The sequence below is a fragment of the Oncorhynchus tshawytscha genome, linkage group LG13 (assembly GCF_018296145.1).
Source record: "Oncorhynchus tshawytscha isolate Ot180627B linkage group LG13, Otsh_v2.0, whole genome shotgun sequence".
In the NCBI taxonomy this organism is placed as follows: domain Eukaryota; kingdom Metazoa; phylum Chordata; class Actinopteri; order Salmoniformes; family Salmonidae; genus Oncorhynchus; species Oncorhynchus tshawytscha.
In genome coordinates, this window is record NC_056441.1 from 14642439 (window position 1) to 14703386 (window position 60948).

General features: G+C 43.5%; 2 protein-coding genes, 2 long non-coding RNA genes and 2 pseudogenes across 5 annotated transcripts; 2 read left to right on the forward strand and 4 right to left on the reverse strand.

Annotated features, from left to right (window-relative positions):
* Positions 1–33562: 33562 nt before the first annotated feature.
* Positions 33563–35185, reverse strand: LOC121839039. The gene is made up of 2 exons (XR_006078560.1): positions 34761–35185; positions 33563–34664 (listed from the first exon to the last, which is right to left on the reverse strand). It is a non-coding gene; the product is annotated as an uncharacterized LOC121839039 (long non-coding RNA).
* Positions 35186–40602: 5417 nt separating this feature from the next.
* LOC112246995 lies at positions 40603–42490 on the forward strand (annotated as a pseudogene).
* Positions 42491–42557: 67 nt separating this feature from the next.
* Positions 42558–43646, forward strand: LOC121839040. Its single transcript, XR_006078561.1, has 2 exons — positions 42558–43062; positions 43178–43646. It is a non-coding gene; the product is annotated as an uncharacterized LOC121839040 (long non-coding RNA).
* Positions 43583–45554, reverse strand: efcab1 (EF-hand calcium binding domain 1). Its single transcript, XM_024415622.2, has 6 exons — positions 45346–45554; positions 44589–44744; positions 44349–44453; positions 44084–44235; positions 43802–43906; positions 43583–43693 (listed from the first exon to the last, which is right to left on the reverse strand). The coding sequence occupies exons 1-6, from the start codon at positions 45419–45421 to the stop codon at positions 43643–43645; spliced, it is 645 nt and encodes a 214-aa protein (XP_024271390.1). The 5' UTR covers positions 45422–45554; the 3' UTR covers positions 43583–43642.
* A 63-nt stretch (positions 45555–45617) lies between these two features.
* LOC112246997 (progranulin) lies at positions 45618–47995 on the reverse strand. 2 transcript variants are annotated; one of them, XM_024415624.1, is made up of 4 exons: positions 47569–47995; positions 47060–47200; positions 46392–46535; positions 45618–46144 (listed from the first exon to the last, which is right to left on the reverse strand). In XM_024415624.1, exons 2-4 carry the CDS (start codon positions 47198–47200, stop codon positions 46016–46018), a joined length of 414 nt encoding a protein of 137 aa, XP_024271392.1. In that variant the 5' UTR covers positions 47569–47995; the 3' UTR covers positions 45618–46015. The 2 variants fall into 2 exon arrangements, with proteins under 2 accessions (XP_024271392.1, XP_024271391.1); XM_024415623.2 differs by having other exon boundaries at positions 46392–46538; positions 47569–47981.
* A 4610-nt stretch (positions 47996–52605) lies between these two features.
* LOC112246993 lies at positions 52606–60093 on the reverse strand (annotated as a pseudogene).
* Between the last annotated feature and the right edge of the window lie 855 nt (positions 60094–60948).

Sequence of the window (60948 nt, forward strand, 5' to 3'; positions counted from 1 at the left end):
GTTCCACAATATTTTTCTTCATCCATTGCCATTGTTTCTCATTGAGTGTATGTGTGCTTTAAAATTATTTACTTCTTAACACATCTGATCAATGCTGTGCTCTCATTGGAGAGACAGGAGTGATTCGTTATTTATGTTGTTGATACCATGGCCAGTTCCATCCTTAGATCTTCCTCATATCACTATTTTGCTTGAGGGCACCAATCTTGGAGTTAATGTGGAACACATTCTCAGTCTGGTTTGGAACAGAAAATGGGGTGTATTCACTAGGAACCAAATGGAAGTAAACAGCTTGAAACCGGGAGGGACTAATCTGAATTTGTCCAATAAGAAATGCTTGTTTTTGTTGAAAAACGTTTTCCTACGGTGTGCACGGATGAATACAGTCCTGTATAGCCCACGTTTTAAACAGTAACTGAACCATCTAGACACAGAAAGCTATACAGTGTTGGACTTTAAAGCTATACAGTTATTTTGACATTTTATTATTTTAAAAAAAATCAATGGCTATACAGTATATATGAACCAATCGGCAGATTGCCATTTTAAAACCAAACATTCCAGCCAAGAAAGCTGTTAAAAGATCAAGCCAGAGAGAACATTTTATTCTGAGCAGCAGTCAAACACCCCCAGCCAATCCTATAACTTGAGTGCTCACGGCCATAGGGGCAGCAGAATTAACAGGGTGAAATAATTGAATTATCTGAGAGGAAGCTTATCTTGACTGAGCAGGCTGTTATTTTTCAAGAGAATCAAGATGAATTGATATTATTTTGAGCTTAATTTGCTCTGCATTCACATTGTTCTTTATTTCCTAATTATCCACCTCAAATGATGTATCTGGAGGTATACCAAACATGCCTGATGGTAGGAAAATAAAAACCATCAACTGTAAAATACAGTACATGGCCAAAGGTATGTGGACACCCATTCAAATCTGTGGATTCTGACATTTCAGCTACACCCGTTGCTGATAGGTGTATCAAATCGAACAATCTCCATAGACAAACATTGGCAGTAGAATAGCTCCTACTGAAGAGCTCAGTGACTTTCAACAAGTCATATTTCTGCCCTGCTAGAGCTGCCCGGGTCAACTGTAAGGGCTGTTATTGTGAAGTGAAAACATCTAGGAGCTCAGTCTCGAAGTGGTAGGTCACACATGCTCACAGAATGGGACCGCCAAGTGCTGAAGCGTGTAGCGTAATTCTTTCCTCGGTTGCAAACACTCACCACCGCGTTCCAAACTGCATCTGGAAGCAAAATCAGCACAAGAACTGTTCATCGGGAGCTTCATGAAATGGGTTTCCATGGCTGAGCAGCCACACACAAGCCTAAGATCACAATGTGCAATGCCAAGCGTTGGCATGAGATTCTGGAGCAGTGGAAATGCGTTCTCTTGAGTGATGAATCACGCTTCACCATCTGGCAGTCCAACGGACGAATCTGGGATTGGCGTGTGCCAGGAGAACACTATCTGCCCCAATGCATAGTGCCAACTGTAAAGTTTGGTGGAGGAGAAATAATGGTCTGGTGCTGTTTTTCATGGTCCGTGCAAGGCCCCTTAGTTCCAGTGAAGGGAAATCTTAACGCTACAGCCTACAATTACATTATGCACAAAGCGAGGCCCATACAGAAATTGTTTGTCACGATCGGTGTGGAAGAACCTGGCTTGCACAGAGCCCTGACCTCAATCCCATCGAACGCCTTTGGGATGAATTGGAACGCAGACTGTGTGCCTGACCTCACTAATGCTCGTGTGGTTGAATGGAAGCTAGTCACCGCAGAAATGTTCGAACATCTAGTGGAAAGCCTTCTCAGAAGAGTGGAGGCTGTTATAGCAGCAAAGGGGGGGACAACCTCCATATTAATGCCCTTGATTTTGGAATGACAATGACGATCAGGATGTTTGACGAGCTTTTGATACTTTTGACCATCTAGTGTACATTGTACATGACGCCTCTTGTCACGGATGCATTGGACATGTCTCTTTGTGGCTAAACTTTGCACATAGGCTGGGTGTTAGGGTGCCAAGAACTCTAGTGAAGACATTGGTTTAGTTCTTAACTTTGTTAAGTTTGGGAATAGTATTAACAGTGTACTTATGAAGCTCATTCCAACAACCAACTCAAGGTATAAAGAAATGTCTCCTCACTGGTCCACTGTGTGAATCTCGGGCAAAGACGTGAAGCTTCTCTTTATTTATAGCCGGTTTGATTGTCTGCCTGGGTGACCGTATAACTTCAGTGTGTCAGGGAATCTGCCTGTCATGAAGGCAACCGCTCTAAAATAGTCCTTTGTCTCAGGCAATGCTTGCTCTCTTTCTCCATCTCTCTCTCTCTCTGTGCTATTCTGGAATCATTGCTCTGCCTTTCCCCCAGCAGTCATGTCACAGGGGTTTGTTGTTTTGTACGCAGTTTGTTGTAGGCCTATTCCTCAGGAACTAATTCAGTGAGTGTTGCTTATTGATGCTGGGAAATCGACCGGGCACTTGAAAAACAAAGCATGCTTTTGGGATTACTTTGAAGGAGCTTGGCACTGTCAGGGAGGAGGATTCTTCTGACAGCTAACGGACAACATGGGCCCGGGCGCAGTTTTTTGGATTTGGCAAAATTTGCCCATTTTTAAAGCTGTCATTCGCCCTTCTGTGTTGTGTTCTCTTCCATCTGACAGAATTGTGTCCTATGTCAGAGGAATGAAGGCTGGGAGATTAATCCTGATGACAAACAGATTGAAGTGAACACCATCTAACACCATGAAGATCCTAAAGATACTGCCGCTGCTGTCAGAGGAGAGAGAGAGGGAGACTGCTAACCCACCACAGAAAGAGAGAAGAGACTGCTAACCCACCACAGAAAGAGAGAGGAGACTGCTAACCCATCACAGAGAGGGATAGAGAGGAGACTGCTTACCCACCACAGAAAGAGAGAGAAGACTGCTAACCCATCACAGAAAGAGAGAGGAGACTGCTAACCCACCACAGAAAGAGAGAGGAGACTGCTAACCCATCACAGAGAGGGATAGAGAGGAGACTGCTAACCCACCACAGAGAGGGATAGAGAGGAGACTGCTAACCCATCACAGAAAGAGAGAGGAGACTGCTAACCCATCACAGAAAGAGAGAGGAGAATGCTAACCCATCACAGAGAGGGATAGAGAGGAGGCTGCTAACCCACTACAGAGAGGGAGAGAGAGGTGACTGTTAACCCATCACAGAGAGGGAGAGAGAGGGGACTGCTAACCCATCACAGAGAGGGAGAGAAAGGAGACTGCTAACCCATCACAGACAGAGATAGGAGACTGTTAACCCATCACAGAAAGGGAGAGGAGACTGCTAACCCATCACAGAGAGGGAGAGAGAGAGACTGCTAACCCATCACAGAGAGGGAGAGAGAGGAGACTGTTAACCCATCACAGAGAGGGAGAGAGGGGACTGCTAACCCATCACAGAGAGGGAGAGAAAGGAGACTGCTACCCATCACAGACAGAGATAGGAGACTGTTAACCCATCACAGAAAGGGAGAGGAGACTGCTAACCCATCACAGAGAGGGAGAGAGAGGAGACTGCAAACCCATCACAGAGAGGGAGAGAGAGGAGACTGCTAACCCATCACAGAGAGGGAGAGAGGAGACTGCTAACCCATCACAGAGAGGGAGAGAGAGGAGACTGATAACCCATCACAGAAAGAGATAGGAGACTGCTAACCCATCACAGAGAGGGAGAGAGAGGAGACTGTTAACCCATCACAGAGAGGGAGAGAGAGGGGACTGCTAACCCATCACAGAAAGAGATAGGAGATTGCTAACCCATCACAGACAGAGATAGGAGACTGCTAACCCATCACAGAAAGTGAGAGGAGACTGCTAACCCATCACAGAAAGAGAGAGAAGACTGCTAACCCATCACAGAAAGAGAGAGAAGACTGCTAACCCATCACAGAAAGAGAGAGAAGACTGCTAACCCATCACAGAAAGAGAGAGAGACTGCTAACCCATCACAGAAAGAGACTGCTAACCCATCACAGAAAGAGAGAGGAGACTGCTAACCCATCACAGAAAGAGAGAGAAGACTGCTAACCCATCACAGAAAGGGAGAGGAGACTGATAACCCATCACAGAAAGGGAGAGGAAACTGCTAACCCATCACAGAAAGGGAGAGGAGACTGCTAACCCATCACAGAGAAGGGAGAGGAGACTGCTAACCCATCACAGAAAGGGAGAGGAGACTGCTAACCCATCACAGAAAGAGAGAGACTGCTAACCCATCACAGAAAGGAAGAGAAGACTGCTAACCCATCACAGAAAGAGAGAGAAGACTGCTAACCCATCACAGAAAGAGAGAGAAGACTGCTAACCCATCACAGAAAGAGAGAGAGACTGCTAACCCATCACAGAAAGAGAGAGAAGACTGCTAACCCATCACAGAAAGGAAGAGAGACTGCTAACCCATCACAGAAAGAGAGAGAGACTGCTAACCCATCACAGAAAGAGAGAGAGACTGCTAACCCATCACAGAAAGGAAGAGAAGACTGCTAACCCATCACAGAAAGAGAGAGAAGACTGCCAACCCATCACAGAAAGAGAGAAGACTGCTAACCCATCACAGAAAGAGAGAGAAGACTGCTAACCCATCACAGAAAGGAAGAGAAGACTGCTAACCCATCACAGAAAGAGAGAGAAGACTGCTAACCCATCACAGAAAGAGAGAGAAGACTGCTAACCCATCACAGAAAGAGAGAGAAGACTGCTAACCCATCACAGAAAGAGAGAGAAGACTGCTAACCCATCACAGAAAGAGAGAGGAGACTGCTAACCCATCACAGAAAGAGAGAGAAGACTGCTAACCCATCACAGAAAGGAAGAGAAGACTGCTAACCCATCGCAGAAAGGGAGAGAAGACTGCTAACCCATCACAGAAAGAGAGAGAAGACTGCTAACCCATCACAGAAAGAGAGAGAAGACTGCTACCCCTCACAGAAAGAGAGAGAAGACTGCTAACCCATCACAGAAAGAGAGAGGAGACTGCTAACCCATCACAGAAAGGGAGAGGAGACTGATAACCCATCACAGAAAGGGAGAGGAGACTGCTAACCCATCACAGAAAGGGAGAGGAGACTGCTAACCCATCACAGAAAGGGAGAGGAGACTGCTAACCCATCACAGAAAGAGAGAGAAGACTGCTAACCCATCACAGAAAGGAAGAGAAGACTGCTAACCCATCGCAGAAAGGGAGAGAAGACTGCTAACCCATCACAGAAAGAGAGAGAGACTGCTAAACCATCACAGAAAGAGAGAGAAGACTGCTAAACCATCAAAGAAAGAGAGAGAAGACTGCTAACCCATCACAGAAAGGGAGAGGAGACTGCTAACCCATCACAGAAAGGGAGAGGAGACTGCTAACCCATCACAGAAAGGGAGAGGAGACTGCTAACCCATCACAGAAAGGAGAGGAGACTGCTAAACCATCACAGAAAGGGAGAGGAGACTGCTAACCCATCACAGAAAGGGAGAGGAGACTGCTAACCCATCGCAGAAAGGGAGAGAAGACTGCTAACCCATCACAGAAAGAGAGGAGACTGCTAACCCATCACAGAAAGGGAGAGGAGACTGCTAACCCATCACAGAAAGAGAGAGGGAGACTGCTAACCCATCACAGAAAGGGAGAGGAGACTGCTAACCCATCACAGAAAGAGAGAGAAGACTGCTAACCCATCACAGAAAGGGAGAGAAGACTGCTAAACCATCACAGAAAGAGAGAGAAGACTGCTAACCCATCACAGAAAGTGAGAGGAGACTGCTAACCCATCACAGAAAGGGAGAGAAGACTGCTAAACCATCACAGAAAGAGAGAGAAGACTGCTAACCCATCACAGAAAGGGAGAGGAGACTGCTAATCCATCACAGAAAGGGAGAGGAGACTGCTAACCCATCACAGAAAGGGAGGGTGACTGCTAACCCATCACAGAAAGGGAGAGGAGACTGCTAACCCATCACAGAAAGGGAGAGGAGACTGCTAACCCATCACAGAAAGGGAGAGGAGACTGCTAACCCATCACAGAAAGGGAGAGGAGACTGCTAAACCATCACAGAAAGGGAGAGGAGACTGCTAACCCATCACAGAAAGGGAGAGGAGACTGCTAACCCATCACAGAAAGGGAGAGGAGACTGCTAACCCATCACAGAAAGAGAGAGGACTGCTAACCCATCACAGAAAGAGAGAAGACTGCTAACCCATCACAGAAAGGGGAGAAGACTGCTAACCCATCACAGAAAGAGAGAGAAGACTGCTAACCCATCACAGAAAGAGAGAGAAGACTGCTAACCCATCACAGAAAGGAAGAGAAGACTGCTAACCCATCACAGAAAGGAAGAGAAGACTGCTAACCCATCACAGAAAGAGAGAGAAGACTGCTAACCCATCACAGAAAGAGAGAGAAGACTGCTAACCCATCACAGAAAGAGAGAGAAGACTGCTAACCCATCACAGAAAGAGAGAGAAGACTGCTAACCCATCACAGAAAGAGAGAAGACTGCTAACCCATCACAGAAAGGAAGAGAAGACTGCTAACCCATCGCAGAAAGGGAGAGAAGACTGCTAACCCATCACAGAAAGAGAGAGAATACTGCTAACCCATCACAGAAAGAGAGAGAAGACTGCTAACCCATCACAGAAAGAGAGAGAAGACTGCTAACCCATCACAGAAAGAGAGAGGAGACTGCTAACCCATCACAGAAAGGGAGAGGAGACTGATAACCCATCACAGAAAGGGAGAGGAGACTGCTAACCCATCACAGAAAGGGAGAGGAGACTGCTAACCCATCACAGAAAGGGAGAGGAGACTGCTAACCCATCACAGAAAGAGAGAGAAGACTGCTAACCCATCACAGAAAGGAAGAGAAGACTGCTAACCCATCGCAGAAAGGGAGAGAAGACTGCTAACCCATCACAGAAAGAGAGAGAAGACTGCTAAACCATCACAGAAAGAGAGAGAGACTGCTAAACCATCAAAGAAAGAGAGAGAAGACTGCTAACCCATCACAGAAAGGGAGAGGAGACTGCTAACCCATCACAGAAAGGGAGAGGAGACTGCTAACCCATCACAGAAAGGGAGAGGAGACTGCTAACCCATCACAGAAAGGGAGAGGAGACTGCTAAACCATCACAGAAAGGGAGAGGAGACTGCTAACCCATCACAGAAAGGGAGAGGAGACTGCTAACCCATCGCAGAAAGGGAGAGAAGACTGCTAACCCATCACAGAAAGAGAGAGGAGACTGCTAACCCATCACAGAAAGGGAGAGGAGACTGCTAACCCATCACAGAAAGAGAGAGGAGACTGCTAACCCATCACAGAAAGGGAGAGGAGACTGCTAACCCATCACAGAAAGAGAGAGAAGACTGCTAACCCATCACAGAAAGGGAGAGAAGACTGCTAAACCATCACAGAAAGAGAGAGAAGACTGCTAACCCATCACAGAAAGTGAGAGGAGACTGCTAACCCATCACAGAAAGGGAGAGAAGACTGCTAAACCATCACAGAAAGAGAGAGAAGACTGCTAACCCATCACAGAAAGGGAGAGGAGACTGCTAATCCATCACAGAAAGGGAGAGGAGACTGCTAACCCATCACAGAAAGGGAGAGGAGACTGCTAACCCATCACAGAAAGGGAGAGGAGACTGCTAACCCATCACAGAAAGGGAGAGGAGACTGCTAACCCATCACAGAAAGGGAGAGGAGACTGCTAACCCATCACAGAAAGAGAGGAGACTGCTAAACCATCACAGAAAGGGAGAGGAGACTGCTAACCCATCACAGAAAGGGAGAGGAGACTGCTAACCCATCACAGAAAGGGAGAGGAGACTGCTAACCCATCACAGAAAGGGAGAGGAGACTGCTAACCCATCACAGAAAGAGAGAGAAGACTGCTAACCCATCGCAGAGCTGCAGAGAGAGAGGAAACTGCACTCTGTAGTCATACACACACACACTCTCTCCCTCTCTCTTTCTCGTGTGTATGTAGGGCTGCATTTCTGTGGCCCCAGATGTTGGAGTCAGGAGTCCATACAATTGGGAGGGCAGAACGAACAGAGATTGATTCAGGCACACATAGTTCCCCAGTGGCCTTGTGGGTACATCTATTTCTCTGTTCTCATCTGAACCAGAATGCACTGCTCTCACAGAACAGAACAGCCGGAACAAAATGTTGAAATTCATTGTTCTTTTTCCGTAGAAAAATATATTTCTTTAACAAAAACAACTAGGTGATCTATCTCGGGCAGCTCTTTGGCACGTGTGTGTAACCTATCCCATGGGCCGAGAGTGCAGTTTCCTCTCTCTCTACAACTATCTGATGTGTTCAGCAGTCTCCTCTCTCTCCGTCTCTTTCATGGGTTAGCAGTCTCCTCTCTCTCCCTCTCTGTGATGGCTTAGCAGTGTCCTCTCTCTTTTTGTGATGGGTTAGCAGTCTCCTCTCTTTCCCTCTCTGTGATGGCTTAGCAGTGTCCTCTCTCTTTTTGTGATGGGTTAGCAGTCTCCTCTCTCTCCCTCTCTGTGGAGGGACAGCAGTCTCGCTCTCTCTGTGGTGGGACAGCAGTCTCGCTCTCTCTGTGACGGGTTAGCAAACTCCTCTCTCTTTCTGTGGTGGGTTAGCAGTCTCCTCTCTCTCGCTCCCTCTCTGTGGTGGGTTAGCTGTCTCCTCTCTCTCTCTCTCCCCCTCTCTGTGGTGGGTTAGCAGTCTCCTCTCTCTCTCTCTCTCTCTCTCATTCTCTCCATCTCTCTCTCTCTCTCCTCTCTCTCTGCTCTCTCTCTCTCTCCGCTCTCTCTCTCCGCTCTCTCCCTCACCGCTCTCTCTTTTCACTCTCTCCCCCCTAGTGGGTTAGCAGTCTCTCTCTCTCTTTCCGCTCTCTCTCTCTCCGCTCTCTCTCTCTCTCTCTCTCTCTCTCTGCTCTCTCTCTCTCCGCTCTCTCTCTCTCCGCTCTCTCCCTCACCGCTCTCTCTGCTCTCTCTCGCCTCTCTCTCTCACTCTCTCCCCCCTAGTGGGTTAGCAGTCTCTCTCTCTCTTTGCAGAGCTGTGTGGTGGGTTAGCCCACGTGTGGCTGGCACTGCTGAGCTGAAGTGACAAAACTGGAAGCAAGGAGCTGCTCGTCTATATTTAACAGTCCAGTCAGAGCATACTATGCCAATGTGTAGGAGGATCATGAGAGATCTTCCAGCAGCAATACTGTACAGTCAGCTCATAGCTACATCTCAGAGAAAAGGCCAAAGTCTCTGGGAGAATCTCAATTGCATACTCCTCCCATCCGCTCTCCTCGACTCCTTCTCAAAACCCATTGGATGAGAAAGCCTAAGGTCCCGGCTCTCTGACCTTCTCCTCCAATGGGTATTGAGAAGAAGGCGAGGAGAGAGCATGAGGAAAGTGTCATTGAGATTCTCCCTCAGAGGAATAGCAAAGCTAGAGAGCATAGAAAGTACTGGAACAGCTAATCAGAAGAGCTGAGACTGCTTCAGTCATGCAGCAGCAGCAACATAACCCTGAGACCACGTTGGCAGCAGCAACATAACCCTGAGACCATGTTGGCAGCAGCAGCAACATAACCCTGAGACCACGTTGGCAGCAGCAACATAACCCTGAGACCATGTTGGCAGCAGCAGCAACATAACCCTGAGACCACGTTGGCAGCAGCAACATAACCCTGAGACCATGTTGGCAGCAGCAGCAACATAACCCTGAGACCACATTGGCAGCAGTAACATAACCCTGAGACAACATTGGCAGCAGTAACATAACCCTGAGACCACGTTGGCAGCAGCAACATAACCCTGAGACCACGTTGGCAGCAGTAACATAACCCTGAGACCACGTTGGCAGCAGCAACATAACCGTGAGACCACGTTGGCAGCAGCAACATAACCCTGAGACCACGTTGGCAGCAGCAGCAACATAACCCTGAGACCACGTTGGCAGCAGCAACAGAACCCTGAGACCACATTGGCAGCAGCAACATAACCCTGAGACCACGTTGGCATCAGCAACATCACCCTGAGACCACATTGACATCATTAACATAACCCTGAGACCACCTTGGCAGCATCATTAACATAACCCTGAGACCACGTTGGCAGCAGCAGTAACATAACCCTGAGACCACGTTGGCAGCAGCAACAGAACCCTGAGACCACGTTGGCAGCAGCAACAGAACCCTGAGACCACTTTGGCAGCAGCAGCAACATAACACTGAGACCACGTTGGCAGCAACAGCAACATAACCCTGAGACCACGTTGGCAGCAGCAGTAACATAACCCTGAGACCACGTTGGCTGAAGCAGCAACATAACCCTGAGACCACGTTGGCAGCAACAGCAACATAACCCTGAGACCACGTTGGCAGCAACAACATAACCCTGAAACCACGTTGGCAGCAGCAACATAACCCTGAGACCACGTTGGAGCAGCAACAGAACCCTGAGACCACATTGGTAGCAGCAGCAACATAACCCTGAGACCTCATTGGCAGCAACATAACACTGAGACCACGTTGGCAGCAACAGCAACATAACCCTGAGACCACGTTGGCTGAAGCAGCAACATAACCCTGAGACCACGTTGGCAGCAACAGCAACATAACCCTGAGACCACGTTGGCAGCAACAACATAACCCTGAAACCACGTTGGCAGCAGCAACATAACCCTGAGACCACGTTGGCAGCAGCAACAGAACCCTGAGACCACATTGGTAGCAGCAACATAACCCTGAGACCTCATTGGTAGCAACATAACACTGAGACCACGTTGGCAGCAACAGCAACATAACCCTGAGACCACGTTGGCTGAAGCAGCAACATAACCCTGAGACCACGTTGGCAGCAACAGCAACATAACCCTGAGACCACGTTGGCAGCAACAACATAACCCTGAAACCACGTTGGCAGCAGCAACAGAACCCTGAGACCACATTGGTAGCAGCAGCAACATAACACTGAGACCACGTTGGCAGCAACAGCAACATAACCCCGAGACCACGTTGGCAGCAACAACATAACCCTGAAACCACGTTGGCAGCAGCAACATAACCCTGAGACCACGTTGGCAGCAGCAACAGAACCCTGAGACCACATTGGTAGCAGCAGCAACATAACCCTGAGACCTCATTGGCAGCAACATAACACTGAGACCACGTTGGCAGCAACAGCAACATAACCCTGAGACCACGTTGGCAGCAGCAACATAACCCTGAGACCACATTGGTAGCAGCAGCAACATAACCCTGAGACCTCATTGGCAGCAGCAACAACATAACACTGAGACCACATTGGCAGCAACAGCAACATAACCCTGAGACCACGTTGGCAGCAGCAACATAACCCTGAGACCACTTTGGCAGCAGCAGCAACATAACCCTGAGACCTCATTGGCTGAAGCAGCAATAAATCAAATCAAATCAAATTTTATTTGTCACATACACATGGTTAGCAGATGTTAATGCGAGTGTAGCGAAATGCTTGTGCTTCTAGTTCCGACAATGCAGTAATAACGAACAAGTAATCTAACTAACAATTCCAAAAAACTACTGTCTTATACACAGTGTAAGGGGATAAAGAATATGTACATAAGGATATATGAATGAGTGATGGTACAGAGCAGCATAGGCAAGATACAGTAGATGATATCACGTTGTACAGTATATACATATGAGATGAGTATGTAAACCAAGTGGCATAGTTAAAGTGGCTAGTGATACATGTATTACATAAGGATGCAGTCGATGATATAGAGTACAGTATCTACGTATGCATATGAGATGAATAATGTAGGGTAAGTAACATTATATAAGGTAGCATTGTTTAAAGTGGCTAGTGATATATTTACATCATTTCCCATCAATTCCCATTATTAAAGTGGCTGGAGTAGAGTCAGTGTCATTGACAGTGTGTTGGCAGTAGCCACTCAATGTTAGTGGTGGCTGTTTAACAGTCTGATGGCCTTGAGATAGAACCCTGAGACCACGTTGGCAGCAGCAACATAACCCTGAGACCACGTTGGTGGCAGCAACAGAACCCCGAGACCACGTTGGCAGCAGCAGCAACATAACCCTGAGACCACGTTGGTAGCAGCAACAGAACCCTGAGACCACGTTGGTAGCAGCAACATAACCCTGAGACCACGTTGGCAGCAGCAACATAACCCTGAGACAACATTGGCTGCAGCAGCAACATAACCCTCAGGCCACGTTGGCAGCAGTAACATAACCCTGAGACCATGTTAGCAGGAGCAACATAACCCTGAGATCACGTTGGCAGGAGCAACATAACCCTGAGACCACGTTGGCAGCAGCAGCAACATAACCCTGAGACCACGTTGGCAGGAGCAACAGAACCCTGAGACCACGTTGGAAGCAGCAGCAACATAACCCTGAGACCACATTGGCAGCAGTAACAGAATCCTGAGACCACGTTAGCAGCAGTAACAGAACCCTGAGACCACGTTAGCAGCAGTAACATAACCCTGAGACCAAGTTGACAGCAGCAACATAACCCTGAGACCCATGACCCAGTGATGCAACCAGTCAGGATGCTCTCGATGGTGCACCTGTAAAACCTTTTGATGATCTGAGGATCAATGCCAAATTATCTCGGTCTCCTGAGGGAGAATAGGTTTTGTCATGCCCGCCTCACAACAGTCTTGGTGTGCTTGGACCATGTTAGTTTGTTGGTGATGTGGACACCAAGGAACTTAAAGCTCTTTACTTGCTCCACTACAGCCCCGTCGATGAGAATGGGGGCGTGCTCGGTCCTCCTTTTCCTGTAGTCCACAATCATCTCCTTTGTCTTGATCACGTTGAGGGAGAGCTTGTTGTCCTTGCACCACTGGGTCAGGTCTCTGACCTCCTCCCTATAGGCTGTCTCATCGTTGTCGGTGATCAGGCCTACCACTGTTGTCTTCAGCAAACCTAATGATTAGTTTAGTTTAGTTTATTAATTCGACCATTTAAAAAAACAAGCACACATAAAACTTAAAAGCCATACATGCACATGAATAAAATCATTGAGGATAACACACAAAGTCTGGGACTTATTTCCATTGTGGTCCTCTTGACACTAGATGGCTAGACAAGATCGAACACAGTATGGCAGTGAAATAATAAAACAAAAACATAAAAGAGGAACATCGATCTCATCATTCCAGTTACATCATAAGGGTTATTCATTTGGGCACAGAAGATATCAAACATATTTTTACAGACAGAGGCAACTCATTCCATTCTGAGGCTCCAGTATACAAGAAAGTACCTTTCCCAGCATTACTCCTGAACCTGTATAAGCACACATCAGCAACACCTGATCTGGTTCTGTGATTGTGTGCATCCCTAACACAAGGAAAGTAATCACTTAGATATCTGGGCGCAGGACCATAAATACGCCTGTAAACAAAACCTAGTCTAATCTGGGACACCCTTGTCTCAACAGGCAGCCAGTTTAGTTCCTGAAAGCAGCTCCTGCCTATGTGAGTACGTGAACCCACCTTCAATACTACCCTGATCAACTTATTCTGGGCTATCTGGAGCTTCCCCTTCATAAGTTTAGATAAGCCCACAAACAAGGAAGTACTAGCATAGTCAAAATGGCATTAAATGAGGGCAGTAGCTAGCACTTTCATGGAGTCCTTAACAAGCAGATTGGACTTTCTAGCCAAAAACTTAGTCCTGGCATTAACCTTCCCTAGCACCTTATTGGCCATGCTCACACCTCCCAAGCTTCCATCAAGGATACATCCCAAGTAGCTAACAGAGGTTTTAGTAGTCAGCACCTCACCCCCTAACTCCACTCTGATTTCAGACAACCTACACAATTTTAGGTCTGGATCCAAAAATAATTGCTTCAGTTTTCCCTAAGTGCAGAGATAGTAAGCTATCTCCAAGCCATTTGCTAATGTTAGTAAGCTCTAAGTACGCTCTCCAACATAGTTTTACTTTTGTGAGACACCAGAAGTGTAGAGTCATCCGCATAAAGAAAAAGACAGCAAGAACAAGCATCTTTCATATCATGAATATATAATAAAAACAGCAGAGACCCAAGCACGCTTCCCTGCGGAACGCCACAACTCATTGGTTTTGCCTGAAACAGTGAACCATTAACCTCTACTACTTGCTCCCATCCTGATAAATAGGACTTTACCCAGCCTAGAGGGATACTGCTTAACCACAGTGCCTCCAGTTTGGAGATTAGGAGACAGTGGTTAACTGTATCAAAGGCCTTCTGTAGGTCAAGTAGTACCATTCCACACAGATTTCCCTCATCAATCTCTTTCCTGATGAAGTCAGTCAAGTAAAGTAGACATGAATCAGTGGAGTATGTTTTTCTAAAACCCGACTGAAAATCATACATTAGACCCTGTTTGTTAACATATTCATACATTTGCTCATGTACAACTGCTCTGTGCTTAATTTCTGTGACGCTTATATAGGACAAAATCATGCTGTTCTTAAATGTCTTAAAGGCCTTAAAGGCCTTGGATAGATTCTAGAATCTAATGATTAAACCAAGGGCTAGATCTCTGCTTTACCCTGACCCTTCTAATGGGAGCCATCACATTCACCACATCAAGGAATCTACATTTAAAGGCTTCCCAGGCACTGAGCAAGTGATCTACAAAAGTGCATAAATAGATTGTAGGTTGGGCTATTCTTTTTGCAGACATCAGTATTGAAATCCGCTAACAAAATGATTTCCTTCAACAGCGAATCATTACAGTTTGACAACACAATTTCAAGACCTTCAAAGAATGCATTCTGCTTGGGCGGCCTATAACACACCCCCAACATAATCGGCTTGGTTTTGGGAGAGTCGTGCCTGGCCATGCAGTCATGAGTGAACAGGGAGTACAGGAGGGGGCTGAGCATGCACCCCTGAGGAGCCCCCTCGTTGAGGACCAGCTTGGCAGATGTGTTGTTACCTACACTTACCACCTGGGGGCGGCCCGTCAGGAAATCCAGGATCCACAGTTGCAGAGGGAGGTGTTTAGAGTCCCAGGGTCCTTAGCTTAGTGATGAGCTTTGAGGGCACTATGGTGTTGAATGCTGAACTGTAGTCAATAAATAGCATTCTCACATAGGTGTTCCTTTTGTCCAGGTGTAAAAGGGCAGTGTGGAGTGCAATAGAGATTGCATCATTTCTGGATCTGTTGGTGTGGTATGCAAATTGAGTGGGCCTAGGGTTTCTGGGATAATGGTGTTGATGTGAGCCATGACCAGCCTTTCACAGCATTTCATGGCTACAGACGTGAGTGCTATGGGTCGGTAGTCATTTAGGCAGGTTACCTTAGTGTTCTTGGGCACAAGGACAATGGTGGTCTTCTTAAAACATGTTGGTATTACAGACTTAGACAGGGAGAGGTTGAAAATGTCAGTGAAGACACTTGGTCAGCCAGTTGGTCAGCGCATGCTCAGACTACACGTCATGGCAATCCGTCTGGCCCTGTGGCCTTGTGAATGTTGACCTGTTTGAAGGTCTTGCTCACATTGGCTGAGGAGAGCGTGATCACACAGTCATCCGGATCAGCTGATGCTCTCAAGCACGTTTCAGTGTTACTTGCCTCGAAGCGAGCATAGAAGTTATTGAGCTCGTCTGGTAGCCTCGTGTCACTGGGCAGCTCTCGGCTGTGCTTCCCTTGTAGTCTGTAATAGTTTGCAAGCCCTGCCACATCCGATGAGCGTCTGAGCTGGTGTAGTACGATTTGGTCTTGTATAGATGCTTTGCCTGTTTGATGGTTCGTCGGATGGCATAGCGGGAGTCCCGCTCCTTGAAAGTGGCAGCTCTACCCTTTAGCTCAGTGCGGATGTTGCCTGTAATCCATGGCTTCTGGTTGGGGTATGTACGTACGTACGTACAGCCACTGTGGGGACGACATCCTCAATGCACTTATTGATAAAGCCATGTGTTGTACTCCTCAATACCATCGGAATAATCCCAGAACATATTCCAGTCTGTGCTAGCAAAGCAGTCCTGTAGTTTAGCATCTGCTTCATCTGACCACTTTTTTATAGACTTACACCGAACCCAAACCGGCTGCGCTCGTGCGCCATCTTGCGCTATCGTGCATAAATACATTTTGTCCCCCCACACCTTTACTGCGTCACTACACGCAGTAAAGGTGGTCTATAATTTTTTTCACTCTGGTTGCACATTTAACATGCTGAAAGAAATGAGGTAAAACTGATTTAACTTTCCCTGCATTAAAGTCACCACTAGGAGCGTTTTCCTGTTTGCTTATGGCAGTATACAGCTCATTGAGTGCGGTTTTAGTGCCAGCATCGGTCTGTGGTGGTATGTAGACAGCTACGTAAAATACAGATGAAAACTCTCTAGGTACAGTGGGGAGAACAAGTATTTGATACACTGCCGATTTTGGAGGTTTTCCTACTTACAAAGCATGTAGAGGTCTGTAATTTTTATCATAGGTACACTTCAACTGTGAGAGACGGAATCTAAAACAAAAATCCAGAAAATCACATTGTATGATTTTTAAGTAATTAATGTCATTAAGTGAGGGTTACTCTTTGGCCGGGTTTGAACGTCACTGTGACCTGAGGCTTACCTTGTCCTGAAGCTCCAAAGGACCGAAAATACAGAAAACGAAAATGTTGGAAAGAGAAATGCTTTTGAGGAACATAGTGGAAGAAAGTAAAACATTTCTCATACATAAAAAAGTTAGAAATGTGTTGATGCTTTTATTTATCTTAGCTTTGTATTTTAATAGCTCTTTGTCAACAGCAAATTAAAAAGAATAATACAAAAAAACAGCAAAGTAAGAATAACAGAATAACGTAGCTAGCATGGTGTCAAAACTATCTTGAAAAGACAGTATTCAATAGCTGTCATATTCTTGCCGGTGTCACCTCTCGACATCAACGTATCCATCAAGACAATGAGAGATGACAGAGACACCCAGCAGATGAAGGATTCATCCTGTGTCGAAAATGGAACAAAATGTTATTTGTGACATTTTGTTTTTTCCAGAAATGTAGCAGAACGAATTGGAGGAATAGGCCTGGTTGCCAGTTTCAATCCGTTTCTGTTTTAGCCAACTCCTCTGTCGCTTGTTTTCATGCCAAATATGGAGTTGTCTGAGGCAATAATAACAGATCTGGCAACCATTTGACATATATTTGGTGTGTGTTTGAATCTATTTTGATTCTTGAGGTATGATTGATCAAAATATATGACATCTACTACATTGTTATCAGAGCAAAGATGTACTGTAGTACTACTCACAGGTATAAAGGAGGAATGATTTGAACATTTGGGGTTTATTTTCATCTACTTTGACTCATGAGAAATTATTGCTGAGAAATATTGATATCTGATACATTTTTATGGAGAGCAAATGTGTTTCCCAACTCCAGCCCTCAAGTACCACCAAAAGCTCACATTTTTGTTGTAGCTCCAGACAAGCACACCTGATTAACCCATAAGAGACTAAGCCCTCTCTAAGCTGAGGGGAGGGGGGGGTTCTACTAAGCTATATGGAAATGTTTTAAGAAAGTCATACCAAGGATCATTTAGCCATTTGATATTTAAGATCCCTTGAAGTACCAATAAAAATATATATATATATTTGAGGGAAAATTGTATTTGGCCTTAGCGCTTTGAGCCAATACAAACGCATTGAATAACAGATTCACTACATGGAACAACAGATAGTCCCCCCAAAACATAAAAAATAAGTTTGTTGTGAAGTGTCTGTCCTATATCTGAGAGATATTAGAAAGATCAGGAAACATTTGTTATTTGTGTATTTAACCCCTTAATTTTGGCACTAAACAGTGTCCATATACAATATACTTCAATTCATTTTTTAAAACTGGTACAGGGGAAACTTCAGACAAGTCATAGACAACCAACATGTATGTGTTCGTGAGAGTCTCATCTTTCCATAGAGGGGTCATATTAGGCATATTAGTCATATTTTTAGGCCAAACCGTTCGGACGCTAGAGACGGTTTTGTGAGAAGACCAATTTTTGGGGTGTCTCATGGTCTGAAAAACCACGCTCTAGCTCTGTCACCTTTCACTGTAGATGCTCTAGCTCTGTCACCTTTCACTGTAGATGCTCTAGCTCTGTCACCTTTCACTGTAGATGCTCTAGCTCTGTCACCTTTCACTGCATATGCTCTAGCTCTGTCACCTTTCACTGTAGATGCTCTAGCTCTGTCACCTTTCACTGTAGATGCTCTAGCTCTGTCACCTTTCACTGTAGATGCTCTAGCTCTGTCACCTTTCACTGCATATGCTCTAGCTCTGTCACCTTTCACTGTAGATGCTCTAGCTCTGTCACCTTTCACTGTAGATGCTCTAGCTCTGTCACCTTTCACTGTAGATGCTCTAGCTCTGTCACCTTTCACTGTAGATGCTCTAGCTCTGTCACCTTTCACTGTAGATGCTCTAGCTCTGTCACCTTTCACTGTAGATGCTCTAGCTCTGTCACCTTTCACTGTAGATGCTCTAGCTCTGTCACCTTTCACTGTAGATGCTCTAGCTCTGTCACCTTTCACTGCATATGCTCTAGCTCTGTCACCTTTCACTGCATATGCTCTAGCTCTGTCACCTTTCACCGCAGATGCTCAATGTACAATGAATACTGTAGTACTACTCACAGGTCTGTGTACCTCCTCCAGTCATGCCTACTAAGGGAGGCTCTGGTGGCATCCAGGGCTGTGGTGAGGTGGGCCTGACACAAGAGCAGACCTGGCTTGATGGGGCCCTGGACTGGGACACTGTCCTCATGCATGCACAGACAGACAGACATCTTCTACAGTTGTTTATTTGGTGTTATATTATCAGTGCTTTTAGAGAAATGTATGAAAAGTACTTTATAAACACATTATTTTAGATAAGGAACTAACAGTAGCTTGTTTGTAGTTGCTTTTAATGTTGCTGATGTCCAGTCGGCAGTGTTCTAGCTGGTCATGGCTGAGCTCCTCGTATCGTCCTGTAGAAAGGACATGTTGGGGTGGGAGCAGCCAGAGTCTCTGACCGACGCACCATCATTAGAGTTGGGCCCGAGACACCCTGGGTGTTCTAGGACCCGGGAGAGAGGGGGGTGGACCAAACAGCTTTAGTTCACTTTCTTCATGATAGTGTGTGATTGTACAATCTATCAATAATATCTGTGTCCCAAATATGACAGCTCTTTGCCCAGACAAGGGCCCATTTGAGACATGGGTGACATGGAGTGGATTACATTGGCTAGACTCATCCAGTACTACTACTACCTTGATATAATTGAATGTACTGTATGTGTCATTTCATATTGGAAAACTGGGTGTGTGGGTCATCACATTGATGTGGGAAATGTCACTCCTCCACTGCCATTAGCCCCAGAGCACCCCCTGGCTGTAGGATGACACGTGCAGCAGGCTGAACACCAGGCTGCTGTGGATGGCCTCTAGCTGGGTGTTGTACAGCAAGGATTTCAGGTCAGCTCCAGTGAAGGTGTCTGTGGCCCCTGCCGATGTGCCCTTGAGCAAGGCACTTATCTATAGCGACTTAGGGTTAAGAGCATCTGCTAAATGACAAAAAATGTTATGTCAACAGCCCAGGCTAGGAGCAGCAGAGTGGATACAAATTATCACTAATTTTCATACAAAGATCAAATGCTTTCTTCCATTAAAATCCTTCAAAAGCCTACAGCTGCATGTTTCTGAAATATCACACTTCTTTTGACAAGAGCCTTATTGGCCCTGGTCAGGAGGGGGACATTAGAGACTATAGAGGACTGAATGTGGTCCAGACCTGGTCAGGAGGGGGACATTAGAGACTATAGAGGACTGAATGTGGTCCAGACCTGGTCAGGAGGGGGACAGTAGAGACTATAGAGGACTGAATGTGGTCCAGACCTGGTCAGGAGGGGGACATTAGAGACTATAGAGGACTGAATGTGGTCCAGACCTGGTCAGGAGGGGGACATTAGAGACTATAGAGGACTATAGAGGACTGAATGTGGTCCAGACCTGGTCAGGAGGGGGACATTAGAGACTATAGAGGACTGAATGTGGTCCAGACCTGGTCAGGAGGGGGACAGTAGAGACTATAGAGGACTGAATGTGGTCCAGACCTGGTCAGGAGGGGGACATTAGAGACTATAGAGGACTGAATGTGGTCCAGACCTGGTCAGGAGGGGGACATTAGAGACTATAGAGGACTGAATGTGGTCCAGACCTGGTCAGGAGGGGGACATTAGAGACTATAGAGGACTGAATGTGGTCCAGACCTGGTCAGGAGGGGGACATTAGAGACTATAGAGGACTATAGAGGACTGAATGTGGTCCAGACCTGGTCAGGAGGGGGACATTAGAGACTATAGAGGACTGAATGTGGTCCAGACCTGGTCAGGAGGGGGACATTAGAGACTATAGAGGACTGAATGTGGTCCAGACCTGGTCAGGAGGGGGACAGTAGAGACTATAGAGGACTGAATGTGGTCCAGACCTGGTCAGGAGGGGGACATTAGAGACTATAGAGGACTGAATGTGGTCCAGACCTGGTCAGGAGGGGGACATTAGAGACTATAGAGGACTGAATGTGGTCCAGACCTGGTCAGGAGGGGGACATTAGAGACTATAGAGGACTGAATGTGGTCCAGACCTGGTCAGGAGGGGGACATTAGAGACTATAGAGGACTGAATGTGGTCCAGACCTGGTCAGGAGGGGGACATTAGAGACTATAGAGGACTGAATGTGGTCCAGACCTGGTCAGGAGGGGGACATTAGAGACTATAGAGGACTGAATGTGGTCCAGACCTGGTCAGGAGGGGGACAGTAGAGACTATAGAGGACTGAATGTGGTCCAGACCTGGTCAGGAGGGGGACATTAGAGACTATAGAGGACTGAATGTGGTCCAGACCTGGTCAGAGGGGGACATTAGAGACTATAGAGGACTGAATGTGGTCCAGACCTGGTCAGGAGGGGGACATTAGAGACTATAGAGGACTGAATGTGGTCCAGACCTGGTCAGGAGGGGGACATTAGAGACTATAGAGGACTGAATGTGGTCCAGACCTGGTCAGGAGGGGGACATTAGAGACTATAGAGGACTGAATGTGGTCCAGACCTGGTCAGGAGGGGGACATTAGAGACTATAGAGGACTGAATGTGGTCCAGACCTGGTCAGGAGGGGGACATTAGAGACTATAGAGGACTGAATGTGGTCCAGACCTGGTCAGGAGGGGGACATTAGAGACTATAGAGGACTGAATGTGGTCCAGACCTGGTCAGGAGGGGGACATTAGAGACTATAGAGGACTGAATGTGGTCCAGACCTGGTCAGGAGGGGACATTAGAGACTATAGAGGACTGAATGTGGTCCAGACCTGGTCAGGAGGGGGACATTAGAGACTATAGAGGACTGAATGTGGTCCAGACCTGGTCAGGAGGGGGACATTAGAGACTATAGAGGACTGAATGTGGTCCAGACCTGGTCAGGAGGGGGACATTAGAGACTATAGAGGACTGAATGTGGTCCAGACCTGGTCAGGAGGGGGACAGTAGAGACTATAGAGGACTGAATGTGGTCCAGACCTGGTCAGGAGGGGGACATTAGAGACTATAGAGGACTGAATGTGGTCCAGACCTGGTCAGGAGGGGGACATTAGAGACTATAGAGGACTGAATGTGGTCCAGACCTGGTCAGGAGGGGGACATTAGAGACTATAGAGGACTGAATGTGGTCCAGACCTGGTCAGGAGGGGGACATTAGAGACTATAGAGGACTGAATGTGGTCCAGACCTGGTCAGGAGGGGGACATTAGAGACTATAGAGGACTGAATGTGGTCCAGACCTGGTCAGGAGGGGGACATTAGAGACTATAGAGGACTGAATGTGGTCCAGACCTGGTCAGGAGGGGGACATTAGAGACTATAGAGGACTGAATGTGGTCTAGACCTGGTCAGGAGGGGGACATTAGAGACTATAGAGGACTGAATGTGGTCCAGACCTGGTCAGGAGGGGGACAGTAGAGACTATAGAGGACTGAATGTGGTCTAGACCTGGTCAGGAGGGGGACATTAGAGACTATAGAGGACTGAATGTGGTCCAGACCTGGTCAGGAGGGGGACAGTAGAGACTATAGAGGACTGAAGCTATCTTACTCACTAAATGATTGTGCTGGTAAACTGCTAAGCAAAATGAATCTTACTCACTAAATGATAGTGCTGGTAAAATAACTGTTGATCAATGGATTGAGCATAAAAAAGCAGACTAAGCAAAGCCTAATGAAATGTATGTAAAACATATGACAGCAGTGTCCGTTCTCGGTGCCCCCTTCCTGTCTCCGTACCCTGTAGTCCCTCCACCCCGTCCAGCTGGGTGACCACCTGGTCAGTGACACCTGTGTTGTCATGACCCCTCCTGGGGGTCAATGAGTCAAACCCAGATTGTTGACTTTCTTCCTCTTGAAAAGCTCACTTATGACCTCCGCAAGAGACAGCCCAAGTTTGATAGACTCTGGTCTCCACTATGCAACTATATTTCAAATTGGACAGAGTGAATGGGGTGATTAGGGAAATGTTACATGCTGTGTAAGGTGCTGTAAAAACAAATTATTTGCTCGTCGTCTCAGCTAAGGCTGGAAATAGCTAACAAGAACCTTGATAGTGCTGCTGTGTCACGCCCTGACCTTGTTTTGACCATGACCCTGTTTTTCTATATATTTTGGTTAGGTCAGGGTGTGACTAGGGTGGGTACTCTAGTTTTTGTAGGTCTAGGGGTTTTTGTAGGTCTAGGGGTTTTTGTATATCTATGTTGGCCTGATATGGTTCCCAATCAGAGACAGCTATTTATCGTTGTCTCTGATTGGAGATCATATTTAGGTAGCCATTTGCCTCATTTGTGTTGTGGGATCTTGTCTATGTATAGTTGCCTTAGTGCACATCAGCAGTGGTTCGTTTAGTTGTTTGTTGTTTTGTTAGGTGAGTTTCAGTTTATTAAAATGATAAACTCTACTCATGCTGCGCCTTGGTCACATCATTATGACGAACGTGACATTTTTAATTTTAAAAATAATTAAAATATATATTATTATATATTTTTTTATAGTCTGTCACTGAATGTGGAATGTGTTTTGTTGGTTGATTGAAAAATAAAACTTTAAATTGAAAAAAAGAAAACATCAACAATCACCAAACAATACTTGTTCCCCTCACGAGGGGTCAACTCAACGAAGTCCATCATAAAGTGCTCAAAAGGTCCTTCAGGCCTTAGATGGGACGTGGGGGATACTGAAATGCAGCATTCAACAATATTAGTCATGCGAATCAAACATTTCTTGCAAACACAGTAGAACCTACTGTACACCAATATTTATTTACAAGATCCACTATCTCTCCTTTTGACACATGGTCTTGACCATGAGACAATTTGGCAAGGAAATGGAAAGCACAACGGGGCATGGCTGGTCTGCTCATCTGTAAATAGCCCATCCAATCTACCTACCTCATCCCCATATTGTTTTTATTTACTTTTTTGCTAATTTGCTCACCAGTATTTCTACTTGCACATTATCATCTGCACATCTATCACTCCAGTGTTAATTTGCTAAATTGTAATTAATTCGCTACTATGGCCTATTTATTGCCCTACTTTTTTCTACTGTATTATTGACTGTACGTTTATTCCATGTGTAACTCTGTGTTGTTGTTTGTGTCGCACTGCTTTGCTTTGCTTTATCTTGGCCAGGTTGCAGCTGTAAATGGGAACTTGTTCTCAACTGGCCTACCCAGTTAAATAAAATGGCTGGTCGGCTCCACTCAACCAGCCACACACCCAGAGTATCTTTACGACAGCACCCAGCCCACTTGTCTCTCTGACTCATCAACCGTTGCCTGCAAAGCAACGACGTCATCAACAGAGAAAGGCTTGGTGGGAGCTGGAACTGCTGCCATCTGTAGGATGGGGGAAATAGAACAGGAAGCAGCCAATTTAGCTACACGGTCAGCTTTAGCGTTCCCCAGAGAAATGTTGTCATTAGAGGAAGAATGTGTTAGACACTTGATTATAGAAACAGAGGAGGGTAGCTGGACCGCCTGTAAGAGAGACGAGCAAGGTTACTGTGTGCAATCTGTTTTCCAGACGAGGTCAAAAACGCTCTATTCTTCCACAATGTTCCAAAATCATGAACAACACCAAACGCATATCTTCTATCAGTGTAAATGTTAACAAAGCTGTCCTTTCACAAAATACAAGCTCTAGTCAAGCCAAAAAGTTATGCCGCCTGGGCTGATATGTGTGAATTGAGTCGAGCACTCTCCACAGTTTCCAAAACAGTCACAGCATAACCAACTAATTTATCCCCTTTTTCCATTTCTCTGGGCAGACCTATCTACAAAAAACTCAGTCTGGATTGTCTAACGGGGTGTCTCTCAAGGGCTACAGTCAATTACAATAGCTACGTCCCAGTCATTATCTTCACCGGCATTTGCTGTAGGGAGAAGAGTTGAGGGGTTAAGAATTGTATATTGTTTCGGAGTAACATGAGACATTGTCAACAGAATGTTCTGATAGTCTAGCAGTCTGGCATGTGTCTAATGAGTCGTTCTTGCCTGTGTAATAATTGCGTGCACAGCATGGGGCACATGGACATGGGCTTATTTTGGTCTGACAAACACAAGCAAGGGGTAGACATTGTTTGTTTCAATTTGACCAATTCTATCTCAGCTTCATCAGTCCATATCACAACTTCACTCGCATCCATCTTTCTACCACAAATACAATCCTGCAGCGGTTGAACTCTCTCTGCATAGTCTTTCAACCACGGTCAACAGTAACCAGCCACACCCAACAGACATCATGTTCTGCTTGGTTTAGGCAAAGCTTTAATTGCCTCTAATCTATCTTTGGAGGGTGCAACCCTCAGAAGTAATGTCATGACCTACAGTGGCAAGAAAAAGTATGTGAACCCTTTGGAAATACCTGGATTTCTGCATAAATTGGTCATAAAATTTGATCTAATCTTCATCTATGTCACAATAATGCACAAACACAGTGTGTTTAAACTAATAACATACAAATATGTTTTCATGTCTTTATTGAACAGTGTAAACATTCACAGTGCAGGGTAGGAAAAGTCTGTGAACCCTTTGATTTCATAACTGGTTGACCCTCCTTTGGCAGCAATTACCACAACCAAATGTTTTCTGTAGTTGTGGATCAGACCTACACAACGGTCAGGAGGAATTTTGGACCATTTGTTACGTACGCTACAACTCAACTCCCCGTGGAGTAAAAGAGGTATGGGATTGTAGGTGCGAGTAAGGATGACAAAAGGCAGAGAATTGACCCTTTACTGGTAATTTATTCCTTCACACGATACATTTGAGGGAAAGGAGCTGAACGGAACCAAAGCAAAGAAAGTAAATGTCAAAGCCCCATCTACCATCTTACCTGCCTACCCACTACTTACCTAACCTGCCCTCTCCTATCTTACCTGCCTACCCACTACTTACCTAACCTACCCTCTCCTATCTTACCTGCCTACCCACTACTTACCTAACCTGCCCTCTCCTATCTTACCTGCCTACCCACTACTTACCTAACCTACCCTCTCCTATCTTACCTGCCTACCCACTACTTACCTAACCTACCCTCTCCTATCTTACCTGCCTACCCACTACTTACCTAACCTACCCTCTCCTATCTTACCTGCCTACCCACTACTTACCTAACCTACCCTCTCCTATCTTACCTGCCTACCCACTACTTACCTAACCTACCCTCTCCTATCTTACCTGCCTACCCACTACTTACCTAACCTACCCTCTCCCATCTTACCTGCCTACCCACTACTTACCTAACCTACCCTCTCCTATCTTACCTGCCTACCCACTACTTACCTAACCTACCCTCTCCCATCTTACCTGCCTACCCACTACTTACCTAACCTACCCTCTCCCATCTTACCTGCCTACCCATCTTACCTGCCTACCCACTAACCTAACCCTCTCCCATCTTACCTGCCTACCCACTACTTACCTAACCTACCCTCTCCTATCTTACCTGCCTACCCACTACTTACCTAACCTACCCTCTCCTATCTTACCTGCCTACCCACTCCTATCTTACCTAACCTAACCTACCTCTCCTATCTTACCTGCCTACCCACTACTTACCTAACCTACCCTCTCCTATCTTACCTGCCTACCCACTACTTACCGAACCTACCCTCTCCCATCTTACCTGCCTACCCAACCTACCCTCTCCTATCTTACCTGCCTACCCACTACTTACCTATCTTACCTAACCCACTACCCCTACCCTCTCCTATCTTACCTGCCTACCCACTACTTACCTAACCTACCCTCTCCTATCTTACCTGCCTACCCACTACTTACCTAACCTACCCTCTCCTATCTTACCTGCCTGCCACACCACTACTTACCAACCTACCCTCTCCTATCTTAACCCACTACCCTCCCTCCTATCTTACCTGCCTACCCACTACCTAACCCTCTCTATCTTACCTGCCTACCCACTACTTACCTAACCTACCCTATCTTACCTATCTTACCTGCCTACCCACTCCTATCTTACCTAACCCCACTACCCTCCCTCCTATCTTACCTGCCTACCCACTACTTACCTAACCTCCCCTCTCTTATCTTACCTGCCTACCCACCACTTACCTACCCTACCCTCTCCTATCTTACCTGCCTACCCACCACTTACCTACCCTACCCTCTCCTATCTTACCTGCCTACCCACTACTAACCTACCCTCTCCTATCCTATCTTACCTGCCTACCCACTACTTACCTAACCTCTCCTATCCTATCTTACCTGCCTAACCACTACTTACCTAACCTAACCTCTCCTATCTTACCTGCCTAACCACTACTTACCTAACTTACCTGCCTACCCACTACTTACCTAACCTACCCTCTCCTATCCTATCTTACCTGCCTACCCACTACTTACCTAACCTGCCCTCTCCTATCTTACCTGCCTACCCACTTACCTAACCTTTTAGCACCTCCTGGTGCGCTAACCAAAATACAGGGGGTGGTCCGCCCAGGTCTTACCTAGTGTGCATAGACTGTAAATACTACTGGTTATGTATTCCCGCAGGCCTCTTGCCTAAGCACTCCCTAGTTGCCTTCCCCTTCCCCCCTGGGAACAAATGAAACAGAATACAAACATAAGTAAACAACTTCAAGAATCAAAAACACTGCGTCCTATTGACACACACAGGACATACTAATAAGCTCTCTTTCTCTGAGCAACAAACTAGCACAGAACATAACAATCAGCTCTCTCCTAACAAAGGAACACAGGCTTTTCTAGCTTCAGGAGGAGTCCAATGGGAAACAGCTGTATCCTCTGACGAGAGGGCGGGTTCAGCTCCAATTAGCAATGGGGCCGACCAATCAGCTGCTTGGGGGAATTTTAGGAAGCCATCCTGAAACACACATACAAAAAAAAACACAATACAGAAACAATAAATGTAACACCATTCCTCTTTACAAAACTGTTTCAGTTCAGCAATATTCTTGGGATGTCTGGTGTGAACTGCTCTCGAGGTCATGCCACAGCATCTCAATGGGGTTGAGGTCAGGACTCTGACTGGGCCACTCCAGAAGGCTTATTTTCTTCTGTTGATTTACTTCTGTGTTTTGCATCATTGTCCTGTTGCATCTCCCAACTTCTGTTGAGGTTCAATTGGAGAACAGTTAGCCGAACATTCTCCTTCAAAATGTCTTGATAAACATGGGAATTCATTTTTCTGTCAACGATAGCAAGCTGACCAGGCCCTGGGGCAGCAAAGCAGCCCCAAACCATGATGCTCCCTCCACCATACTTTACAGTTGGGATGATGTTTTGATGTTGGTGTGCTGTGCCTTTTCCTCCACACGGTGTTGTGTGTTCCTTCCAAACAACTCAACTGCAGTTTCATCTGTCCACAGAACATTATGCTGGTAGCGTTGTGGAACATCCAGGTGCACTTTGACAAAATTCAGACAGTGTAGCAATGTTTTATTTGGACAGCAGTGGCTTCTTCCGTGGTGTCCTCCCATGAACACCATTCTTGTTTAGTGTCTTACGTATTGTAGACTCATCAACAGAGATGTTAGCATGTTCCAGAGATTTCTGTCTTTATCTGATACTCTAAGATTCTTCTTAACCTCATTGAACATTCTGTGCTGTGCTCTTGCAGTCATCTTTGCCGGACAGCCACTCCTAGGGAGAGTAGCAACAGTGCTGAACATTCTCCATTTATAGACAATGTGTCTTACCATGGACTGATGAACATCAAGGCTTTTAGAGATACTTTTGTAACCCTTTCCAGCTTTATGCAAGTCAACAATTCTTAATCTTAATCTTCTGAGATCTATTTTGTTTGAGGCATGGTTCACATCAGGCAATGTTTGTTGTGAATAGTAAACTCAAATTTTGTGAGTGGGCAAGGCAGCTCTAACCAAAATCTCGTCTCACTGATTGGACTCCAGGTTAGCTGACTCCAATTAGCTTTTGGAGAAGTCATTAGCCAAGGGGTTCACATACTTTTTCCAACCTACACTGTGAATGATTAAATTATGTATTCAATATAGACAAGAAAAATACAATCATCTGTGTGTTATTAGTTTAAGCACACTATGTTTGTCTATTGCTGTGACTTAGATGAAGATCAGATCAAATTTGATGACCAATTTATGCATAAATCCAGGTAATTCCAAAGGGGTCACAGTTTTTCTTGCCACTGTAAATATTTAACGGAGCTCCAGCATAACTGCATTTTACTAGGGGAAAATCAACCATGCTTGAGTGTCCTCGTGACATCTTTCCTCTGATTGTGAGCAAACCAACAAATCGTCAACATACTGAACAAAAGTACTCGTAGCACGCGCTCCAGCAGGTGTATCTTACTGATCATCCCTAAAGCCAACACCTCATTTGGCCGCCTTTCTTTCCAGTTTTCTGCTGCCTGTGACTGGAACGAATTGCAAAAATCGTTGAAGTTGAAGACTTTTATCTCCCTCACCAACTTTAAACATCTGCCATCTGAGCAGCTAACCGATCGCTGCAGCTGTACATAGTCCATTGGTAAATAGCCCACCCAATTTACCTACCTCATCCCCATACTGTTTTTATTTATTTACTTTTCTGCTCTTTTGCACACCAGTATCTCTACCTGCACATGACCATCTGATAATTTATCACTCCAGTGTTAATCTGCTAAAATTGTAATTATTCGCCTACCTCCTCATGCCTTTTGCACACAATGTATATAGACTCTTTTTTTTCTACTGTGTTATTGACTTGATTATTTTTTACTCCATGTGTAACTCTGTGTTGCTGTCTGTTCACACTGCTATACTTTATCTTGGCCAGGTCGCAGTTGTAAATGAGAACTTGTTCTCAACTAGCCTACCTGGTTAAATAAAGGTGAAATAAAATAAAATAAAATAAAAACTCCCTCGCGGAGCAACAAAACACTCTAGGTTTCGAGACATTTCTTGGGCAAACGTTTCCATCCTCCCCCCCAAGAAACAAGAACCAGTACTGTGACTCTTCAGGCACAGGGGTGCTAAAGAAAGCATTAGACTAAATCATTCACTGAAAAACAACAACTACCTGGAGGCACCTGGGATAAAATGGTAACAGTGTTAGGCACCAGGGGTGCTCTAGCATTGTTTACTAGTCTAAGGTCTTGTACAAACGATAATCACCAGATGGTTTCCTAACAGGTAAGATTGGTATGTTAGAAGGCAAATTCGGACAGTGCCTCTTTCAACTAATGCACTATTAATGGGAATAATATCCTTTTCAGCTTCTTTGCTAACAGGGTACTGAGCTTGGTAAGATCTGTGGGGGCTTTTTGGAACGACCACAACTGGTGCTGCTCCTTTCATACGTCTAATGTCGGTCTTTGATTTAGCGCACAGTTCTTCAGGTATATCCTTCAGCCAATCAATGTGTGATTTATCTTGTAATACCAAAGGCGTGGTTTAAACAGGAATTGGTTATTTTCTTGGTGTTGTCATCGCAGTAGCCCATTATAGGGAATAGAAAGTTGCTGTTGAAGCTGACCACTTTCCTTCCCCTTCCCAGGCCACCCAATCAGTTGCTTCCATCACTTCCTTCATCAAAATACCCACATATTTCCCTTGTGTTCCAGGATCTTTTGATAAGCTACAATGAGGAACAGAACTAGGGACTTCATACAAACTCATCTTACTATCCATCAACAACACTCCAGCTGCTACGAAGTCTTCTCATCTGTATATCCCATTCATGGTTTTCAACTTTCTCTTTTTGTTTTGACCATCTCTGTTGGTATTCAGGGTCCTCTTCACATGAGGGAACAGCAGCAGTACAATGTAGGTAATCAGACACTTCCCATTTACCATGCAATAGGGAAGAGAGGGATTGCTCTCTCAGCTGTCTCTCAACATGTTGATCATTCAGGTGCCAAGCATAGTAACAGTTCATCAGGCACGGGAAGATTCCATTTTCTCTCGATCCCAATGACAATCCTTCAATACAGGCATGGGATAAATTCATTTTAAAACATCAAATCTCTTCCTAATAAATGTACTAAATGTACTGGGCAGGTGGAGTACAGGAATCGGTGTCTTCATTTACCCTCTCGCCACTCCATGTCCAGGGGAAAAGTCAAACATTCAGAGGGAATTCCAGACGCTCCAACTTTCTGCATTGTTTTCTTTGAGAGGTAGGCAAACAGAGCAAACATTTTTAACACTGAGACTCCGGCCCGTGTCCACCAAATATTTACTTTTATGTTTATTAACTAAAATATCAAAAAGGGCGTTTTGGGTTGACAAGGTGGTCAATTTAGCATTTGACAGGTTTCTGGTTATTCATCACTTTCTCCTTTTTTCCGCCTCATCCTATGGTTTGTAGCCCTGATGGCGGCCTCCTCTTCCAAATGGGTTGTTCACCTGCACGCCCACAATTTGGGACTGCCACTCTCCTTGGCCTTCTCCTGCTCCAGGACAGATGCCCTACCTTCCCCCAGTTGTAGTAGCTCCAGTCTCGTCCTCTGTAAGCTCCAGCAGGGGCCCCTCAGACTCTACCTCTGCCTCTTTGACTTCCACGGTTGCCACCATTTTCTCTGTCCTTTTCCTCCTCCAGAGTAATACATCAGCTGTGCCTTCGTCAGTGTCTTTCCGTCCTTAGTTTATTTTTCTTCAACGGTCTTTCCGCATTGGTGATATGGCTTTACGTCAGACAGTGGTTTTGTTTCCCATGAAATACAAGTTGTAGTTACAGCTGTTTTCAGATCTTGTCTCAGGCCTGTCACCACAGCATGGCACAATACGCTGCTGTATGAGTCTTGGTCTGGCATCAGACCTGAGTGTTGGAGGAAGACTGTCTCCATTATTTCCATGTAGTCATTACATTTTTCATCCATTGCCTGTTTCGTGGAATGGATTTTCCGCCAGTCTGTGCGTTTTGGGAAAGCAGCCTTTATAGCTGTAAAATCTGCATCCAGCTGGTCACCACGATCAGCAACTGGTACATTGTAGTCCCACGTGTTTATAGTCCTTCCATTTAAATCTCAAGCAGCGGCAGAGTATTTCTTCAATTTCTCTGGTGGTGGGGTTGTACATTGATATGATTGCTTTTACCTCTTCCTCAAACCTCACAGCATCCTTTGCTGGTTCAATGACATCGTCCACTATTGCATTTTATTTCATAAACATCCCACGGTTTCTCCATTTCCAACATCCCGCCTCCATTGGGGTTGGGGTAGCGTATTATTGGAAACATTTTCTTTCTATCCTTCTGCTGGTCTTTTCTGCTTTGTCCTTCATTGCTGTCCTTGCAGCTTCATCTTGGCTACTTCATTCTTCCTGCTTGCACTCATTACTTTGCTTCTTGTTTTTCTACTTTTTTATTTTCTTACGTTTCTCCAGTTCTTTTCTGAGCTCTTCTAGCTCCTCTTCTTCACTCTCCCTCTCCTCTGTCCCTCTCTGCTCATTCACTCTGGTCCTTGTTTTTGCTGGTGGCTTTCTGCCTTCAGCTCCAGCACCTTCTGCAGCTCCTCCAACAGCTACTCCACCTGACACAGGTCCAACCCCATCTGGGTTGTGAGGGGACGGGAGGCCACCATCTTCGTCTGCTGGTGGAGGATTTGGCAGTGGCGGATACAAAGAGTTCCGCTCGGAGAAAGACCAGCCAGGCTTATTTTTTTCTCTTCTTCCTCTTTCTTCTCCGTTTCCACTTGCTTTACCATCAGTCCTCTTACAGCTTGATCCTTCGCATTTTCTGCTTCTCTCTCCCACTTCCTGAAAATCGTCCCACTTCAATTTAACTTTATTTTGTTTTCTTTCAAGTTGGCCTCTCACAGACTCCAGTCTTTCTGTGGTCAGTTTCGCATCAACCGGGAAATGTCCATATGTCCATCTTGTCCAGTCTTCTGTTTGGTTCAGTAACCACCTACCAATTTTTTTTGCCATTACGCTACACGGCCCTTTTGGTTCCAAGCACGGATCCTCCATCCTACTCTTACTATTTCCCTTTCCCATACTTAAACCCTATGTTGAACTCTTTCGGGGGAAAAACCTCCAGCTTAACACGTCATCCCACCGGGGCTAAAACCCTGTTCAGTTAATTAGTCAAGTACACAATACTCTCATCCACATAGTACTATTCCCAAACACAGTCAGTAATATCCCTTATTACTTTATTTATTTTAATTTAACCTTTATTTAACTAGGCAAGTCAGTTAAGAACAAATTCTTATTTTCAATGACGGCCTAGGAACAGTGGGTTAACTGCCTGTTCAGAACGACAGATTTGTACCTTGTCAGCTTGGGGATTTGAACTTGCAACCTTCTGGTTACTAGTCCAACGCTCTAACCACTTACCTCCTATGCATACATATGTATCTTCTGCGGTTCCTCTATAGCAGGGGTATGCAACTCCAGTCCTCTGGGGCCTGATTGGTGTCACACTTTTTCTCCATCCCTAGCAAACACAGCTGATTAATCAAATTGCATTCTAAACTGAAGATCATGATTAGGTGATTATTGGAGTCAGGTGTGTTAGTTGGGGCTGTGACAAAACTGTGACTCCAATCAGGCCCTCAAGAACTGGAATTGCCCACCCCTGCTCTATCGTCTCCATAGTATCCATAGTCCCTGAGCATCTATAGTCCCAATAGCATCCATAGTCCCTATAGCTACAGCATCTATGATCTCTACAGCATCCAGTCCCAATAGCATTCATAGTCCCTATAGTTATAGCATCTATGATCCCTAAAGCATCTACAGTCCCTCAGCATACATAGTATCAATAGTTTGTATAGTCATAACTGCCATGGTCTCTATAGACTCTATTGTCTTGCCACTTCCCATACATATAGAATAACTCCTTGTCCACCTTCTGCTATTCCTAGTGGTTCCCTGACCACTTCTCATAAATGCCTAAAATAACATAATATGCTATTATCAGTGGTTCTCAGACCACGTAGACACTTCTCATATAAAAATGCCTACAGACAATTGTCAATGATGCAAAGATTGTGGTGGAAATTCAACACCAGGGACACCTGAAGTCAAACTTAAATGAATCACAAACTTTATTATCAGCAAGCTGGAGAGGTTACATCAGAAGCTCCGCTGGGGCAGTCCCAGCAGTTGTCTTATATACGGCTATACAGAGAAGTTATATTTGCATGATTTAGCATAATTAATTCATCATTACCGGTGGCTCGCACATGTGACTGACCAATACCTCACAAGGCCTTCTCTCTCCAAGTTGAGACCTTGAAACTGACATACCTTGGTTGTTCCCATAGCAACATTCTGGGCATACTGCCAAGTTGCTTATCAGTAATAGTGAGGATTCCTCCATACACGATCAGTCAGTCACCTGCATGAACCCATCTAATTGGTTATTTGAAAAGTATCATTGATTTGACACACAAACATAACATTTGCCTCACACAGTTATCAACATTTAATGTGTTGATTTGAATATATTAAGTCTGATGAGATAGCAAAGCTTGTCACTAGTACCTGTATGTCTGTATCACTAAGAGCTAATAGAAACAACTGATCAGGCTCTTCACTCTCTGGCTCAGGTTCTGACTTCAACACAGTCAGAGCAAACTCCACCTTCCCTGAAGGGAGAATATCATGACTGTATTACAAAGACTGTATTACATTTACACTGCACTCCATACTCTTTAGGTGAGATTGAATGTCCTGCTGCCAACCGTCACAGAGTGACTTCATGTGTGTGTCCCAAATGTCACTCTATTCTCTTTATAGTGCACTACTTTTGAACAGACCCTATAGGACAATAAAGGGAACAACGTGCCATTTGGGACACACATTATGTGTACCTTAAATTGCAGGTACTGTAGGAGGATTGTGTTGGAGCGGCCCGTCAGACAGGCTAGTGGTTCGTGGCTCTGGGTGTGCAGCCAACCCAGGAAGGCAGTCTGAATCTCCACCTCACTCTGCCGCAGGCTAGGAGGACACCAGGGCAGGGGTCAAACAGCAACATGGCATTCAATACAACCAGCTGCCAAAGAGCTATACATTTACACCACGTGTCAAGTTCATTCCACGTAGGGCCAAGTGTCTGCGGGTTTTCACTCCTCCCTTGTACTTGGACCTCCATGGAGTTTGATACCCCTGAGTTACACCATTCTATTTACCTCATGAAATGGAAAGTACAAGGTTAGGATAATCAGAACAATACATTCAATAGAATTACATATGATGTCAAATGTAAATGTTACTCACCTGTGGTTGTAAAGGCTGCAGGTAGATACTGGTGGCTACTCTAGGAGTTGATTTGATTGGCTTGATTATCACTGGTGAGTGTGGGTCGAAATGGAGCTTAGTTCCCAGGGATAGTGGGATCTGAGACATGCAATTATGCTTGAATACATATAGCTTCAATATAAATCAGTTTACAATATGAATCAATTTACACAAACCTGTAAACTATGTCCTAAGAGCTAATAGAAACTATGATTGGGTAGTATGATTTTGCTCAATAATGTTCTGTGCTGCTACCATGTTGTGCTACTGCCATGCATTGTTATGCATTGCTACCATGCTATGTTGTCATGTGTTGCTGCCATGCTGTTATCTTAGGTCACTATTTATGTAGTGTTGTCTCTTTTTTGTGATGTGTGTTTTGTCCTATATTATAATTTTTTAATTCCCAGCCCCGCTGGAGGCCTTTTGCCTTCTGCTAGGCCCTTCATTGTAAATAAGAATTTGTTCTTAACTGACTTGCCTAGTTCAATAAAGGTTAAATAACATTTAAAAAATTACAAAATTGAGAATAGTTTGTTGATTAGGCCTACATTGTGCTCAACGTTTAGACCATGGCTAATGTACATGTAATCACCCAGACCCTTCCACTGTGGAGCTCTTCCTCTCTAGAAGATCCTTTCAGTTCCTCTGTATGGTGACACACCACACACCACAGTCGTGGACAAAAGTTTTGAGAATGTGACAATTCATATTTGTGTCAGTCTGCTCAGTGTCTTTAGATATTTTTGCCAGATGTTACTATTGAATACTGAAGTATAATTACAAGCGGCAAAGGCTTTTATTGACAATTATATGAAGTTGATGCAAAGAGTCAATATTTGCAGTGTGGACCCTTCTTTTTCAAGACCTCTGCAATCCGCCCTGTCATGCTGTCAATTAACTTCTGGGCCACATCCTGACTGATGGCAGCCCATTCTTGCATAATCAATGCTTGAAGTTTGACAGAATTTGTGGGTTGTTGTTTGTCCACCTGCCTCTTGATGATTGACCACAAGTTCTCAATGGGATTAAGGTCTGGGGAGTTTCCTGGCCATGGACCCAAAATATTGATGTTTTGTTCTTCGAGACACTTTTGCATTATGGCAAGGTGCTCCATCATGCTGGAAAAGACATTGTTCATCACCAAACTGTTCCTGGATGGTTGGGAGAAGTTGCTCTGGGAGGTTGTTGGTACCATTCATTATTCATGGCTGTGTTCTTAGGCAAAATTGTGATTGAACCCACTCCCTTAGCTGGGAAGCAACCCCACACATGAATTGTCTCAGGATGCTTTACTGTTGGCATGACACAGGACTGATGTGGCAAAGAGGGACTTTGCACTTAATTGCAATTCATCTGATCACTCTTCATAACATTCTGGAGTATATGCCAATTGCCATCATACAAACTGAGGCAGCAAACTTTGAAAATGAATATGCGTCATTCTCAAAACTTTTGGCCACGACTGTACAGCGGCTTCCTCTTCCCTGTCCCCTGCATCATCACCAGGCTGGGGAGCACCACCAGCACCTCCACTCTTCTTCTTCTTCTCCATGGCCAGCTTGGCCCTCTCTCTCACCCTCTTGGGAGAGAGCACCTTGGACAGTAGGCCATACGTCACAGCTGGCTGGCCACCATTGATATTACACTCCCATCTGCTGGCTGCATGTCAGAATGAGGTCAACCCCAAGGCTGGCACTCAGAGGGCCAGAAGACACAGGCGGTGCTCTGCATACTCTGAAGACTGAGTCACTGAGGAGGGAAGAGATGTTGGAGATGGGGGAGACTCTCTCACTGGGTCATAGTTCCATGTTAGCATGTACCTGACCATGTTCTTTAGGATTTCTATCCCGCCCCACTGCTGGGGGCACTGGAGGCCAGCAGCGTTGGGACATTGTTCTACAGGAAGTCCAGTCTTCTGAATGCTCTCCAGAGAGGACCTGGAGGAGGGTGAGAGGTCAAAGTTCAGCTGCCTGTGGATTGGCTGGCTCTGATTGAGTAAGGATGTTCTAAAAGGAGCGCCGAAGCGGTCCACAGTTCCAGCACAGATTTTAGGAGAGACATGCAGCTCTGTGAACTAGAGGTCGACCGATTAATCGGAATGGACGATTAATTAGGGACGATTTCAAGTTTTCATAACAATCGGAAATCGGTATTTTTTACCTTTTTTACCTTTATTTAACTATGCAAGTCAGTTAAGAACACATTCTTATTTTCAATGACGGCCGAGGAACGGTGGGTTAACTGCCTCGTTCAGGGGCAGAAAGACAGATTTTCACCTTGTCAGCTCGGGGAATCCAATCTTGCAACCTTACAGTTAACTAGTCCAATGCAATAATGACCTGCCTCTCTCTTGTTGCACTCCATAAGGAGACTGCCTGTTACGCAAATGCAGTAAGCCAAGGTAAGTTGTTAGCTAGCATTAAACTTATCTTATAAAAAAACTATCAATCATAATCACTAGTTAACTTGGGGCGGCAGGGTAACCTAGTGGTTAGAGTGTGGTTAGAGTAACCGAAAGGTTGCAAGTTCAAATACCCGAGCTGACAAGGTACAAATCTGACAAGGTAAAAATCTGTCGTTCTGCCACTGAACATGCAGTTAACCTACTGTTCCTAGGCCGTCATTGAAAATAAGAATTTGTTCTTAACTGACTTGACTAGTTAAATAAAGGTAAAATAAATAAAAAACTACACATGGTTGATGATATTACTAGATATTATCTAGCGTGTCCTGTGTTGCATATAATCTGACTGAGCATACAAGTACAGAGGGGCAAAAAAGTATTTAGTCAGCCACCAATTGTGCAAGTTCTCCCACTTAAAAAGATGAGAGAGGCCTGTAATTTTCATCATAGGTACACTTCAACTATGACAGACAAAATGAGAGAAAAAAATCCAGAAAAATCACATTGTAGGATTTTAATGAATTTATTTGCAAATTATGGTGGGAAATAAGTATTTGGTCAATAACAAAAGTTTCTCAATACTTTGTTATATACCCTTTGTTGGCAATGACAGAGGTCAAATGTTTTCTGTAAGTCTTCACAAGGTTTTCACACACTGTTGCTGGTATTTTGGCCTATTCCTCCATGCAGATCTCCTCTAGAGCAGTGATGTTTTGGGGCTGTTGCTGGGCACAGACTTGCTCTGTGTAGGGAACATTCAACTCCCTCCAAAGATTTTCTATGGGGTTGAGATCTGGAGACTGGCTAGTAGGCCACTCCAGGACCTTGAAATGCTTCTTACGAAGCCCCTCCTTCGTTGCCCGGGCGGTGTGTTTGGGATCACTGTCATGCTGAAAGACCCAGCCACGTTTCATCTTCAATGCCCTTGCTGATGGAAGGAGGTTTTCACTCAAAATCTCACGATACAATGGCCCCATTCATTCTTTCCTTTACAAGGATCAGTCGTCCTGGTCCCTTTGCATTAAAACAGCCCCAAAGCATGATGTTTCCACCCCAAGCTTCACAGTAGGTATGGTGTTCTTTGGATGCAACTCAGCATTCTTTGTCCTCCAAACACAACGAGTTGAGTTTTTACCCAAAAGTTCTATTTTGGTTTCATCTGACCATATGACATTCTTCCAATCTTCTTCTGGATCATCCAAATGCTCTCTAGCAAACTTCAGACGGGCCTGGACATGTACTGGCTTAAGCAGGGGGACGCGTCTGTCACTGCAGGATTTCCCTGGCGTCCCTGGAGTCCCTGGCGGCGTAGTGTGTTATTGATGGTAGGCTTTGTTACTTTGGTCCCAGCTCTCTGCAGGTCATTCACTAGGTCCCCCAGTGTGGTTCTGGGATTTTTGCTCACCGTCCTTGTGATAATTTTGACCCCACGGTGTGAGATCTTGTGTAGAGCCCCAGATCGAGGGAGATTATCAGTGGTCTTGTATGTCTTCCATTTCCTAATAATTGCTCCCACAGTTGATTTCTTCAAACCAAGCTGCTTACCTATTGCAGATTCAGTCTTCCCAGCCTGGTGCAGGTCTACAATTTTGTTTCTGGTGTCTTTTGACAGCTCTTTGGTCTTGGCCATAGTGGAGTTTGGAGTGTGACTGTTTGAGGTTGTGGACAGGTGTCTTTTATACTGATAACAAGTTCAAACAGGTGCCATTAATACAGGTAACGAGTGGAGGACAGAGGAGCCTCTTAAAGAAGAAGTTATAGGTCTGTGAGAGCCAGAATTCTTGCTTGTTTGTAGGTGACCAAATACTTATTTTCCACCATAATTTGCAAATAAATTCATTAAAAAATCCTACTTTCTGGATTTTTTTTTCTCATTTTGTCTGTCATAGTTGAAGTGTACCTATGATGAAAATTATAGGCCTCATCTTTTTAAGTGGGAGAACTTGCACAATTGGTGGCTGACTAAATACTTTTTTGCCCCACTGTATCTAAGTATCGGACTGAGCGGTGGTAGGCAGAAGCAGGCGAGTAAACATTCATTCAAACAGCACTTTCATGCGTTTTGCCAGCAGCCCTTCGTTGTGTGTCAAGCATTGTGCTGTTTATGACATCAAACCTATCAACTCCCGAGATGAGGCTGGTGTAACCGAAGTGAAATGGCTGGCTAGTTAGCGCGCGCTAATAGCGTTTCAAACTTTGGTTGTTTCCCTTGCTCTGCATGGGTAACGCTGCTTCGATGTGGTGGCTGTTGTCGTTGTGTTGCTGGTTCGAGCCCAGGGAGGAGCGAGGAGGGGACGGAAGCTATACTGTTACACTGGCAATACTAAAAGTGCCTATAAGAACATCCAATAGTCAAAGGTTAATGAAATACAAATGGTATAGAGGGAAATAGTCCTATAATAACTACATCCTAAAACTTCTTACCTGGGAATATTAAAGACTCATGTTAAAAGGAACCACCAGCTTGAATATGTTCTCATGTTCTGAGCAAGGAACTGAAACGTTAGCTTTCTTACATAGCACATATTACACTTTTACATTCTTCTCCAACACTTTGTTTTTGCATTATTTAAACAGAATTGAACATGTTTCATTATCTACTTGAGGCTAAATTGATTTTATTGATGTATTATATTAAGTTAAAATAAGTGTTAATTCAGTATTGTTGTAATTGTCATTATTACAAATACATTTGAAAAAGTATTATTATTATGTATATATTTATTTCTAAATCGGCCGATTAATCGGTATCTGCTTTTTTGGGCTTCCAATAATCGGTATCGGCGTTGAAAAATCATAATCGGTCGACCTCTACTGTGAACGGCTCTGATTGACCGTACGGTACAGTTGGGGAGACTGAGGCTGCAGAAGAAGAAGAGTATGGAGGATAGTATTACATCAACTCTTTCTTTGTATGAGCAGTTGAGTTCATAGCTGGTAGATGTTGAAAAAATTACAAAGCGAAAATCAGTGCTGACCTGATTCGGATGTAGATGAGTGTTCTCTGGTCCACCCACACAGGAAACACTGCATCAGGAAACACCACTCTATTCTGCTCCAGGAGCTGCTGCACTGTGGAGCTCCTGAAGACACAACAGAGTTGATTTAGTCTCTTCAACAATGTATCAACAATGTCAATGACACAAAGACCACTCTAAACACAGGTACTCACCAGGATCTCCAAGTCGTCAGAGGTGAGTGGGTCCACAAACATCTGCTGTACAGACAGGACCTGCTGGCATGGCCGCAAGAAGCCCTGAAACCATACAACACGAGTTAGTAAGTGGAAGAGGTTATAAAGGTATGAGTTTGGGGAATGGGCAACAAGAGAATTAGTGAAGAGTGGGACATCATTACCTGCTCTCCATCTTTGAGTCCAAGCTTCTCTCCCAGTTGCCTGCTCAACTCTACTTTATGGTCCTCCTCGTTGGCAGTGCCTCTGCTTCTGGTCCAGCTGAGGAACACATGGGCATCATGACCCCAGGACAGCTCCAGAGCCAGGTTCTGTATAACACAGAAGATAATTACATGAACAAACATGGGAAACATGGCATTCCACAAAAAAACTAGAAGACATGGCATGAAATGGTCACAAGTGCAAGTTAGCTACCGGTAGTATAATTATAACTTGAAAAAAACAAAAAGAAAACAACACTAGCAAACTACATACAGTAGCCAGTTTGTAGCTTACCTGGTGAAGCGAGAGCTGTGTTACCAAGAAAGCGGTTGAAGAAAGCAGCTTTTCGTGTTGTTAAAAACCAATGTGACAGATTAGATGCCATTATTTCCCAACATAACTAAATATGTTGGCAATATGATCTAAACGCAAATGAAGTAGCTAGATAATTAGCTAGATTATTTGTACGTGATTTTACGGGTCGCATTCGGTTATGCATTCTGTGCAGGCAAAAGTAGCTGATCCGATTTTTTTTTCTCACAGAGACGCTCACATCAATTACCTCAGAACCGATTATTTTTGTCTGGGAAACTACTTCAGGTTTGGGTTTTGTTGTCATTAGCAAACATGGCGGCGCCCATCAACAGCTGAAGTTGGAGCACTCCAGAGGTTTATAAACACCATGAGCAACACAATATGTGCCCCTCGCGAACAAATTATAGAAAATGAAGGAGACCTAAAGAAGTTAAGGTAAGAATATCGTTTCCTTCAGCGAAATTCTGTATCCATGCTCAATACTTGGCTAGCAAGTTAGCTCGGTCGCCACTGTGCAATTTCTTGTTTTGTATTTCTTTATCTTACCCTCATGCTATATTGCATCTGCAGGTGTACACCATCAACTTGGAGTCTCGTTACCTGACAGTGTAAGAAGCCCCAGCCATTGGGGTGATGACAGAACTAATCCAGCTCTCTGCGCTGTACAGGTTTGTGGAGGAGGGCTGGATGAATACCCTGCAGAGGAATTCAGAGGTCTACCTCATCAAGTTCCAGAAACTCACCAGTGCAAGGTCAGGACAGGTTCCATCCAGTTGATCATGATGAGTGATACATAACTAGGGCTGGGAGTTTTGTCAGTGACCATGTAACCTGAATGTTGTGTTCAGTAACGTGGGATTCTAGCTCAGTTGAGTATTGAATGCTGTTGCTTTAAGAATGTGCATTTGTAACACTGACCAGGGAAAAAACCTCTAGGCCCTAGTTTATAGTAACTAACTATTAGGCCCTTGGTATTACTAGGCTCTATTAGTTATACAGTACTGTCAAATCTGCAAACAGAGTGTCTGAGTTATACCAGTTATACTTTGATGTCATTCTGTTTCAGGGCAGCCAAAAGGCACATGGATGAGAAGAGTTTCTTTGGAGGTTTACTACATGTGCTATGCCCCAGAGTATGAGACAGTGGAGAACACCAGATTAAAGCTGCAAGACGGGAGATATGTGAATAGGACGGCTCAAAATAAAGGTACAGATGATGTGTTAGTAGACTATTATCAGAACTATATCTGTCATTCACAACATAAGCATTACTATTATGATGCAGTTAGTTGACACATACTGTATGATTCTCAATTTGTCTTGTTTGGTTGTGGAACAAAAGAACAGGACCAGGGGGATGAAGAGAGCAAAAAGCCCATGTCTTCAGATACATTTGCTACCACAGCCAGGACTTCTTAAGGTGATGATCAGAGATCCAGTGATACCGGCAATCAGGAAGAGACTTTGACCCTTGAGCCAATTGTAAGCTAGGGATGATTAGGTGACCATGGTTGTACAAGGGCCAGATTGGGAATTTAGCCAGGACACCGGGGTTAACACCCCTACTCTTACGATAAGTGCCATGGGATCTTTTTTTAGTGACCACAGAGAGTCAGGACACCCGTTCAACATCCCCCTACACAGAGCAATGTCCCCAATCATTGCCCTGGGGCATTGGGATATTTTTTTAGACAAGCGGAATGGGTGTCTCCTACTGGCCCTCCAACACCACTTCCAGCAGCATCTGGTCACTAGGACCAACCCTGCTTAGCTTCAGATGTGCCCCATTTTATGATCGGTCTTATAGTTATCAGGCAAACCAATGCAGGACTATTCCAACAGAGGACAAAATGGGGTCATTGCATAATTTCATAATAAACTGCAGCAGGCACCCAATATAAGTGGCACTCCCTCCTCTTCTGGGGGAAACAGATGGATGGTGAAAAGACTGAGTAAGAATCCACCCCCTGCAGTACCCTCCAGATTCATACCAAGGACCACACATTTGGAGAATGGAAAATGGTAGAAATGAGAAGACTTTTTGGCATTGTGGACAAAAATGAAACCCTCATTGGACCAAACTACCAGAGTAGCCTAAGATGGATATGGTGGATGAGTCATTGAACACAACAGCCAACATGGTCAGAAATACATTGAAAAAGGTATATTCGTGGTCATTTGCTTCCCAAAATTGGTCACTCAGTCACAACTTCATACAGTATTACAATTCAAGTGTGAGTGATACTGCAGTAAATTAATTTCTTTCCTTGTTTTCAGGTAGCATCAGTTCCTGAAGTCAAGCCAACAGAGAAGAAGACAAAGCCAGGAAAGCCTCAGAAGATAATCTAACAGGGAAAAGGAAAGGGGGATACCTAGTCCAACTGAATGTATTCAACTGAAATGTGTCTTCCTCATTTAACCCAACCCCTCTGAATCAGAGGTGTGGAGGGCTGCCTTAATCGACATCCACATCTTCGCCGCCTGGGGAACAGTGGGTTAACTGCCTTGCTCAGGGGCAGAACGACAGAACAGACTCCATGTTCCGAAACGGATAGCATCACACAGAAGATAATGCATCCATTTGCATACAAGTTCCTAGACTTTACACCAATTAGACAGTACTTCATCTTTTCTCAACATGTTTTATTTTTATATTTCCCATCAGAGTATAAGAAGTGTTTTTATATATATTTTTATATATATATATGCAGTTTCATGAAAATGAATAAAGTAGTGTTGTCCTTAATGCTCAAGTGTATCCTGGAATGCATGCTGCTCAAATGCCAATATGCTCTGTAACACAACATTTTTTAAAAAACATGTCAGACAAAGGGTAAATATTGTCCAATCAAGACAGACAAGTCATTACACTGTTTTTACAATCTTAACTTCAATGGTCACCTTGGCATCGGGAAGGCAGGTTCCAAAAGCTTCAAGCAATAGATTCTCATCTCTCACTGCCTTTTCAAAGTCTGCATAGGACAGTCTGCTGTCGTGGTCATGGTCCTGATGGAAACAACTCATTGGTCTTTTATGTTCATACACTATATTTAATCTGATGCATGAATTAGTCAATTGTGAACACAGGGTACTATGAAGATAGCCTGAAAAATCAAACCATGGGTAGTGCATCATTCAGTCTGGTTTAACCAGCTACAATGAAGATACCATTTTTGTAATTACCATCTTCTTGAGTGTAATCTCCACCAGGTCTTTGATGCCCTCGTCTGGGTCCTCCTCTGTGGGCTGTCTGATCAGGCTGTTCTTCAGCATGTGGAACATCTCTTCCCGGGAAATGTACCCATCTCCATTCAAGTCATACACATCGAAGCAGTCTGAACGGATCAAAAGTTGGACTGTGTTAGTATGGATAGTTAATAAAGTAGATAATGGTCAAATAGCCTACATGGGGTGTAAGCCTTAATAATACAATTGAAATCTTTCTTACACTTAATTTTTTCATCCAATGTTCCACGGAGAAAGATTGATAGTCCCTCGATCCACTCTTTCACACTGACGTAGCTGTCGTTGTCTTTGTCGAACGCACGAAATACTAGAATATAAATGCAACACAAGAGTTGAGATTCTTAGCTATACCCCACTACAGTATGTCATCAGTATCATCATCTTTTTGGTTTATTCTGTTTTCATGTAACATGCAGAAATGTAACAAAAGAGACAAGCCTACCTCTATCCATAATCATATCATCAGTCATTCCAAAGGTGTTGTGTAGAATATTCCTGAATTTTCCTCTGTCCAGTCCATTCCCTACCCTCCTGTCACTCTGATCCCCCAGGAGACCATTGAACAGTCGGATCAGACACTCTGCTTCTGTTTTGTTAACTGCAGACAAAAATAGTGTTTGTACTCCTTCCATATGCACAATTCCATTTGCATAGATAGACTGGTGTAGGATTTGATTAACTTGCTAAACACACAGCAAAGAATAGAACACAGAACAAACTTTGACATGGCCAGTAACCGAAAGGAAACCCCAGCTGACAAGGTAAAAATCTGTTGTTCTGCCCCTGAACAAAGCAGTTAACCCACTGTTCCTAGGCCGTCATTGTAAATAAGAATTTGTTCTTAACTGACTTGCCTTATTAAATAAATATTATATAAATAAAATAAAAATGATCCCAACAAGACAAGGTTATAGCACCTCCCATTCTCCATTTAAAAAAGCAGTGTTGCCACGTTAAATGTATGGAGCAGCACAGTTTTGGTTGGAGGAGCTATAACTTGTTTTAGTTTTCAAGCTTTGTTAATCGCTAACGTTGGCTACTGTATCTAGATAACTGCAGAGTTAGGAACTAGTTAGTTAATAAGCATGTATTGTTAGAAGTTCAGCTAACGTTAGCTAGCCATGCTAACGTTAGCTAGCTAACTAGTCAGGACATAAACTTTGACTCTTTCTGCCACAACTATCCAAACAGACACTTACAGTGTTTGACTTGTTTAGAAAGAGTTTCCGCGAGATTCTGAATCAATTTTCTATTCATAGCAGACATTTCAGCCATTGTTGATAGGATGTAGGATTGCTGACGGGTTAGCTAGCAGTGGCCACATGAAAACACAACTACTTGATGTTGACACCCTGTTACCATAGTAACTCCATTCCACGTGCTCAGATAGTGAGGAACAGTAATGATACAATATATAGCCGGTAGAGATTGATACAATGAATGATACATAGATTATTGAACAAAGAAAAACTTTTTTCTTAGAATGTCATTTATTTGGAAGTGTATTGATCTGTCTTTAATGCAATAAATGAGTGGGTGGCATGATTCAACATTCTTTCAACATGTAATGTTATACCATGACATTGTTGAACACTCGTTTCTGATTGTCTTGAAGGGCATTCAAGAGCGTGCATTATTTCCCTATAAAGCATGGTATATCTGCAGGGTAGAATTCAATGGCTATAGTTCATTTTTACATGTTTTATGTTTGAGTTGCTTTTGAAAGCAAAATTAGAATTGAAAACATTGTTGAATTCGATTTTCATAATAGCAAGCTAGGACTGATGGTTTGGTTAGCTAAACTAGCAAATCTGTTTGTTCAATCCAATACCAGTACAGTGACAACATTATAATTAAAAAGACATCTCGTCAGTCCTGCTTAGCATCATTCCTCAGACCTGAAGGAATCTGAGAGTAACCTTTCCTGCACTTGAATGAGGTTGGGTCACAGGTGTATCCATATTCACAGCAATGGTGGCCATCCGCACAGCACGTGCCCTAAAAAAAAGAAATAGGTCTCAGAACATGATAGTAACATAAAATCTGCATTATATTGCACATGATCTTAATGTCATTAAAACATGTCACACTGCTCTGTATATGCATTACAGATTATATTTTCATTATGTTAATAAACATGCAACGTTGATACTACTACTTTATGAAATGATAGCTCAGTGGTATTTAAGAACAGTTTTATCAAATCCCCTCTAAACCCTGTCTCCATCAGTTTCAGTATATTTACCAGTGGGAATGGGCAGCAGTCCCATTTGCCAGTCAGTCCCTTGCAGCAGCTGGTTCCAGAAGGGCAGTAGAATTTTGTGTCACAGCGAATAACTCCAGCCTGTGGGGTGCTGTCTGAGGCCTGAACAAGTGCTGTCCACGGAACCTGCTAAAATAACAGAAAACCACACCATCAATGTCATACTCTTAGGTTAAAATGTAATAGCGTACCAGTGTTCAGGAAATATTTCTCTATTAATTATTTTTTATGGCCATAAGGTGGGCATCAAGAAGGCCTTTGACTTTTACAGAAAGGTCTCCAAACTGGAAAACAAGGTCCACGATCAGGTACCAAAATATGCATCACAGGCAACCAATGCGTGTGCCCTTTGATGCATATTGTGGTAACCTCATATGCGCCGAATACCTGTTGTGGGATCTTTGCTCGCACGCAGCTCTCTAAACACAAGGTCTTTTAACTGAAACATTGGTTGTGTCATCCAACGGTGAAGGAAACAACAGTACTATTATGCTGGTTTCTTTTTCCTGTCTTTACAACCGTTGTGCTGCTGAGAATCCCATTTACTAGGGATGTCAAATTGCCTGGTTTCAACTGCTACGGTTGTTGGCATGACAAACAGATCTGAGACCAGGCTACAAATTGCCCTCGTGTGAACCCTGGTTACTCACATGGGTAACTGGACAGCAGGCGTATCCTTCTTTAGTCAAACAGCAAGTTGATTGATCAGAGCAGACCTTCCCATCAGGGCAGGTGATGTAGCAAGAGGCAGTCCCTGCCACCACTAACACCAATGCAGCTATGTTCCACATCTAAAGGATTGAGAATAAACAAAGAATTTAGAGGCTTTTTGGAGTAGATTGAGTTCTAAATGTATTTTATGAAGATTTTTTTAATAGTACATAATCTAAGATGTTTACTTGATCATCACAAGCTAGGGGAATTTCCAACAATATATCTTACCATATATGATTGAAAGAAAACTGAGACAGTCACAGCACTAATATGAGTGTCTTAGTTCACTTTCAGTTTCACATGCATCTAAATTCAGAACATTTCAACTTTGACTAAAATTTGAAAAATGTAATGAATTTGTTGTTTACTAATTCTCCTTAGTTTGTGACGGAGTGATTTCTAATTTCATTGTTTAATATTCTCTCCTTTTTAAAAACTCACTTACCCTGTCGTTAGTCTCAGCTCAGGGATTTAAACACTTCCTGTCATGGGGTTTCACACAGCACAATGGGGTGACAGACTCCTTAACCGAAATGCTGCTCTGTACACATTAGGTTTGATACTCCCACATTTAATAATGAGGAAGTAACTTTCCTTATGAACAGAAACTTATGTCAATGACGAATCCAGAAGTAGTTTGCCAATAGCACCAGCTGGCTTTATAGACCCTTTGTTAATCATTATGTGAGTCTTATATGAGTCTGCATGTACATCAATGCAATGATCACAGTGCCTTACAGCTCAAACTTCATAAAGGACTTAAATATTCCTTCCCCTTTAGTCTTTGATACCAATCTTTCCCATGACACACTCTTCACTCCTCACTGACCCCTCCCCACAGTGATCGTACGTACATTTCCCAACCAGAAGCCATGGATTACAGGCAACATCTGCACCGAGCTAAAGGCTAGAGCTGCCGCTTTCAAGGACCGGGACACTAATCCGGATGCTTATAAGATATCCCGCTATGCCATCAGATGAACCATCAAACAGGCAAAGTGTCAATACAGGACTAAAATGTAATCCTACTACACCGGCTCTGACGCTCGTCGGATGTGGCAGGGTTTGAAAAATATTAAGTACTACAAAGGGAAACCCAGTTTACATACACCTTAGCCAAATACATTTAAACTCAGTTTTTCACAATTCCTGACATTTAATCAGAGTAAAAATTCCCTGTCTTAGGTCAATTGGGATCACCACTTTATTTTAAGAATGTGAAATGTCAGAATAATAGTAGAGAGAATGATTTATTTCAGTGTTTATTTCTTTCATCACATTCCCAGTGGGTCAGAAGTTTACATACACTAAATTAGTATTTGGTAGCACTGCCTTTAAACTTGTTATGGCTGCAATCCCGCTAACGGGATCGATATGACAACTACCAGTGAAAGTAGAGGGCGCCAAATTCAAACCACAGAAATCTGTTTTATATAATTTTAAAGGTAATCTTGTTGTTAATCCCAACAAAGTGTCCCATCTCAAATATGCTTTTCAGCAAAAGTACTACAAACGATTATGTTAGGTCTCCACCAAACCACAATAAGCACAGACATTTTCCAGCGAAATATAGCATTCACAAAAAGCAGAAATAGAGATAAAATGAATCACTAACCTTGAATTATCTTCATCAGATGACACTCATAGGACTTCATGTGACACAATACATGCATATTTATATAAACAAATCTGAGTTTACATTGGCCTATTAGATTCACTAGTTCCAAAAACATCAAGTGATTTTGCATAGCCACATCGTTTCAACAGAAATACTCATCATAAATGTAGATGATAATACAAGTTATACACATGGAATTATAGATATACCTCTCCTTAATGTAACCGCTGTGTCAGATTTCAAAAAAAGTTTACAGAAAAAGCAACCCATGCAATTATCTGAGACGGAGCTCAGAACATTAGCCAAATTAGCCGCCATGTTGGAGTCAACAGAAACCAGAAAATACATGATAAATGTTTCCTTACCTTTGATGAACTTCATCAGAATGCAGTCATAGGAATCCCAGGTCCACAATAAATGCTTGATTTGTTCGAAAATGTCAGTTATTTATGTCCAATTAGCTACTTTGGTTAGCGCGTTTGGTAAACAATTCCAAAGTCACAAAGCGCGTCCACTGTAATGTGACGAAATGTCCAAAAGTCCCGTAACAGTCAGTAGAAACATGTCAAACGATGTACTGAATCAATCTTTAGAATGTTGTTTACATATATCTTGAATAACATTCCAACCGGAGAATTAGAATGACTTCAGATGACCGGTGGAACGCAGGTCCTTCCCCTGTGAACGCGCATAGTGAAAGCATGGTCAACTCGTGGCAGTGGTGACTATTTCCTGTCTCATTCGACCCCCCTTCACATTGGAGTCATCAGACAAACTTCTATTGACCTGCAGCCATAAAAAGTTAACTTGGGTCAAATGTTTTGGCTAGCTTTGCACAAGCTTCCCACAATAAGTTGGGTGAATTTTGGCCCATTCCTCCTGACAGAGCTGGTGTAACTGAGTCAGGTTTGTAGGCCTTTTGCTGTTGTTCTGGGATTGATTTGCACTTTTCGCTCTAAAGTACATATATCTCTAGGAGACAGAGCGTGTCTCCTTCCTGAGCGATATGACAGCTGCATGGTCCCATGGTGTTTACAGTGCTGTGATAAAGTATTTGCCCCCTTCCTGATTTCTTATTGTTTTGCACATTTGTCACACTTAAATGGTTCAGATCAAACAATTTTGAATATTACACAAAGATAACCCAAGTAAACACAAAACGCAGTTAAGTGATCATTTTATTTATTAAGGGAAAAAAGCTATCCGAACCTTCATGGCCCTGTGAAAAAGTAATTGCCCCCTAAACCTAATAACTGGTTGTGCCACCCTCAGCAGCAACAACTGCTATGAAGCATTTGCGATAACTGGCTACTGGCACATCACTATGGAGGAATTTTGGCCCACTCTTCTTTGCAGAATTGTTTTAATTCAGCCACATTGGAGGGTGTAAGCTTGTTTTACTTATGTAAAAAAAAACACTGCATGGTCTCAAAGTGCTAATTTGATATCATGGATGGTCAGTCCTTGCATCCAAAGCTCTGTCTATGAATTTGAGAGTGGTGTCACGTTCGTCATAAGGAGTAGACCAAGATGCAGCGTGGTGTTTCCATCCTTTCTTTTGGAAATGAAACCATCAAAGGCCAAAACAACATCAGAACCGCGCCGCTACACTAGTGTTCACAGTCAACAATACATAGACAAGATCCCACACAGCACAATGGGAAAATGGCTACCTAAATATGATCCCCAATCAGAGACAATGATAAACAGCTGCCTCTGATTGGGAACCATATCAGGCCAACATAGATATACAATTCCCCTAGATAACACACCCTAAATCACATCCCGACAAGTGGTTACATTTCTCCAGGCCCATCCCTCAGCCTTTCACCAAAATATAGGCAGGTGGACATTATTGTTTCAAATGCAGATTAGCCCTTCAATGCCCACCCCCCTGAGATTTAATTACCTCCATTCCGCAACTGTTACAGTGCCTTCAGAATTCCGAATGGCTTAAAATGTGCTTATTTCTCACCCATGTACACACACGATACCCCATAATGACAAAGCGAAAACATGTTTATAGATTTTTTGGGAAATTTATTGAAAATGAAATACAGAAATATCTCAATTACATAAGTATTCACACCCCTGAGTCAATACACGCCAGAATCACCTTTGGCAGCTGTGAGTCTTTAAGACACGTGTCAAACTCATTCCACACAGAGGGCCAGAGTTTCTGCAGGTTTTCGCTCCACCCATGTACTTGATTGAATTAAGGTCACTAATTAGTAAGGAACTCCCCCTCACCTGGTGGTCTAGGTCTGAATTGAATGGAAAAACAAAAAACCTGCAGACGCTAATCGGCTCTCTGTGGAATGTGTTTGACACCCCTGCTCTAAGAGCTTTGCACACCTGGATTGTACAATACTTGCACATTCTTTCTAAGTTTCAAACTCTGTCACTATGTTGTTGATCATTGCTAGACAGCCATTTTCAAGTCTTGCCATAGATTTTCAAGCCGATTTAAGTCAAAACTGTAACTAGGCCACTCAGGAACATTCAATGTCATCTTGGTAAGCTTCTCCAATGTATATTTGGCCTTGTGTTTTAGGTTATTGTCCTGCTGAATGGTGAATTTGTCTCCCAGTGTCTGTTGCAAAGCAGACAACCAGGTTTTCCCCTAGGATTTTGCCTGTGCTTAGCTCTATTCCATTCATTTTTATCAACAACAAAAAACCTCCCTGGTCCTTGCTGGTGACAAGCATACCCATAACATGATGCATGCTTGAAAATATGTGGTATTCAGTGATGTGTTGGATTTTCCCCAAACATAACACTTTGTATTTAGGACACAAAGTTCCTTTCTTTGCAGGTTTACTTTCATGCCTTAATGCAAACAGGGATATTTGTATTCTGTACAGGCTTCCTTCTTTTCATGCGATCATTTAGGTTAGTATTGTGGAGTAACTAATGTTGTTGATCCATCCTCCTATCAGACAATAAACTCTGTTTTACTGTTTTAAAGTCACCATTTTCTTCCTCTCCGGCAACGGAGTTAGGAAGGACGCCTGTATCGTTGTAGTGACAGGGTGTATTGATACACCATCCAAAGTGTAATTAATAACTTCATGCTCAAAATGGATATTCAATGTCTGTTTTTTTTAAATCCATCTACCAATAGGTGCCCTTCTTTGCGAGGCTTTGGAAACCCTCCCTGGTCGTTGTGGTAGAATCTGTGTTTGAAATTCACTGCCCGACTAAGGGACCTTACAGATAATTGTATGTGTGGGGTAGAGATGAGGTAGTCATTCAAAAATCATGTTAAACACTACTATTGCACACAGAGTCCATGCAACTCTTGAACTTATTTAGGCTTGCCATTACAAAGGGGTTGAATACTTGACTTACATTATTCCACTTTGACTTTATGGGGTAATAATGTAGGCCAGTGACACAAAATCTCAATGAAATCATTTTAAATTCAGGAATAACACCACAAAATACAGAAAAAGTCAAGGAGTGTAAATACTTCCTGAAGGAACTGTATATTTTATGACCCTAGCCAAATGTTGCATTGGCATACTTTACCAGTCAAAAGTTTGGACACACCTACTCATTCCAGGGTTTTTCTTTATTTTTACTATTTTCCACAGCAAAACTATGAAATAACACATATGGAATCATGTAGTAACCAAAAACATGTTAAACCAATCAAAATAGATTTTATATTCTTCAAAGTAGCCACCCTTTGCCTTGATGACAGCTTTGCCCACTCTTGGCATTCTTTGAGTTCCCACATATGCTGAGCACTTGTTGGCTGCTTTTCCTTCACTCTGCGGTCCAACTCATCCAAACCATCTCAATTGGGTTGAGGTTGGATGGTTGTGGAGGCCAGGTCATCTGATGCAGAACTCCATCACTCTCCTTCTTGGTCAAATAGCCCTTACACAGCCTGGAGATGTGTTGGGTCATTGTCCTGTTAAAAAAACAAATGACAGTCCTACTAAGCGCCAACCAGATGGGATGGTGTAATGCTGCAGAATGCTGTGGTAGCCATGCTGGTTAAGTGTCCCTTGAATTCTAAATCAATCAGTGTCACCAGTAAAGCACCCCCACACAATCACACCTGCGAACCGTTCACCTACTCTGTCTCACAAATACACAGCTGTTGGAATCAAAAATCAAAAATTTGGACAAACCAAAAGGACAGATGTCCATTGCTCATGTTTCTTGGCCCAAGCAAGTCTCTTATTATTGATGTCCTTTAGTGTTGGTTTCTTTGCAGCAATTCGACCATGAAGACCTGATTCACGCAGTCTCCTCTGAACAGTTGATGTTGGAGATGTGTCTGTTACTTGAACTCTGAAGCATTTATTTGGGCTGCAATTTCTGAGGCTGTTGGCTGACCATGTTTTAAAGTAATGATGGTCTGTCGTTCCTCTGATTTTTTGAGCTGTACTTGGTATAATATGGACTTGGTCTTTCACAGTGGCGTAAAGTACTTAAGTAAAAAATACTTTAAAGTACTACTTAAGTAGGTTTTGGGGCATCTGTACTTTATTACTTATATTTTGCTAACTTTTACTGTAAAACATTCCTAAAGAAAAGTGTTATTTTTACATTTTGACAGGGAAATGGTCCAATTCACACACTTATCAGAACATCCCTGGTCATCCCTACTGCCTCTGATCTGGCGGACTAACTAAACACAATACTTCATTTGTAAATTATGTCTGAGTGTGCCACCACTACCTTGTCACAACACAATTGATTGGCTCAAACACATTAAAGGAGGAAATAAATTCCAAATTAATTTAACAAGGCACATCTGTTAATTGAAATGCATTCCAGGTGACTACCTCGAAGCTGGTTGAGAGAATGCCAAGAGTGTGCAAAGCTGTCAAGACAAAGGGTGGCTACTTTGAAGAATCTCAAAAATATATATTTTTTTGGTTACATGATTCCATATGTGGTACTTCCTAGTTTTGATGTCTTCACTATTATTCTACAATGTGGAAAAAAGTAAAAATAAAGAAAAATCCTGGAATGAGTAGGTGTGTCTAAACCTTTGACTGGTAGCGTACATTAAGTCATACATTGAGACTTTTCCTTATTAAAATTGTACAGTTTTTCGTGATGCGTCCTGGATGATAAGTATAAATGTGAATCATTCATCCACTAAAAATAATATTATCATGGCTAAAACATTAACACTTAAATAATGAAACCAGATTCATTTATAGATATCCTTCATAGTTGTATAACATTTAACAGATTGTCCCTTATGACCATTTGACTTGTATTTTTATAATCCCAATTTATATGAGGATGGCAAGAGAAGTGACCATCATATCAGATGACACGCATCATGGCACCAGCATAAAAGTCCCAAAATTACCTCATTGTGTAGCTAGCGATGCAGTTTTAGAAAGATGTGATTGTCAAGTAAAAATTATACATAGAAGGCCAGCAGGGTGTACAAAATGAAAGTACATTTTCATAGGCACATTTTTCAGTTCGGCCTCACTTGACAACTTGTGGTTTCCTTATTGATGTTTATTTAGATTGAATAAAAACTCTGCTAAAAAAACAAAAACGTTATGTTTTCACAGATGGTTTGATTCTAGTTCACCCGTCCTTATGTTGCTTTCAAGACAACTGTGAACTCGGAAAATCTCTCATCTTTCTAAGTGGGAGAACTTGCACAATTGGTGGCTGACTAAATACTTTTTTGCCCCTCTGTAAGCAGTCATCTAAATCAATACATAACACATTTTCATTAAACATGGCAAATGAAGAGTAAAAACACTTACAACCTCAATGTCGGAGTCAGCGGACAACTCTGAGGAGGAGTCTTTACGACTTCGCTCAGCTTTCCTCTTCTCACCCTGAAGGGCAAACATTTACAGGCCTCAGTTCCCTGCAGCCCGGCAAGTTAATTTACAGCTCAGCATGTTCAAACACACATTCAGGCAGAAATACACAAAATAGAAGGACTAACAGCCAGATAAATGTTGTTTCTCTTTCTCATATTTTGTCTCCTCCATCTTCTTGGAGAGAAACAAAATGAGGAAAGTAGACCTTTCTTGCATAGAAAAACATTTAGATTTAGTGAAGAACTCATGTTAAAAAAATAAAAGAGTTAAAGACTGCAAATGAATTAACTGAAATCAAACCATGGCTGAACAAACACAGAAACACAATGATGGTGAGGGCTAAGATAAAGATGGAACGTTGAGAAGTGAATGTTGAATAGTGCACACCAACCAAAACATAAGGCCTAGACCAGAAGTATCCAGATGGATTTGATTCAAATACATTTCTAAGAGTGCAGAAATGTCAAACTAAAATGACTTATTTCATTACGTAAGGAAAGAGGTGCAATATTCTCCATATCAAAATAACCTTGCCGTCGGGCTCCAATTCTACAGTAGAGTCATCCGATACTTTCTTGGAGGACCGCTTCTTCCTTTTGGTGCTCTTTTCATTCTGACCACACAGACATCAGATAAAAACAATTAGTTACAGTAGGACAATAATGTTTCTCAATATTCATGTACCAACCAAATCAAAATAGTTCCAGGACATTTAACTCACAGTACTTCACACAGCTCTTTGTGCCCACCATAGAAATATCATTAATTAATTATATTTCTATGGTGCCCATAGAGTGACATAGGGTAAACGGTAGGACAAGCTGACAGACTTGTCACCAACATCTATGGCACATACCTCATCTTCAGAGTCTGAGGAAGAGCTGCTAGAGGAATCAGAACTTGATGAGGAGGATGAAGGAGAGGAATGCTTGACCAAACACAATGAAAGCAGAGCTCATTGGATTAGAAGACAGTAGCTGACACAAAAATATATTAGTGGAAAGCTTCCATTTTTAAAGGGCAGATAAAACTACCGCAGTATGTCTACCACCAGTCTTCAACAAAACATTGAAGACAGCTTTCCTCACCCTGTTGGATTTTTCCTTTCTCGCTCTTCTTTTTCTAAACACAAAACAAAGATTTGGTGTGAGGGGTAGATACAGTAAAACAAAATGGTTGTATTCAAATGTTAAACATGGATGGAACTGGAAACTTACCCTCTTTCTCCTTGTATTTGTCAAGGCCACCTAGTAACTTCTCTGTTCTTCGCCAGCTCCTTCTTCCAATTCTACAAAAAGCAAATAGCGATGTTTTATGTAAGCTAAATATAAAAACACTGAATTTGTACAGTATAATAAGTCAAATAAAGAAGACACATTTGAACAATACCGAGTTCATTTGGTCCTCAAAGTCCGCCAGGGCTCTGGAGCCTTTCTTCTTCCTGTCTATGATCTCCTTCACCTCTTCCCTGATGACAGAAGAAAAACCATCATCACTCAACAATGGACCACAACTGATGGCCTTCCGCTGAAGGCCCATTCTGCTAACTGCGGCCTGCTAGCTACCTAGACCTACTTGGAACCCTACTAATCCACGACTGGTCTATCGACGTCGCCACACGAAGAGGCAAAAACAGACTTACCTCCATCGCGACGTCCCCCAAAGGCCCTTCTGCTAGCTTGCTTGCCCCGGTCGGCTAACTGCTAGCTTGCTTGCCCCGGTCGGCTAACTGCTAGCTTGCTTGCCCCGGTCGGCTAACTGCTAGCTTGCTTGCCCCGGTCGGCTAACTGCTAGCTTGCTTGCCCCGGTCGGCTAACTGCTAGCTTGCTTGCCCCGGTCGGCTAACTGCTAGCTTGCTAGCCCCGGTCGGCTAACTGCTAGCTTGCTAGCCCCGGTCTGATAACTGCTAGCCCCGGTCTGCTAACTGTCTGAATCGCCATGTCCCCAGCCAGCCCAACCACTCACTTGACCCATATGTTCACTTGGCTACGTATGCCTCTCTAATATCAATATGCCTCATCCATTACGGTCTTATTTCACTGTAGAGCCTCTAGCCCTGCTCAATATGCCTTAACCAACCATGTTGTTCCACCTCCTACATATGCGATGACATCACCTTGTTTAAACGTCTCTAGAGACTATATCTCTCTCATCATTACTCAATGCATAGGTTTACCTCCAATGTACTCACATCCTACCTTACCTTTGTCTGTACACTATGCCTTGAATCTATGCTATCGTTCCCAGAAACCTGCTCCTTTTACTCTGTTCCGAACGTGCTAGACGGCCAGTTCGTATAGCCTTTAGCCGTACCCTTATCCTACTTAATTAATCCAGGTCCTGCAGTGCCTAGCTCCACTCCTACTCCCCAGGTGCTCTCATTTGTTGACTTCTGTAACCATAAAGGCCTTGGTTTCATGCACGTTAACATTAGAAGCCTAGTCCAGAAGTTTGTTTTACTCACTGCTTTAGCACACTCTGCCAACCCGGATGTCTTAGCCATGTCTGAATCCTGGCTTAGGAAGACCACACCAAAAACCCTGAAATCGCCATTCCTAACGATAACATTTTCCGCCAAGATAAAACTGCCAAGGGAGGCGGTGTTGCAATCTACTGCAAAGATAGAACTCTGCAGACTGTCTTACTATTTAGGTCTGTAACCAAACAATTCGAGCTTCTACTTTAAAAATTCACCTTTCCAGAAACAAGGCTCTCACTGTTGCCGACCACTATAGACCCCAAATCCGTAAACACGGGCACCCTCAGATATGATCCTAACTAACTCGACCCTCCAAATACACCTCTGCTGTTTTCAATCAAGATCTCAGCCTCATTCCCTGCATCCGTAATGGGTCTGCGACCAAACCGCATCACTGTCAAACGCTCCCTAAAACACTTCTGCGAGCAGGCCTTTCTAATCGACCTGGCCGGGGTATCCTGGAATGACATTGACCTCATCCGGTCAGTAGAGGATGCATGCTTAATCTTTAAAAGTGCCTTCCTCACCATCTTAAATAAGCATGCCTCATTCAACAAATGTAGAACTTGGAATAGATATAGTCCTTGGTTCGCTCCAGACCTGTCTGCCCTTGACCAGCACAAAAACATCCTGTGGCGTTCTGCATTAGCATCGAATAGCCCCCGTGATATGCAACTTTTCAAGTAAGTTAGGAACAAATATACACAGGCAGTTAGGAAAGCTACGGCTAGCTTTTTCAAACAGAAATTTGCATCCTGTAGTACAAACTCAAAAGTTCTGGGACACTAATGTCCATGGAGAATAAGAGCACCTCCTCCCAGCTGCCCATTGCTCTGAGGCTAGGAAACATTGTTACCACTGATAAATCCACTATAATCGAGAATTTCAATGAACATTTCTCTACGGCTGGCCATGCTTTCCACTTGGTTACCCCTTCCCCGGTCAACTGCCCGGCACCCTCCATAGCAACCCGCCAAAGCCCCCACCATTTCTCCTTCACCCAAATCTAGATAGCTGATGTTCTGAAAGAGCTGTGTGTTTTGTTTATTCCATGTGTAACTCTGTGTTGTTGTATGTGTCTAATTGCTATGCTGTATCTTGGCCAGGTCGCAGCTGCAAATGAGAACTTGTTCTCAACTAGCCTACCTGGTTAAATAAAGGTGAAATAAAATGTAAAAAATTAAAAATGGTGACGTAGGCCTAGGCCCAAACATTCACAAGGGCATGGCCACAATTTCTTGTGATTTGCAGGGAGCATTTCACACTGTGTAGCCTAGTATTACAAGAAAGCAATGCTTTATCACCCTGATTTACACACATAGAAGGTAATAGGGATCCACCATATACCCGTGGACACTCTTCAGCAATATTAATGACGGATGTTCAACTCACCAGTTGTATAACCTGGAGAGCTTTTCAGGCACGCCTGAGTCCTTACGTGTCAGCTTAATGCTTACCATGTTGGCCGTGGTCTGCTCAGGTAATCCTGGATAGAGGGTCCTGCATTTGGTGCGGATCCATTGGCACGAGATGCAGCTATTGGTGTCACATAAGACTAAAAACACAGAGGGAGGCAGTCAGACCAGACATCTCAACATTGACATCTGGCTACCATCCCCAAAACACACCTTGCCAAACAAACAGCACATCGACATTCTGTGTGTTCCTGGCATAGACAATAACACTAGCTAGACAAGAATTGGTTCGTAAATTAACTGTGGAGTGCCAGAGTGCGTTCAGCGTGCACACTGGACGCTCTGGCCGAGGAGCAGTGTTGATCTGAGCTCAACCGCAGTCAAGCGAACTGGCAAAAGTTGGCTAGTTTGCTAGCTACTTCCAGACAAATTAAATAACGCCTTACTGAAAATGTTACTCGCCCTAGCAGAGCTGGTTAGTGCCTTTATGTTATCATGAGGGTTAGTGACAAATTTATGGCAACAATTTTGTTCAGTTTCTTTTGCCGACGTTTACTTACACCGGTCATAACAAAGTTAATGGTGTTTGTAAACACTTCAATTATTCCGCGGCCTCTGGCACTCAAACTAAAAGTGCTGTGAAAGTCGAAGTAGATTTACGAACGTACCATCACTTGTATTATCTTGGTACGATCAGTAACTTTTATTAGGGTCAAACAAGTCCAAGGCGGTCAATGACAACTCTATGGCCTTCCCGTAAAAATATATCTTTACAAATTCATACAGTAAATTAGTAGCAGATAGTGAATTGATATACTCGAGCTAACTACTGTAAGAATAGTTTATTCGTCCGCGTTCTTTGGATTATGTTAACAGACAGGATGTGTTAGCCATCTACCTATATTATTATAAACATAAACTGATATTTCGACCTAAATAGATAGGTTTTAATTCTCTTCTGGCACGGATATCGGTCCTTCTTGTTAGTTACCTGCTAACTTGTTATTCTGTATCTGCCAGGTTAGTTTGCCTAGCTAGTTAGCTATATTCGTTCGATAAACATATTGTAGTTATTTTAACATACGCTTTGTGCATCTTTGATATGGTTTAATTGAAATTCAATTTGTCTGCACACTTAGCTACAATAACTAGCTTAGATGGCCTAGCTAACATTTTTCAGTGCCCGCTTTTAGCTATAGCCAACACGTTTGTTTTCATGCATACCATTAATCGTAAAAAGCTAAAGATCCACAGAACTTGGATTATTTAACACATTGCTCACCACTCTGTTGTCCCTCCTCCGCATTTCGGTAGATTTAGTCTACGACCGCGCTAATATCAATCAATCCACTAAAAAAAGTTAGATGATTTTAAAGAGGTTACGTAGCTGGTTTCCACACTAGGTAACACAACCACAAAGTCACATGCCACAGAGTCAAAATTGTCTAGAACATTTTTGCTTTTTGGTCTTAATTTAAGGCTAGGGTAAAGTTTACGGTTAGTATTGTGGTTGGGTTTTAAATCCGATTTTAACCAAATAAATAGCAGAAATGGGCGGAGTTGAGCCATAATTATGACTTTGTGGCTGTTTTAACTAGTGACGACCGGTCTCTGACGACGGACACAGACATGCAGTACAATCACAGATAGAACAATGAGACAGATATTTTAGCGGATGTACAGACCGGAAGCGTATGCTTGGTGTTTCCATGGTAGTGAGAGGAAGCCGACTGGCAGGCAGTGGGAGAAGATGGAACGAGATTGAGTTTGGCCGACGTTCTGCAATTTTCTCATCGATGAAACATTTTGATCTCAATACAGTTTTCTGTTCCCTAAACTAGAATATGTTATGAAAAGAGTGGACTAAGTTTAGTAGACTTTACTCTTTGCAAAAGTTTTTAAAAATCGCGATGTTTAGGAGTGCAAATGCGAATTGAGTTATTACACACGCGCACTTCATTAAGTAAGCGTTCACTAAACGGAAATATGCAGATGATGCTTCGACGCGCCAATAGGATCTTGCTAGTTCGTGCTTGGCTCTGCCCACCTCCTTGCTTGTTCTGCCCACTAGACTAATTTTGTTCCCCATCGGGTCGGCTGTCGTGTATCTTGGTTTAGTAAAACATCCTTGATACAATCAAAGACCACAGTACATTATTTCGTACAGTTGCGCTAAAGAAATTACTGCCTCATAGCGGTAAATAAATAAATACAAACACCATCATAAAAACACAGGTATAAATGTACCTTTATAAAATAACAGGAATTGTGTTGTTAAGATTATACACAATAATGCCAGTGGAAACACATTTAATACACAAAATATTTATTTTACCAAAATAAAAATGTCAGGCAGTTGTGAATACAATAGCAGAAACTTTAAGTTGCTACATCCACTTTGATAACTTACTGATGCGTCCAAATATTTTTTAACGAAGTTTTGCGAGAATTACTACATAGCAGCAAAATCAGCTTAGGGAAAACCTAAAATATA

Bases quoted from the DNA above. Each gene is read 5' to 3' on its own strand.
- efcab1 (XM_024415622.2), bottom strand. From the start codon at position 45,421: ATGGCTGAAATGTCTGCTATGAATAGAAAATTGATTCAGAATCTCGCG. The intron at 43,907-44,083 runs GTAATTACAAAA...TGTTTCCATCAG, and splicing joins AGATTACACTCAAGAAGATG to GACCATGACCACGACAGCAG. The intron at 43,694-43,801 runs GTGACCATTGAA...GTTGTGTTACAG, and splicing joins CCTGCCTTCCCGATGCCAAG to AGCATATTGGCATTTGAGCA.
- LOC112246997 (XM_024415623.2), bottom strand. From the start codon at position 47,200: ATGTGGAACATAGCTGCATTGGTGTTAGTGGTGGCAGGGACTGCCTCT. The intron at 46,539-47,059 runs GTGAGTAACCAG...CTGTTATTTTAG, and splicing joins CCTGCTGTCCAGTTACCCAT to CAGGTTCCGTGGACAGCACT. The intron at 46,145-46,391 runs GTAAATATACTG...TCTTTTTTTTAG, and splicing joins ACTGCTGCCCATTCCCACTG to GGCACGTGCTGTGCGGATGG.